Here is a 72089-nt window from a genome sequence, read left to right on the forward strand (position 1 = left end):
CTAAATGACATCTCTTAAAAAAATTCACAGCAGTCCATGCTTGCCATACAAGCCTAATTAATATATCAGGTAGTGATCGAGTATGCTCATTGATCGCATGTTATCATACCACAATGATGTGGGATATTGTCCATAACAGTTATCATCGGTTTGTCTGGACCGAGTTCATAACATTAATCACTGGTTTGTCTGGTTGAGATTTGAGTTGTGATTATCTTAAAATTTTGGCATATTACAAGACTCACATATGATAACTTAAGTGATTTTGCTGCCTTCTATCTGTAAGTACATGTGGCAACAATTCTTTGTGATTGCTAAAATCTTTGTACTTAATGCTGCAGAAACTGACGTCCTGCTTGAGATCCCTGGATGAGTACTGCAGGTTGACAGTTTGGAAGGACCAGACAAGGGAGTCCTTAACAGAGTGCACCCCTTCAGATATCAGAGGTGATTTGCAGACAGCGATGACGAGGGTCCTGTTATTTCAATGGAGGCCGACCGAGAAGTTGTATGCAAAATGGTACTGGGACACAAAAATGCTGGTCTGACTAACGTGAGAAGACAAACCAATGGCAAGCTGGAGTGGAATCCTTCCAGGAAATTCAAGAAATTCTTGTCTTGAGCCATGTGGTAAACGCTTGAAAGGAATGATAAATGGGACTTATTGTCTTTAAATGTGGACCCAAACACCAAATGGAAAGTTCACAATTCTACTAAAACAAAGCATCAGGGATAGAGTCCAACTGACATCCCCTCATCCTGGTTCCTGTACATCCATGGCAATATATACTAGCCACATTAAGAAACTGTGCCAGGAGAAAATATAGATATAAGGGCACACCGTCCATATATGAAATATAGGTTTTAACACGGCAACTATTGCAGACATTCAAACGCTCATGCACGTGCCATGCGATATGACGTCATTGATGGGGGCCTATGGACGTGCATCCTGTGCAGCTGTACACAGCATGTGCAACTCAAAATTCGCTGTCACTTTGGAAAGCATGATCTGTGGTCATTCAAAAATTCACAACTTCACAGGCGCAGACACAAGCATATCACAAGCAAATCATGCCAAGATTGACAACTGCACAGCGTCATGAAGCCATTGGAATGATCCGAGCGGGAATGAGGCAACAACAGGTGGCAACACATTTCCAATGCTATCGTAACACGATATCGGCATTGGTGAGGCGTTATCAGAACACAAATGACGTTGCCGACCACCCACGTTCAGGACGTCCCCGAGTAACGACGCCAAGACATAACAGATGGATTCGAGTTACACATCTCAGACACAGGTTCCAAACGGCAGTAACAACGTCCCAGACAATTCCTGGACTGCGCCGTATCCATCCCAACACTGTCAGGAATCGTCTGCGTCAGTACGGGATTCGACCACGACGCCCTGCCATACGTCCCATCCTGACACACCGTCATCGAGTCAACCGTCTAAGATGGTGTCGAAATCATGTTTGCCAACCTCGAATATGGTGGAGAAATGTTGTCTTTACAGATGAATCGAGGTTCAACATTTCCCACAGTGACGGGCGCCAACGTGTCTACCGGCGTTTGGGAGAACGTTATGGACGCAACTGTATTGTGGAGAGGAATCGTTTTGGAGGTGGCTCTGTGATGATTTGGGGTGGGATAACAGCGCGGCACCGAACCCCTTTGGTGGTTGTTCAGGGCAATCTCACCGGTGTTGGCTACAGAGATCAGATTCTGAGGCCTGTGGTCATTCCTTTCCTGCAACGTCATGGCCCGGGATTGACAGTTCAACAGGACAACGCTCGTCCTCACACGGCTAGGGTCGCAATGGATTTCCTTCACCATAACAATGTCATGTTACTGCCATGGCCTGCAGTTTCTCCAGATCTCTCCCCAATAGAGCATGTGTGGGATGAAATGGAGCGCCGTCTGCGTCGTCTTCCACATCCTCGAGATAACGTCTGTGACTTGGCACAGGATTTGAGGAGGATATGGCAGGCCATTCCCCAGGCCTTCCATGCCCATGCCTATGCTCCATGCGTCGCCGATGCACTGATGTGATTCACGCACAGGGTGGTCATACCCGTTATTGACTTTGTGACTTTGTCGTATGACCCCCTACTCCATTTTGATCTTCTGACGTCATCGTAACAGATGTTGTTCAGGTCCCGTTGACATTTTCTTATGGTCCGATCATTCAGCTGCTACAGCGTCTGCATCATTTTGTTCTTGCTGTGTTGTATTTCAATCCACAATATATTTTCTCCGTGCACAGTTTCTTTATGTGGCTAGTATAGAAAGGAAAGGAGGATTGAGGGGAAGTAAGTTCTCTGAATTGGTGAACATAATCCGTATGTACTGTCAAGCGAACAGTTAGGAGTATTGAAGAATAGGATGAAATTGCATACTGCATCAGGAACCATCATGTGAACACTGTTCAATGTGCGATATACTACAGGCATATGAATAAAGGAAATTGATAATTTGATTGTTGCTTATGTTTCATTTGCCAGCTGTGTAAATGGGGATGTTTCATGATTTTGCCTCAGTTTAATAGCCGCACTTATCTTATGAAACCATGCATTGCTTGGGCATCTCAGGAATAAATAACACATGTTTCCTTAGCTCTGAGAACGTCTGATGTCACATTGATCTGTTATGTCAAAGGTCAAAGTCACAACCAGACAAAAAGTTTGTTTGTGGTCTAACTCTTCCTTTGGCCAGGGGTCGAAGTTGGAAAAAGGTCGTGCGTGACCAATATATACTACATTTTCCCCTAAATTGCCTTTTCTGCAGAAGTCTTAGTAACTCTTATACATATACTGGTTTTATTTTTTTCATATTTTTGTCAATGATATGTTGAATTCTACCAAAGGACTGCATATTTGGTTTATGTGCTGGATAGCTCTTTGAAATGTTTTTGAAATATTTATCACTATTGAAGGTCAAATTCACACTCAAAAGTGATAACTCATGAAGGGTTGAAGTGTAAGATCAAGGTAATAGTGAAGGGGTCATTCATAAAGTATTTCTGCAATTATGACTAAAATACCTATTTCTGGAGATATTTGTGAAGTATTAAGCACATAGTTGTTATATTATTTGAATACACATATGTGAGCAGTGGTTACAACTCCAGTGTCAAATAAAATTCTCAATCTCTTTAAATAAAAGAATTCACAGTAACTGAGGAAGAGCTCACTGTAGTACCATAAAACTAGGGTGAGGCAAATTTCAATGAAGTTAGCATTTTGGATATAACAAGTACATGTACCGTTACAAATAGTCTTATTATCATCTCACTAGGACCAAAGGCCCAAGTGAGCACACGGTCAATGACTTTTTCATTTTCTCTGTACAAACTGGAAGTTTGGACATGAAATTTAAGGATATCATTATACGAGAACTGATGTTTGTTCATTAAATACCATTAACATCTGAAAAGAACAATATATGAAATTGAACAATTGTCTTCTCCAAAAATGTTTTAGGGGGATATTTACCATTAAAGTAACATAGAATATTACAACAGCTATCTGTAATGCACAGGCTAACATTATTTACCAGAAACAAGATATGAAGAAAATTTGCATCCGGAAACCTTCCAGATGCCTTCAGCAACCTTCAAATTTCTTGGTATTTTCAAGATAATTATGTGTTTCACACTAAAGTGAACAAAATGCACCCCCCAAATTTTGACATTTTTTTTGGAAGGTTTCCGGAAGGTATCCGGGCCTAATCCAAAATGGGAAGGGATCCGACAGGTTTCCAGAAGACGGAAACCTAAACTTTTTTGCTGTGAATAGTCTTTACACATAGTTCTCAGGTCGGGAATCAAACACGGGTCTTTGCCATGATTAGCCAAAGCTTTCACAACTACAACACTCTCCCCTTTCAGAAAGAGGAATGAAAGTAACTTGTATACACAAGGGCGTGTGCTTCTAAGTGTTTCAATTCAATACCAATGAAGTAGAGTGAGTGTAACGAAATTACTGTAAATGAATCAGCATTAGGTGAAGTAGATGCCGTTCTTGCCTTGAGAGAATTTTTGACATTGCATGGTAGACATTCAGACGAATTTAGTAAGTAGGAGAAGTCGTATGTCAATATGATGCACTGTGCCACCCCGTATTGTATTCCGGAGTATTCACATCTCCTTATTACTAACACTTACTTGCTTTATGCAACTTATGTGAGTGACGGGTGCTACCGGTAGATCAGGTCATGTTTAGCCTTAAAGCGATCACCTGGTATCATCACTGATTTTTAGTGATCAATTCATATAATCTTCATCACAATTGTTCGTTTTACGTCATGTATGGGATCGGCAAATAACTCGAAATAATATTTTCATTTTGACCCATAACTCCACACACACATATATATACGTCAACATCCTTAACTTGAAGAACTTCGCACACATGGAAGTGAAGAAACGTTTCATGTAATCATGCTGAAAGATGCATTGTACTTTTTATTCAGAAGCAAATTACGTATTCTTCTAATCTGCTGACAAAGTAAATAGTAGACATAAAATTAAAATTCTCTACATTTCTAATATTAGTATGATGAGCCTGCCCATTATTAGCATTTCGTCTTCAAATCACAGCAAACGGTAAAAGTTTAGTCAAACGTTGACAATAAATATGTTTGTCCTATCTCGAACAATCCAGTCTACATATGTTGTGAAACAGGGATATCATTGACAGATGTTTCATGGCATTGTCATTGGCAGGAAACATGTTCTCTTCAGTATTAAATGTGTCTATAGGTATCGCCAATTATTCTTTATCTACTGTGGCGTCTCACAATAAGGTAAATCCAGCCAATACTAGTATTTATGTAACAAGGAATTTTCTAACACTATGGACCTAAAAAAATTATGTTGTACTCACAAGTCACTGTCACAAGATAAGTCATGATCAAGAGACTAACGAAAGACGATCCTCTTTGGGCATCCATTGTATGAAAGTGTTCTGTACGAAATGTCTTGTCACAATATTAGCAGGGCGTCGACGGAAACTGGAAATGCTTTACCTAACTTGCTAAACCTGTTTCTAAATTCTTTGAAATACCTCATCATGATCAATATCTATTGACAGAGCAGCTGATATTGGCGTTGTGCCAGGACTGCAGTTCCAAGTGTTCAACTGTGCATTGTGTACACTTACAGAATTAGATGTCAGGGTGTCGTAACGCGTGCATCATGTTCATGATCATCATAACTGTCTTGTGCATTTGCGTTTTCTGAGACAAACGTTGCCACCATGTATATAAAACATATAACTCTTTTTTAAAGACGTGTAAACAAACTGTCATAATTATTAACAACCAGTTTCACTTCAATCACACTTGTCCTATGATTCAGTCACTCCTTAGCTATTGTAAAGTAAGTGAGAGAGTGAGATGGGTTTAACGCCGCTTTTAACAGTATTCTTGTTATATCGCGGCATGTCAGCTTAATGTGGGAGGAAAGCCCAAAGCGATGCACGTCTCAGACGTTTACCACTTCGGTGAAACCCACGAGCACGGGTATGGTGCTGACAAACCAAGAAACAAAATCGGGGCGAACCGGGATTCGAACCCAAAATCAGAGGTTTCTGGCGTGCCCAAGGGACGCAACTCTGCACAGCGAATCGCGGCGCCTTAGACTTGCAAATGGCTTCCACGTGAGATATCTATGGTGCATGGGTTAATATTCAATAGCATTGGACTCGGTCGTAGTCTTCATGCATTGAATCATTACCATTTGTTATAGTTTGAAACTACACATTACACTCACCCTATAAGGTTTATGCCGACCTGTTGCCTCTTAGTTCATATATATCTTCAATAATTTACTTCAATACATCTTTGCCTTTATGGAGGGATAAAAACCAAATCATTCTGAATATATTCTTATAAATACATACGCAACAATAATAACTTCACACACAAAAAACACAACAAAACGAAAACCGTGACATCGTTCAGCGCAATAATGACACACATGCTCCAATATATTATCAGCCAATCAGTCCGTTTGTGGGTGTGTCCTTATTGTTTTCTGTTTATGAAAACAGACACGCAAAATGTAACTTTGGAAAGATAAAGCGAGCAGAAAACAAGGAAGGCATGCTGCATTGCAATAATATTGTCTGAGTTTGAATCCCCACCCACGTTTCTTTACATGGACATAAGCATGTCCTGGTACATTCACCAATGATGTGTGCCCATGACGTCGATACGTTGACCTTGGCATTAGGAACGGAGGAACATGTCAGTAGCCTGTATCACCATGTGCTCTTCCATACCAAGTCCACACATGTGTTGGCCAAACACTTTCTGTTCGTCTGAGGGTAGTCGTGACCAACCATTGTTTCGTTACTGAGGATGTCTCGTCCCTGTTATCTACGTAATTTGTCATATTGTTCCAAATGATGAGTGTGGGAAATCTGAAGCTCAGCTGTTATCAAGAACGGTTGTTACGTATCGGTGTTTGTATATCCTGTCATTGTAGGTAGGGTAAATATCAGGAGCTCTCTGTGTATATGGTCCATTCCAGAAGAGAGGTAAAACATGGACAGATGAATTGGCATATGGATGCAGCAACAACAAGACAAATGTCATCAAATGAACAAAATGACAAAATGACCATAAGGTCATGTAGAAAGGAGGCATCATAGTACTTTTCAGATTGTATAAGATAGATTTTTTATACGTCTTGTTTGTAACATACTTCAGCAATGCTTTGGGGCTTATGGCGTAGTTACTTTGTTGAGTATTTTTCAATAGTCTATTTCGCTTAACGTGTTCGGGTACTCTCTCAACATAATGCTTTCAACGCACCAAAAAGGTCTAAATTCGTTTTAATCTTACCTGCTTCAAGTATGTGAACTGACAAAGTGGTGCAAGCTGTGCAACATTGCCATGGGACTATTCCTAAGCCCGAGAAAGGAATAGAATAATTTCTGTTCTGCATCGTACTTCACCGTTCCACCAACAGAAACATATTTCGAATTACACTTTTCCGAGTGTACGGTCCAAAGGTTTAATAATATACCTCAATGTGAATGAAGCATATATGAACAGTGAACATAACACATGAAAATCCTCTGCCTTTTACAGGAATAGTTTCTTACAGGAGTTACCTACCTACACGTTATCACCCCTTAATAGTAAGTGGTTTCTGTTTGAAAACAGAGGATATTTCACTTTCTATTTACGTTAGTTCCACATATACAATGCAAAACAATGACAGATTGTCATTTATGGAGTTAATATCGGCTCTTACCGATTGTTTTTTTTAATGAAAATGTTTATTTATTAACTCGTTTTCAGTTATGATTTGAACACAAGCATGTGTTATACATTTCGAGTCCTGCTTGACAACAGTAAAAGATCTGTACAACCGAAAAGCGGGGAGGTTTTTTTTCTAATTCAGATCCTGATTTATGTCAGATAAACCTTGTGGGAAGCCCGCGCCCTCTCTCGGCAGTTTTAGGAGGAGGCTAATAACTCATTTACTGACGACTCAAGCTCACTAATGTCACAAACTCAATACTCTTGTAATTGTGCATGTAGTCAAAGGTTATGCATAATGCAATAACATTTAGATAACAGTTGAAAAACGCTATGATGGATGATGTAACCACTTGTCACATCAAGCAACATGAGTGTTTGAGATGTTCTTGGTAATATATTACCACGGATACCCTATTGACTTATGTCATTGTGACCTACACATATTGATTTGTTGGAAGGTGTACCCTGGAGATTGCGCAAAACACACACATACTACTGGATCTCACAAGCGTGCAGATCAATGTTCATGTATATTTCAAAGTTAAATCGATATTTCATTGTACTGTAGTAGTTTCACAGTGTTCGTTGTTTCAGAAATAAAATATAGGACACCTTCTCTTAAGGGATGGTTAGTGTACGAGAGCAATCGGGATTGTATTCTGATCCTTTAAACAAACTTTGATAATATTAGTTTTATATTTCCGGAATTACACCTAATTGGAATGTCTCTTGTCTATCCACTGTTGTTCAGTCACATCCTACTATTTTAGAAGGTTAAAAGAATCACTCCATTTATAAATACTATGAATCCGATAATTCATTTCCACGAGTGACTCATGTGAGTTCTTTTATAGTTCAGACTGTTTCATATTGTCAAGTTTTATTTTACTCTGTGCAGAGTTGCCTTCCTTGGACACGTCAGAAACCTATGATCGTGGGTTTGAATCCCGGTTTGCCCCGATTACCCAATTATGTTTTTTAAACGTCTGCGGCCTGCATCCCTTCGGGCTTTCCTCCCACATTAAGCTGACACACTGTGATATAAGTGGAAAACTGTTAAAAGCGGCCTTAAACCCAACTCACTCGCTCACTCCAGGTCATACATTGAAGGAGACATATGTTTCAAGAATTTTGTCCATGAACAATGAACACTAATCATCACTGAAGCTTTTGGAACATTAACATTTATGAAAACAAAGAAACAATATGTTTATTTTATGTTTTTATGTCCAAGTATATATACACGATAATAGTCATATTAAGTGAATTGATACCGTCAGACATTTGCAGTGCACGAATTGTATTAATTCCGCAGATTCTCCAATGACACTACAGTCAAAACGTTAAATGAGATAAGGCAGCTTTACGTCATGTCAACTTGTGACCTACTTTGATGATATACATGAGTGAGTGTACACTATTCCCACACCGGACACTCGGGTCTTATCAGAGTGATGAATCAGATAGTGAGTAGAACAGTTACTTGACGCACTTCCAACCACGAGGCTACCCATACCCCGTTGGCAACAGGAACACATCCCGAAATTGCAGCAACAACATGTTGTTGGTTTATGATGTTCTGGATAAACGTAATTCCAGCCAAAAGAAATGTCGACAATCCTGCTAGTTTCAGTAACAAAGATTATCAACATTTTCCCTACATACATTTTGTAAGTAAGATAAAAGATAAAATATCTAATGCTTGTGTTTTTGCTCAAATCATAGGCAAATTATAGTCTGCCCAATTTGTAATTTTTCACAAAGTATATATCAAAACTAAAATTGCTGAATATTTAGATAAATCTTCATCATAATGTCAAGTTGTGTTTGGGAGCGGGTTAGTTGCGACGACAGCGACAGCAATAGCAACACAAAACTATAGTCACAAGAAAAACCAAGTCCGAGATAGCTTCCATCAGATGTGTCTGTTGCTGCAACAGTTGATGATTCTGAAACAATTGAACAGGTTGAAACACAATGCAAAAGTGATTATCTTAACACAGACGCTTCATCAGTAAGTGTAGCGTTTGGTCTTTTTGACAATGCTTCAGAAATGCATATCGATAAATGTAGTCAATGAGTGAGTGAGAAATATACCAGCACTATCCCGGCGTGTGGCACCAGAAATTAGCTTCACACATTGTACCCATTACACATGTAGATATGTCTTATATTTACCTCTGCTTACCAAATATTGTTTTATCTGATAAGTAAAACCAAAATGATTATTTCAATAATTACCACTTCATGATTTCACTTGGTACCGATCTGATCTTCAGGATATCTTACCATTACATGGTCTGTTTTTTTATCCTTCCAGTGCCTGTTTCCAGTAGAATTGGTCTTCGTCAAGGAAGAGTGCCAATGTCAGTATTTTGTCGATTTCGTCATTAACACTTGTGCGCTCTGTGTGAATGTTCAAATATTTTCCAGTTTCTACTTCTTTGAAGCTGTATGTTGTATCGATGTCTGCTTCGTCAGCTGCTATCAGAAATGTGACCGCATCATTTTTGGTGGGTTTACAAATAAGAAACTCTTTCCTGTCAATTTTATCATTGACGTTGGTACCACTTTTTTGTACAACACAAAAGGCCTACCGAAACTCAAATAGCATCCCCTCTTCTGTCTCAGGTAAAAGCCAGCTTTTCCATCGGGCGATGCCTCCTCCCAAGAAAATACCTCACTAGAATCTCTCCGTGGACATCTCAGTCCTGCATCTTGTGGTTTATCGATTCTGTCCCATTTAAAAGTACCATCAATCACAATCGATGCAGTTTTCTTAACAAGTTGGGTATCCTCATTAAATCCATCTTCAAGACCTCTTTTTCATTCTCCAGTGTTTTGTTACAGTTGTTGGTTGTATTTGCCAGCAAGCACGTTTTATAAGACGTGATGAATGTGTCCAAATGTTCATGAATAACAGTTAGATCTTGTTCAACCTGTTGTGCATCGTGTACAGTTTGCAAATCCTTTAGCTCTTTAAGCTTTGTGAGGAAATCTGTTTGCTCTTCCTGAAAAGTCAAACATTTAATTGAAAAAAAAATTGTGACAATGTTTGGTAAAATAAGAACGCTATGTACATGTCCATTCTATTTCACAGTAAGGAACTGTCGTAACTGCTTTCGGGCGTCCAGTGCGACCCTGCTACAGTTACTAAATGTATTGCCGTTCCTGGTCCTTGTGGTCAATTAAGCCAGGACATTGCCCTCGCCTTGTACCGTGGCTGGGCTCCGTCAAGGAGTGATTGGCCTAATGACCCTTACTCCAAGTTGTCTCTATCAGCATTCACACCCGCATAATAAAGAAACGCAACACCAGTTTATACTCACATAGTTTTACTTACTCTCAGCCCATCTATCACTACAGAACAGGATCAGACTGGCCAGGCTCGTCACTAGCTGGTGGAAACATAGAACGATCGGGATTCGACTCGATCGACTGCAAACCGCGCCCTCCTCTCCTAATGTTGAGGGTATCATTTTATAGTGTTCGAGCCTGACCTGTCCTTGTCACATGTCTCAATACCTCCATTTGATTCGTTACAAGTTTATATCTGACCATGAACTCATGTGTGTCGCCATCGGAAAAATACCAAAAACCTACGTGCCAGATTGCTCATCTCTCTATTGATTTCGTGACTCGCTCAGAAGATCCAAATGGATTATACCTTGTAATTCCCCATTTGTTTCATTAACTCATGGATAATAGCCAGAGACCAATCCAATGATAAATGTGAAATGTCTTTTCTCTATTGATTCCTTTCCAATTACAAGTTCTGTCACGAACTATATCTAATGGGTTCTATTTATTATCATTAGTTTCTGAGATGCATTTTTAACCTTATAACAGAACTTTGTTATATTAATGATGTGAAGAGATAATATTAGTTAGTTATAATTGCCGTGATCGAATTGAGAATCTGCAAAATGGAGTCAAGTTTTTCAGCATTCCCGGTTTCTGTGAAGTGATCCACCAGAGAGTCGATACCAAAGGACATCAACTCATGGATGGCAAATTTGGCGATGAACGGTACGATTGGAACAGCGCTAGCGCTCTAAGCATAACTTTACATCGTGAACTAACCCGCGAAGATCCGGGGTAGAATAGGTCTTCAGCAACCCATGCTTGCCGTAAAAGGCGACTGTGCTTATCGTAAGAGGCGACTAACGGGATCGGGTGGTCAGGCTCGCTGACTTGGTTGATGCATGTCATCAATCCCAATTGCGTGGGTCGATGCTGATGATATCAATCACTGTATTGTGTGGTCCAGACTTGATTATTTACAGACCGACGTCTTATAGCTGGAATATTACTGAGTGCGGTGTAAAACAACAAAACAACCAAACAACATCGTGAACTGATGCCGAAGACAAACATATAGCGATGCACATGTTGTTTGTTTGTTTGAAAGCCGTATGACGGGGGTCTGTAAATATTTGAGTCTGGATTAAACAATCAAATGATTGATATTATGAACATCGATCAAAGCAATTAGGATACGATGACATGCCCAAATGACCAAAGGCCCAAGTGAGCACATTGTCAATGACTTTTTCTTTTTCTCTGTACAAACTGGAAGTCTGGACATGAAATTTAAGGATATCATTATACGAGAACTGATGTTTGTTCATTAAATACCATTAACATCTGAAAAGAACAATACATGAAATTGAACAATTGTCTTCTCCAAAAATGTTTTAGGGGGATATTTTCCATAAAAGTAACACAGAATATTGCAACAGCTATCTGTTATGCACAGGCTAACATTATTTACCAGAAACAAGCGGTCTGTGTTTAGCGGCAGAGGTGATAGGACAGCGTGCATCCTCGACAGCAAGCGTGTAGCCAGGAGCCAGAATAAGGATTTGGCGTGGACCAGACGACAGCGGGGGAAGTGCTTGACTCTCCGCCCTTTAGAATGGGGTACGGCCATCATCTACAACACTTAAAAATACTGGTAATTCACGAACAACAAGTGACTAATACCATACCAATGATAGAATTATCAATACATAGAACGATGTGCCACCTGCAGCTCAGACAGCTGCCTGTAAAAATAAGACTATAGACACAATAATAGTCTTCTGGCAAATGCATATTTGCATATGAGGATCATAACGGCAGGAATCGAATTTTTGGATTAATTGTTACAGGTCCAATTGCGTAGCCACATATTATCATAAAAAGACATTAATAAGCACGATCAAATCGCAAAACTTATGGACTGCTTGAACAGTACAGTCGGACTAACTATCATAAAATTCTAATCAACAACATTCAGCAAATGCTTTGTAGCTAATAACACCAAAACGAACAACATATATAATTATTATGGGATGAGCTGAGAGCACACATTGAAACACCGATAGTAATTGAACCTAGACAGTAATATAGAAGATACACAATAGTAGAATAATGTAACGTAATGTCACCAAGTGACTATCAAATGACCATCATATGAGAGAGCCAAATTCCAAATACAGGTCTTGTCTCTACAGAAAAGTAATTCATTCAATATTGTCACAATAAAGAGATGCAATAAGTAGAAATAAACTTTTCTCCTTGTAAATCAGTATCTGTAAAGGGGGATAACTAATATGATCAAATATTTCAAATTCTTAACCATTTTAAATTCTGACATTCTCGCTGTACCCTACTGACAAGCGTGTATAACACTCACAAATAACTGGTCCGTAGAATGGGTAAAACAAAGCCATTACAATATGAAATATCACGGGCAAGAATAAAATATCTAGATAAGGAAATCATCATCATTATCGTCCCGTGGCAGATGGCAATTAATATAAGAATCATGTCAGAGGTAACGGAAAAGCGACTCCACAATGTTGAAGTACCATAAAAACACCTGTCGTGGAAGGAAGGAATCGTTTTAAACGAAACGCCATTAGCCAACTTACATAAATTTTTCCCGAAATATATATAGATTGTGTCGGGGTTTGAATTTGCAAATTGTGACAATCAAACAGTGAATAATAAGTAAGGAATACCCGCTGAATACGAAAATTAGTTAAAGGATTTCCAGCTGTTAACGTGAGGTCTCGGGGACAAAGATAAAATTGTGAGACCATAATTTCATGACAAGCAAAGGAATTTGTCAAATGTAAAACCAGTGACGTAACTGGTCGATTGACTTTTGTTTATTCTTCGAAAAAGCAAAATGAATACCAGAAATACTGTCGATATGATCAGAAAAACATCCATGGAAATAGTGGATTTAATCAACGACATAAATGAAGGAGGGGAATAATTTGGATAGGGTGTAGTTGGATGTGTTTTCCAAATTGGCAAACCGTCAGTTGGGGAGCCTGCTGTAAGTAAGGTCAATGCAAAAAATAAGCGTCGAACTTTAATCCATAAGAAAAGAACGATTATTAAGAGAAACAGGGATAAACCCGCGGCTATGCTTGCCGTCAAGTGATATGGGTAGGTTAAATCCCCATCTAAAGCGTAAGGTGGGAGGGAATCCATCCAATTACCATCAATTAAATTATCCGAAATGACCTATGCCTTTTTCATACGTTGAGAAATAAGGCGTAAATCAACTTGAAATTCTGTGTCCTTTCTACGAATTTCATCGAAAACTTTATCATCAATTAATAAATGTGGGATCTTAAAAGCGGAATCTTTCAGAAGGGGCTGTAAACTATCAATGTTTTTTAAGATGGATGCATTAAAAAATTCCAATAAAAGTAAAAGATTAGGTGGGTATAATTTTGAAGCAGTTGACTTTTTCACACATTTATGAATTCTCATGTCTATGTCGAATTCATCCAGTTTCAACGCACAGTAACAAGGAATTTTAAATATACAAATCTGACAAGCAGGACGCTTCTCAATGCGACCCTTGCACGTTAGTATTATGGTTTTTATGCCAGTTAAAAGAATTGTGCCTGGTTCAATTTCGAGAGCCATTGAACGTAGCCCATTTAATCGGAATTTTGTATCACACAAGGATTTAATTTCTTGTGTGTCTTTAGTAAACAAAGCAAGTGCGCATGTGAGCGATGTTGTTGGTTTCGGACTGTGAAAAATTGGACAGTGTTTTTCGTGTTCACCATAACATGTTTGAAAATCCCTAGCCGAAAATTCAATATACTGATCTTTAGCTTCCGAAACAGCAAGATAATCTGGTAAATTCATAACCTGAGTGACATGCGTACTTGATTGATTAAATGGTAAGCCAAAAGAATTGATTCGATATACATCAAGGAGAGTAGAATGAGTCTGGATAGGAACAATAAGCGAAATTAAAATTGAAACTGAATTCCGAGAACAGTGAACAGTGCGTTCCCGATAATAATAACCTGGATCCTTATGTGCAACGTGAGACGGTTTTGAATCATTTTTAACGCTCTCTTTACTTCCGAAACTGGGAGTAAAGATGGACTCAATCGTTGATTTACTAACTGTTGAATGCCTAAATACATTTCATCAATTTCTTGTAGTTAGGAACGTGAGGCGATCTAACAAGATTTTCACTGTGATAAAAATAAATCTCTCCACATCTTGTATTTGTTTAGTGACAAGTATAATATCTTTATGGTTCGTTTCAATACCCGCGAGAGCGGATAAAATGCGTTGATTTTTTTTAGTTATAAATGACGACATCTGACGAACTTGGACTTGAAAAGCACGAGAAGTATTAGCAGCATGCAACGACAATTGTTTAACATACCGCGCCAGTCGTTCAACATCCTCGACTGTAGCAGTACAAAACAGCGAACGACTTATTGATCCAATAAAAGGAAGTATCGCCCGTTTAGTGCGGGAATCCTTGTGAAAAATGTTAATATGGGGAATTAACAGGTAAATGTCTTTATGGACATTTGTCCAATACGCGAACAACTCTCGTTCGGCCTTTTCTATATATCCATCCATCGCCGAAACGGTATAACAAGCCAAAGTATATGTGGAACAAAAGTCTCGATATCTTGATCTATTGCCCATTCCATCTAAATCAGGCAATTTATATTGAAAGATATGAATCCATTTATTCTGGGAAATGTCGATTCGTGACATATGTACGAAGACAACTCCCCATGGAAGTCGGAGTTCCGTATGCACGGAATTAACCCGATTCTGGATGCTTACCAAAGCGATGACAATGAATAAGACCCATACTGGTCGGAGGAGGCCTCTGGATTCTAAAATTCAAAGAAATCAGTGTAAAAACATAATTATTTACTTCAAACTAAATATCATAGATCACTCATGTTTTATAAGAAAAGGTTTTCATGTCTTGTGAAACCTAGTAACTGGCTGACTGTATTCATCTCGAATCTTCACCTCGCTGACTGTATCTAAGAAGCATGATAACAATTGTCACAAGTATGTAATATATAATCTCACACTGGGAACCGTGCGAGTAAGCACCATCCAACAATAGTGAACTTCTTTTACAGTATCAACATATATCATCACAACATTATTTATTGTCTCGTTTTTGTATTCCACGTCACATGACGGTATTCAGTTCACATGACTGTATCTCAATTCTCATCATCGTATATTACTTCACTGTATTTGTAATCGTATTGTATAACCATGCGACCCGTAGTCGTCATTTCACGTATATTGTAACTCATTTGTTTTCTCGTATATACACACAAAGCGAACTTGCTTTATAGTGGCCTGCGAAATACATGTGCAGCCAGAATCATCTCGTAGAAGGAGTATATAACCATGCGACCCGTAGTCGTCATTTCTCGTATATTGTAACTCATTTGTATTCACGTGGCCCGCGAAATACATGTGCGGCCATAACCCATGAACATGATTTTTATTCTTCAATATCAACCAACACATCTCTGTAAATAATCCGAGTATTCGGAGTATTCAAAACACAATATTTGACAATTACAATACACATTTTCAACATATATGCACGTTTGTATTTTCCTATAACCTTGTGACAATTGAATCATCTTAACACCGTAGTAAATGATCTATAGCATGTATCGATATGAGCCGTGCTCCATGCATATAGCAATCATGTAATTCTAAACCTGTAAATAAAACACATGCAAAAATCAATATTAGACGTCTCCAATATGTAATGTGCAGTGCGGTAACTGAAAAGGAAACGAAATATAACAATTAATCTGAAACACTATTCGACAAATATATTCAGATATATTCTACCGTTTTCGCTTCTTTTTTAAGGACTTCTGGATCATGTAATCACGAATCAATCCTTGAGGGATATTAGATTCGGGTTCCCATGTAGTTTCCTGTAAAGTGAAATTTTACCAGTGAATCTTGTTGTACTTTTCTCCATTCACTATTTTATGCGCTAAGATTCGTTTTACTATGAAAACGTCAACCTCCTGTAAATCAAAATAGGGGTTTAGTGCCTGCTTGGTGGTTAATGTCTGAGGCGTCGGGGCGGTCATCTCCGTATGATTGTTGTCAGATTGAGACAGAATCGTTTGGTTGTCCGTAGCAACAACTGGAATTGGGTTAGTTGGTCTATCTTTCGGGTTGACAAACCGTTTAAGCCGGTTCGCGTGGACAAAACTTAAATACTCTGTGATCATTATACCTAGATAGGTTGTAAGTAAAACATTACATTTCACTTGAACCGTCATATTGCCTTTATGCTATCGACTAATCTCTATGGGGTCTGAGATTACACTAAGAGGGAAAGGAACTGTACTGTCTATCATACAAATCTGATACTATGTCTGGTACAGTCAAAATAGATATCTTGTCCTCGTCAGCTGACTTGGCGAAATCATTGCCTGCACCGTTCTTATCAGTAACATGTTTTTGCCCGATCGATACTGAACTGTGAAAGTGAAGTAACTTATTGTTTTTTTATTGGGGGGGGGGTTATAATATTTGAGAGCTAGAGAACAGTAATTTGTTCTTGTTCTGTGGTCATTGTTTGTTGACCAGCAACAGGTGGTAACAAAATACAATTTACCCAGATAGGAACATTTGTTGAACCATTTTGAACGGTCAAGGTATGATATTGAAAATTAATGACAGCGTTGTATCAGAAAATCTAAGCCTAAAATCATAGACGGTAAATTGGCTACAACTTAAAAAAATGTTCTATTTAAAAACCACGAACAATTTGAGGTAACATATCTGACTTTTGCAAAATGATGTCTTTCCACAGACATGAGTCATTGAAAACTTCAAGACTTAAAAATCTAGTAGAATCTCCTGAATCCACAATTGTAGAAACTAACTTTCTCCTTAAATAACATGAATCCTATGCCTGTTGTCATTTTGTTTAAAGTGACTTGCCAGTGAGGAGATTAAGGCTGCTTACAACATGGAGAATTAGAAACCGGTGGGTCAAGTGACGGCAAATGAGTTTGGTCAAAAGTCAATAAGTATGGTTTGCTCAGCACGGTGGGAAAGTTGCCTGAAGAGTTGTGACTATAAATGTCTATGGCTGGGTGGGGGACCTGAGTGACACCGACCTCTACATATTCCTGTGACATGTAAAATTGTCAGACAAAAATGAGATTTTGCATTAAACGCGGGACACCTATCAGAGTAAAAGAAAATCATACTTACCACCACTGGTGAGGTTAGCCCGTTGCGAAGTTGGTTGCCGTCGTCAAATATGCTGTTGGTCCTGCTGGTGATGAAACTCTTGTCCTGTCTGTTCACACTGCCGAGTTGGCAAGGGAGGATATGGTCCGAGGGATTGGGGATACTGATTCTGACTCCAGTGAAAAGTATTGATCTCGGACGGTGAAAAAATAAGTGTCGCCAAAAGGGTAGCTAACTGTTCGCTCAGAGTATCGATTGCCATAAGGACTTCCGTAATCTCTGTAAGAGCGGAGCGGATGCGGGCGGGCGGGGAGGGGATGAGAGGCGGAGGAAGTTGTCCTCGGTAGAAGGGAAGTCCGACACATGGAAATTACTCACGGAACGACAATAGGAAAAACAAAGACTGGGATCGTCTTAAACATTTTGTTCAAGAGAAAACCCGCATACTCCACCATGTCGTAACTGCTTTCGGGCGTCCAGTGCGACCCTGCTACAGTTACTAAATGTATTGCCGTTCCTGGTCCTTGTGGTCAATTAAGCCAGGACATTGCCCTCGCCTTGTACCGTGGCTCGGCTCCGTCAAGGAGTGATTGGCCTAATGACCCTTACTCCAAGTTGTCTCTAGCAGCATTCACACACGCATAATAAAGAAACGCAACACCAGTTTATACTCACATAGTTTTACTTACTCTCAGCCCATCTATCACTACAGAACAGGATCAGACTGGCCAGGCTCGTCACTAGCTGGTGGAAACATAGAACGATTTGATTCGTTACAAGTTTATATCTGACCATGAACTCATGTGTGTCGCCATCGGAAAAATACCAAAAACCTACGTGCCAGATTGCTCATCTCTCTATTGATTTCGTGACTCACTCCGAAGCTCCAAATGGATTATACCTTGTAATTCCCCATTTGTTTCATTAACTCATGGATAATAGCCAGAGACCAATCCAATGATAAATGTGAAATGTCTTTTCTCTATTGATTCCTTTCCAATTACAAGTTCTGTCACGAACTATATCTAATGGGTTCTATTTATTATCATTAGTTTCTGAGATGCATTTTTAACCTTATAACAGAACCTTGCTATATTAATGATGTGAAGAGATAATATTAGTTAGTTATAATTACCGTGATCGAATTGAGAATCTGCAAAATGGAGTCAGGTTTTTCAGCATTCCCGGTTTCTGTGAAGTGATCCACCAGAGAGTCGATACCAAAGGACATCAACTCATGGATGGCAAATTTGGCGATGAACGGTACGATTGGAACAGCGCTAGCGCTCTAAGCATAACTTTACATCGTGAACTAACCCGCGAAGATCCGGGGTAGAATAGGTCTTCAGCAACCCATGCTTGCCGTAAAAGGCGACTGTGCTTATCGTAAGAGGCGACTAACGGGATCGGGTGGTCAGGATATCAATCACTGTATTGTGTGGTCCAGACTTGATTATTTACAGACCGACGTCTTATAGCTGGAATATTACTGAGTGCGGTGTAAAACAACAAAACAACCAAACAACATCGCGAACTGATGCCGAAGACAAACATATAGCGATGCACATGTTGTTTGTTTGTTTGAAAGCCGTATGACGGGGGTCTGTAAATATTTGAGTCTGGATTAAACAATCAAATGATTGATATTATGAACATCGATCAAAGCAATTAGGATACGATGACATGCCCAAATGACCAAAGGCCCAAGTGAGCACATTGTCAATGACTTTTTCTTTTTCTCTGTACAAACTGGAAGTCTGGACATGAAATTTAAGGATATCATTATACGAGAACTGATGTTTGTTCATTAAATACCATTAACATCTGAAAAGAACAATATATGAAATTGAACAATTGTCTTCTCCAAAAATGTTTTAGGGGGATATTTTCCATAAAAGTAACACAGAATATTGCAACAGCTATCTGTTATGCACAGGCTAACATTATTTACCAGAAACAAGACATGAAGAAAATTTGCATCCGGATACCTTCCGGAAACCTTCCGGAAACCTTCCAGATGCTTTCAGCAACCTTCAAATTTCTTGGTATCTTCAAGATAAATTTTTTTATGTCTCACACTTAAGTGAACAAAATGCACCCCCCAAATTTGACATTTTTGGGGAAGGTTTCCGGACAACTCTGTTATTGTATATTGCAGTTGATATACTGTATACTGCATGTGATACTTATTTGCGGAGAAGTTACAACTTTCAAGAATCAAGTTGCATTTCTTTTACAACAGACCGCTGTCATACATATCTGGATTACTGCTGAGATCGTTGTTAAACAGCTAACAATTTATTTTCATAATGGAGCGGTGCAGTCACTTAAAATAGAACCATATACATATGTAGTACCAACTTAGTCACTCTGTTTCGAATATTCTGCAGAAAAAATATATGAACCAGCTGTGAGGAGAGATATCAAATTTTTATAAGCAGTCAAATAAGGATGATAAAGGATCCCTCACTGATTATGTTCTTGTTTACATAAACGCAGAGTTGGCCATGTTAGACGATATAACCAAAATCAAGGAGCTCCGGCAGGGGGGCGAACTGGTCTTGTTATTGTGTGGTATGAGCTGTGATGTAGACTCAAGAGAATAAAGGACAAAATGAGACCAACGCAAGGCTACAATGATTGGGAAAGTCTAGATTTCCACAGCTCTAGCCTGAAATTAAGAATTGTTCTGTGCTCCTTTCTAATTCTATTATTTTTATTTTGTAGACATGGCTAGATCAAGCAGGAAAGAAATTGATGGAACATTAATATCACGTGTTACCACTGATCCAGTTAAATTCATCACACAATTTAATATTAGTCTTTGATATTACGAAGTGCATGATCATGTACATGTTCACTGTAGTCATGTACATACTTGTCAACTTGATTATAATTTTTATTATAGTGTAGCTCGGCATCAATGATAACAACGGTATTCTCACTTGTCATTGATGTATTGACATCGAACAATGGACGACAATTCTACATTCTTATGCGAGCTAAAAATAGCTTCAGCAGGGACAGTACTGGTGTCAGTAACATATTCTCGACATATCATTGGTTGAAACTATTGCACAATCTCTGCTCTCGTGGAGTATTAACGTATCTACCAGTCTCAATGTGGAGAGTGTGGGAGCTACAGCGAAACTGTGCTAGTGTAACACGAAATTTGTTGATAGTGATAGCAGACAAATACAACTCTAGACTAAATGAATTTTTGAAAAGTGTATAATGGAACATTTTAGAACCATTTGCTAAAGACCAATGCCAATCCTGTTCGTAAGCAAATTTTAACCGATCTTCACATTCGGAAATAAATGATTCGGGGCAAATAACGTATTGGTTCTCCCATATATATCCAAATCCAAGGCTATATAAAAGAGTTTTGACTTTTGTAGCCCAATTAGTTTTACCATGTGTGGCTAGCTGAAATAACATATCATAACTTTTCTTAGGATATCGTGAATTTGGGAGGGACATAAGTTTACACCAATATTTTATACAGCGTTTATACGCAGAAATGTACAGTTGGTATCTTCCACACTCTCCTCGCACAACATGATTTGGAGTAGACGTTTTAACACCTAGCAGACGTTTACAAGCAAGTACATGGATACTACAGTTTTCAAAACTCCACATTTCAGCCCCATATAACATAATTGGAGCAATTTTAGTATCGAATATTTTAAAAAATAGTTTCAGTAGAATAGGTTTAAGTGATGAAAGGGATTTTAGAACCGAGAACAATACCCGTTTAGCCCGTAATGAAGCATTGTAAGTATGTTTCGACCATGATAAATTCTTTGAAAATACAACTCCCAAATATTTGTACGATGATACACATTCCAACTGACAACCACTGAAATACCATTTTTCAGATCTAGAAAGTACTCCACCATTCTTAAAAACTACTATTTTCGATTTATCAAGATTCACCTTTAGGAAATAATTCTGGCAGTAGTGTTCGAGTACATCGATGCGTTTTTGGAGGCCATATACAGTATCTGATATAAGAATTATATCATCAGCAAAGAGTAGCAGGAATAGTTGACTTATGTCTGGATGGAGCTGAATTCCGGGTTCACAGTTAGCCTCAATTTCAACAGCTAAATCATTAATAAACAATGAAAACAAAAACGGGCTCAATACACAGCCTTGACGGACACCCAAGTCACAATCGAATACATCTGAGAAGCTATTGTTTAACTTTACACAGGAACGGACAGTCGTTATATATGGATTGTATACATTTAAACATTTTAGGTGACACACCACTGTTATTCAAAACTATCCATAGTTTTGATCTGATTATAGAGTCGAACGCTTTGGAGAAATCTACAAATAAAGCATATAGTTTACCTCGCTTCTTCCCCAGATAACGCTGTATAACTGACTGTAAAATAAACATATTATCAATTGTGGAATAGCCATAACGAAATCCTGCTTGCGACTCCACAACTTTATCATAGGCATCACATCAAGACTGCAACCTTCTTTTTAGAACAGAAATATATAACTTGCTAAAAATACTTAATACTGTAATCCCTCGGTAGTTATCGGGTGTATTAGTATCCCCTTTCTGGTGTAATTGTACAATTTGGCCAGTCGACCAGGAAATCGGAAAATATTCGGAATCAAACATGACGTTAAACAGACAGGTAATATAGGGAACTAACACATCGTATGCGTATTTGAATATTTCAGCAATAAGCTTATCACTGCCGGTGTCCCGGTATAAACCCTCCCCCGTACAAATTCTCCCCCCGGAGAGTTTATACCGGTACGGATTCTCCCCCAGAGAATCTGTTCTGAAATAAAATCTCCCCCGGGCGGATATGTTTCGCGCCCCCCTCAGTATTAAGTCTCCCCACTGATTATTCGGTTTGTTGCAATGTCTTTAAGTACTATATTCTTTAAATAGTTTTCTTTAATGTAAGGAGGGTTACTTTGAAAAAATAGATTATGAAATATGGTCATAATGAATTGATATTTCAGCATATTTTATTTGGTAACTGTACCTTCCATCCTAAAATAATTATAAGACATAATCATACCAAAACATTAATCCTCGCAAACATTCGGTTTTAACACTAACTACGTAAAAACTGTCAATATATCCACGCGCGCCTCCAGCTCAGGCTGTCCCTTATACTCTGATTTTAGATCTGAAACATATTCCTTAATACAGGCTCCTCCCCCACCTGAAAAGAAAAAAACCCCGCAAAATCAATAAAAATAAAAATCAACAAATAAAAACAAACAACCACATACACACAAGTAACTAAATGTATATTTAGATAAATATATAACCCAGAAAAAATAAAGGAAAGAAAAAAATAAATAAAAAATACATAAACAAATAAACATTAAAACCTAGAGGAATATGAAAATGTCTAATGCTAAAGCACGAAGACGCTATAAACTGTACCAACATTACAATGTTCCCCGTTATGCATGCTTTACATGGGTTACATACGGGTGATCTAAGTTAGAAATATATGACTGATATAAATTCTTTAAACACGGTAATATCGAATATGCTTGGATTATCTTTTTTTTCAAATGTGCTCCATTCAAGAAAAGTTATATAGAATTATATATTTACTCTCCCCCATGTATTTTGCTCTTTTATGTAAAAGCTTTTTCACCTTACACATTTTAATTACAGATTCCTTTGTTTTGATTTTAATGCAAACAAACCAGGCTTTTGAAATGCTATACAAAAACTATGCTTAAAAGTTTACAGAGTTTGTTGTTTCTAATACAGTTTTTGTTGTCTGTATACATTTTTTTAATATACCAGTTTGAGTCTACATGTGAACACAATCGATGGTTGAAATGTAAGTCTAAGAACAAAACATGAACTAATTCTCAAGAACTCTGATGTATAAAGTTACCTTCATCTTTGATTGACTGATGTATTTTCAATCTTTATTCAGCACTGAAGAGGCCACAGGCCTATAGTACGAAGCATTAAGTTTATGAATAATCAGCATTGATTTTGACTCCATAAACTGTCATAAAGTATTCACAAAGTATCAGGAGTCATTTAAACTTGCAAAATGATTGACATACCCCTTTATAGAGCGAGGATTGGGCTGTTTTCCCACCCGATTGACTGATATTAATGGATATTAACCCAATAATGGAAGGACTAAATATTTTTCAGTGGAACGCCAACGGACTCACCTCCCACGACCATGAACTAAAAACTAAATTTAAACTAAATAAAGGCCCTCACATTGCTTGTATACAGGAAACCAAATTCTCAAAAAAATCCAAATTCACACTACCTAACTACAACTCAGTTAGAACTGACAGAGCTAAACCAAAAGCAAGAAGAGCCACAGGAGGACTAATCATATTTATCAGGGAAGATATAAATTACGAAGAAATAAAAATAGACACGCCAAACCTAGAAGCCAACGGCATTAAAAACACATTATATAACCAGAAAATAAACATCATAAATATATACCACTGGGCGGAACAAAAAGTCCAACCTGAGGATCTAAACAAACTACTCAAAATAAGCGATAAATCTACTATATTCCTAGGAGACTTTAACGCTCACCATCCTACATGGAGCATAGATGATAACATAGATAATCATGGCAAATTAATATCCGAATGGATAGAAACAAACGACCTAGTACTCCTAAATAACTACCAACCCAGGAGGTACGATAAGATAACCAAAAAATGTCGGCTATCGATCTAACCATAAGCACCGCTCAAAGTACTCAATGGGAAGTGCACGACGTCCCGCTAGGTAGTGACCACTTCCCCATAAACATAACCATAGGAAATACAAACGTTCCAATCCAAACTGAAAACCAAGAACCAAAATTCCATTACAATAAAGCTAACTGGGACCAATTCCAAGATATCTGCAGCGAAGCTAACTGAAACGAAATAGAAAAAAATGATCCAGAAACCTATTGTAGAAACCTAACAGACTATATAATAAACGCAGCCAAAACCTCCATCCCCTTCAAAACACCTAAGACAGGCTAGGCAAACCCACGGTACCATGGTGGAATGAGGAAATAGAACAGACTAGACGAAAACGTAAATCAGCCTTCAATAAAGCAAAACGCGACTACAAACATCTAAACATAGCCCACGATCTAAACCACCAGGTTAAAAAACTAGTCCAATTAGCCAAAAGTAGAGACTGGAAAAAATTCTGCGAAGGTATAAATAACCGTACAGATGCCAGAACGGTCTGGCGCAAAATCCACGCCATTAGAGGCTTAAAACGACATAAAAAAAACCCTTACATTAACAACTCAACCAACCCCGCCCAAAAAGCAAATAATCTCACAACCACTTTTCGGCCGTTAGCAGTAACACCAACTTCAGCCAAAAATTTCAAGATAAACTTTAAACAAAAAACAAACCCACAAAAGAACCAAACAATAACAATCTAGAAATAAACCAACCCTTCACAATGGAGGATCTCCTCTACGTAATCCAAAACAGGAAAAGGGGCACAGCCCCAGCATTAGACCTAACTTCTTACCAAATAATTAAAAATCTCCCGCTAAAACTACTCCAGGCACTACTCAAACTATACAATCTCATCTTTTCAATTTGTTAATTGTCTCAATTACCTCCTGCTGTTCAATTGGCGAGTCTAAAATAGATTGAGTTAAGTCATCAAAATTGTTATCTGGTACAGTGTTATCTTCATCCCCCATTTCTGAATCGAACAACCCCTTCAAATGTGAAAACCATTGCTCAATATTTATATTTGGCTTAGGACGGACAGTGGTAGCAGACAAATGTTTCAAATTTGCCCAAAATATTTTACTGTTATCCAAGTTAGTCAAAATGGTACTCTGTTCATTGTCTTGATATAACTTTTCTTGTTCACGGATAACATGTGTACAAGTATTTCTTGCCTTAATATCATTACAAAGTGATGACGAATCTTTTAGTGATCGGAAAACCTTAAGAAGCCGATGAAGCCGATATCCTTCACAGCGGTGGTATTCACACTCCTTATCAACCATGGCTGTTTACTTCTAGAAATATAAGAAGGGCGTTTCATACATTTCGCAGCGGTACATAAAACATCTGAAAATACCTCAACTGCTTTATCAATTTTACCTGAAGCGATAAAATCTGAACACTTGTCAAGTATGAAATAGAATTTGTAGACAGTAAACTGTCTCTTAAAGTTTGAGTTTTGTCTTCGTTATATCACAGTTCTTCACAGGCAGGCAATTTCAAGTCCGAGTGGGTTCAACCCTGTCTGATCATTATAATCAGGAGCAGGGTGTCCCACAAGGAAGTATTTTGTCTGTTACTTTATTTAGTATTAAAATCAACAGTCTATCAAAGGTTTTAAATGATGCAGTTGATGGATCACTTTTTGTAGATGATTTTAATATATCTTGTCGTGGTAAAAATATGCACACTATTGAGAGACAGCTACAATTATGCCTCAATAAAATTCAGAAATGGTCACTGGAGAATGGGTTAAATTCTCTAAAGCCAAGACAAACTGTATCTATTTCTGTCGCGAATTTAAACTGCATAAGGACCCTGAACTATTTTTGGCTGGCTTTCTTATTAAAGTTGTTAAGGAAGCAAAGTTCTTGGGTATTATTTTTTATAATCATTTAACATTTTTACCACATTAGAAATATCTGAAGACCAAAAGTCTGAAGGCAATTGACTTGTTCAAAATGGGGAGGGGATCAGACAACCCTCCTTCATTTATATCGTTCTTATCCGTTCCAAATTAGATTATGGCTCTATCATTTATGGCGGAGCCTGTAAAAGCAACTTAAGATTATTAGATTCAGAACATCATCTAAGCCTGAGGCTTTGTCTTGGTGCCTTTAGAACATCACCAGTTGACAGCTTATATGTAGAGGCCGATGAGCCATCTCTCAAACAACGTCAAATTAAACTGTCATTGCGATATGTGACAAAATTATACTCAAATCCGTCGAATCCAGCATACGATTGTGTGTTTAATCCCATGTATGAAAATTTATTTCAATCAAAAGCAAAACTTGTTCCTTCTCTTGGATTCATAATTAAGCCACATATTATCGCAGCTAAAATTGATCTCTCTACCATCTCACCATACTGGTTACTGTCTACATCTCCTTGGCAACTAGTCAAACCGGAGATAGACCTAACATTAACTGCCTTTAAAAAATGCTGACACAAACCAATTGGTCTGTCAACAAGAATATGCCCAATTAAGGTCATAATATGATTCTTATCGCTCTATTTTTACCGATGGCTCCAAGGATGGTGGCAAAGTCTCAAGTGTCACTGTCATTGGATCTAAAAGGGTGTCTTCAAGAATCCCAGGTAATAGTTCTATTTTTACAACTGAAGCCAATGCTATTCTTATAGCATTGGACTACATTCAAAACCATTAATCTCAACAGTTCATCATCTTTTCTGATTCCTTGTCACGCCTTTAGGAAATACATAATTGTTGTTCCGACCATCCGCTGATTCTTGATATTTTAGAATTGAATAATGTTCTCGCCACTGCCCAATAAGACATCGTCTTTTGCTGGTTGCCAAGTCATGTTGGAATTGCTGGTAACACTATGGCTGATACTGCTGCAAAGGCAGCACGTAACAAATCAGCAACACCACTTCTTTACCATACAGTGATTACAAGCCAATAATTAGATCCTACATCAAAGATCTAATCAAAAGAAGTGGAACAACCAAGTAGGTATAAACAAACTTCATGCTACAAAACCAGTCTCAGGGTATACCTACTTGGGTTGCCATTCGAGACATGACGAAGTTGTTTTGCGACGATTTCGTATTGGACACAGTCGATATACCCATGAGTATATTTTAAAAGGTGAGGATCCTTCGTTCTGTGTCCCTTGTGAATCACAGTCAAGGATGTTTGCTTGACTGTGTTGATTTTTCTCTCATAAGGGATAACCATTATCATTCAACATCTTTAAAGGATCTTTTTTATAATATCAGTGCTCCTTTTATTCTCGTTTTTTTAAAGGAAATATTATTTTTTGATACAGTTTGAATTGTTTTAGAATAGTTGGATATTATTATCCACTGAGATGTATGACGGCAGTGCCACTGGGGGGGGGGGGGGGGGGGGGGGGTGGGGTGTTAAAGTGGTGTAAAATTATTGTCCCCCTGACAGAGTCCTTCTATATTGAAGTATTAAATATCAACTAGTGGTTTAATTCCTTGATTATGCTTTGATTTTTAATATTTGTTAGCTTTAGATACAACCACTGGTGACCAAAGTGACGGCTTAAATCCTGCTGGGAATCATGCAGGAAGCAAAAGCACTGTAAGTCCCCAGTTGGGTGGCCTTGCTTTGCTTCCCAGTGGCCTATATCCTGGTTTTAATTTAGATTAATTAATTGGCTGCACAATTCTTTGTTTTAATATAGATCAGGTTTGTTTTATATCTAAACTGTGATATTTACCTTACTGTTTTACTGTCCTTTGTCGACAAGAATTTTATTGTAATCAACTTGTTCTCATCGTGGTATGACTGCAATATTGGCGATGCGATGTAATATTATAACGCACTCACTCACTCACTACACGGACATAAAGCAGGTTCAAAACAAGTGTATCAGAACACGAGTGTCTACCTCATGTGTCATCCTGTAACTCAACATGCGATCAAAATCTTCTCTACCCACATTCATTCGGCATACTTTTGTGAACGGATTTTGAAATTCTAATTCTTTATTTCTCCATAGACCACCAACGGTGGTACAAGAGCATACATAAAGTTCAGAGATAACTATAATATTTACATCAAGAAGGCTGTGTGCATTTAGATTTAGTTTTCAAAGTAGTAAATACAAATAATACATAATTTGATAGACGTTTTAGCTCGTTTAGTTTGGTCGTTGTAAATAGGCTTTTTAATGAAAACCCTTTTGCCCAAGTTAAATATCCTCTGGGAATAAGTGAAAGTCTTTTGTTATCAAAAGCTGGACATCGAAATATATAATGGAATTGATCTGCAATTGCTGGGGAGTTACAGAGTGAACATAGACGTTGTTCTCTGGGTACATTATTCCAGCGGCCAGTCTCGACTGGTAAATTAAGGTTATTAGTGCGAAATTTTAATAGCAGGTTATAAACAGATTTAGGTAGATAGAGATAGTTTTCAAATAATTACATTTCTTTAAGATGTTTATAATAGAAACCTTTTGAACTTGACAATATTGAACTTCTCCAGGATTGTAGAAAACGGTCGGTCAATATTCTTTCCACAGACGAGACTAGCCACTTGGTGTTGAAATTGCATGGCATATTATATACTTTGGTGAGGCCACAGGAAATTAATAAACATTCTAAAGTATTTAAACAATGGTGAATATTGGAGTTTACGTTAGCATCCATCCTAATGAATTGATATATCAGAGTCGAAAACATATTTTGTTGAGATCGTATAATATGTCTATGCCAAAAACCTATAATTATCTTAGCTACTCTAATATTAAGGGGGGACCATAAAAGAAGGAGTTGGTTATTTTAAAACAGCCGCTTATTTAATAAATGACAAATGAACTATTTCAACCACATTCAAACATTTATATCCCCACACTTCCGGACCGTACAGCAACATTGGTATCACCATAACATCAAATGCTTTAATAATACAATCGAGTGGGAACTTGATATTTCGGGATTTCTTCAGGAGACAGTACTACATTTTGTCACATTCTCGATTAAAGTTTTGACGGCAAGTCCAAATTTCCTATTTGTTTTGAATTTTATGCCTAAATAATCATAACAGTCTACTGTTTCTAATTCTTTATTGTCGAAAATGAAGGGGGCGAGTTTTTTCTTTGTAGTACCACAACAACTCTACTTTCAGATATGTTAACCGTTAGTTTCCATTTTCGACTGTATATTAAGAGTGAGTTCTAAGAAGTTTGAAGAGATCCAGGGTCGGTACCAAATAGAACTATTTCATCAGCGTACAGCAGTAACAGGAGCTGCACACAGAGAGTAAATGTTTCCTCTGACATCGTTAACTTGACACCTTGACAACAGTTTTCTATCCACAACGGTTCGAGGTTTTTAAGGAATATTGAAAATAGTAGGGAGATAAATTTTCTCCACCCCCCAGACATTATCAAAAGCTTTTGAAAAGTCAATGAATACACAATGTAATTTTTCTATATTATATTTTAGAATATTTATTAGCACATTCAAAATATAAATATTGTCAATTGTAGTTTACGATTGAAAAGCGTGTACATGCTTTCCTTGTTGACGGATCGACATAAATACCTTCCACTTTCAATTCCAATTCTATGGCAGGCTCAATGTATTGTGACGTGGTCTTTGTGTATTGGCCCTAGTTTATACCTATTATTATATATTACCAACGAGGGAAGAATAATCGTGTGTTATAAACTTTCCGATATTAACACATGCTGATTGGTCAAGTGAAGCCACATGACGTCACAGAGCTTAATTGTTGAGGAAAATACCATATGAATGCATCCATTGTTTATGACGTCACATACTTATTACATTACGTCATTGGAACAAAAGGTTGCCTCCGTCGAGTTTTATCTGAAGGGTTGATATTCATACGTTTTTTTATACATTTTCTCTTTAAAAATATCCCTGAGCATCAGAACTGTCCTGTCGGGTAATCTATTCCTATAAAGTGTGATCATGAGTGAGTTAAAAATTAACGTCACATCGGCAATGTTGCAGCTTTTCGTCACCAGGAATATCCGCAGAGCGGATAAAATGAGGATCCACAATGTTCGACCTGGTAGAAGTGTGTTATCAAACCTCACAGCATTGGTCTTTGACTGTGGCGTCAAAACAAACTCATTCATTTACTTAAACTGAATGTTCATTTTAATTGTTATGGACAGTGACGGAGCTGTGATCCAGAGAACAGGATGTCGTTAGATAGGAATATAGTGATAATAGGATTACAAGATAAACGGGGTATAACAGCCAAGACCAGAGGCCATACCCATTGACACCAGAGTAAGATTGAAAACTGCCCCATAATTATGTATGACAGACTAGTCGGGTAGTGCTATATGTATGGATGAGACCGCCTCCGTGGTCTAGTGGTAGAGCGTCCGCCCGGAGAGCGGAAGGTCCGGGGTTCGATCCCCGAACGCATCATACCAAAAGACATTAAAAGATGATACTTGTTGTTACCCTGTCTGGCACTCGGCATTAAGGGGCTAAAACAAGGACTGGTCGGCTCGGAGTCAGTATACTGTGTCTGAGTGGGGTATTCATGTTCAAACTGCGGCATGGTATCTCAGTGAGCTAGCACTATAAATCGGGGCACTCGTGAAGAGCAACCTCCACATGGTGAGTGCTGGGTCACGCTATTCGCTCTTCCCCGGTGTGGAACCGGGGCAGAATATTTCCACAGCACCCCATTGCTGGTCGTAAAAGGCGACCGAATTGGGCAACCTGTTTGCCGTGGGTTTGCGCCCCTGTGTCGGCGGAGGACGGGAGTCTGGTAGTTGAGGGCACTTGTTCCCGGAACCGTGTTCCTTTGCTCAACACACTACTTTGACCTTAACATCACCTAGACGGGTGGTAGAATGGGCCCGGTTCTAGACTCCAAATAAAACAAAAGAACCAGCATCAGATATTAAATTATCAAATACAGAGACAAAGAAAATGAAGAAAACAGCAAAGGTCCTCCAACACTTGGAGGTGCCTTCTTCTCAGTGCACGACTGTTAAGGTTCATAACCAATTTGAACCTTTGGCGATGGAGGTCACTCCATCACAAACAAACCATGAGGGTAGTCCTCCCTCCCTCTCGCTCCAGGTCCCCAGTAGAACCACCATGACCTGTTTGAACCCTATAATACAATGGAATTGCAGAGGACTCAAAAATAATATTAATGATTTGTAGCTATTAACTCATAATTTCAAGCCATCAGCCTTTTGTTTGCAGGAAACGTACTTTAAAACAAAAGATCAACTTAACATTAGACAATATGATTCATATCATTTCTTTTCACCTCCAGGGACTAAAGCAACTGGGGGTTCTTCAATCTTGGTGAGGCAGGGTGTTATTCATAGCCCTGTTCCTCTCAATACCCCTCTACAAGCTATCGCAGTTCGTATCACCATGCACATTGTTTTTACTCTGTGCTCTCTTTACATTCCTCCATCTGCATCTCTTCAACAATCAGATCTTCAAGCTCTCTATGACCAGCATCCTAAACCCTGTATTATAATGGGCGATATGAACGGTCATAATCCACTTTGGGGTAGTGATTATACCAACGGTAAAGGCAAGCTCCTAGAAGATTTTATTTCTAACAATACTCTATGCCTTTTTAATGATAATTCTAAAACATATTTACATACTGGTACAGGCACATACTCTTCTCTTGATTTGTCTGTTGCCGATTCCAACCTGCTGAATTATTTTGAGTGCTCAGTCCACGATGACCTCTGTGGGAGTGACCACTTTCCAACCATTCTTAACCCTACTACCCCATCAGATGTTCCTCCATCATCTCGATGGAGCTTTACTAAAGCAAACTGGACTCTATATGACATTCTCTGTATAGATAAACTAACCCCTGATCAAATTTAACTGACGTTCCTTACCAAATACAATGCTTTTCTGATGAACTCAACAAAATAGCTGAAAAATGTGTTCCAAAGTCCTCTGCAACTCCACACATACGTAAACGATGGTTTACCGAAGACTGCAAACGAGCTTGGAAGGCGAGGAAAAAGGCAGAGCGATATTTCCGGCGCCATCCTATGGTCCATAATTTGAATAAATTTAAAATTTTGAACGCAAAAGCACGGCGTACATTTTAACGATCTTATGTCTCAAAAATAAATTCAAGACAACCCATGTCCAAGTGTCCAACTATTTACCTCAATTCCAAAAGTATCAAAAACAGCAAGAAAAGAAACCAATTAATTTTCATTCAGAAAACGGAGAGTATTACAATGAACTGTTCTCTATTCATGAACTCCACACTGTCCTTGGACAAGCTCACGATACTGCTACAGGAGCTGATAACGTACATTATCAACTCCTGAAGCACTTACCAGAATCATCTTTAGAAACACTATTGAATATTTTTTATGTAATATGGACCTCAGGGAAGTTTCCTCCTTCGTGGCTAAAGCTATAGTTGTCCCGAAACCCAAACCCGGTCGAGATCATACTGATCCATCAAATTACCGACCAATATCATTGACAAGCTGCGTTTGCAAAACCATGGAACGCATGATACATTATCGACTAGTTTGGTACTTAGAAACCAATAATCTAATTACTAACATACAATGTGGTTTCAGGAAAAACAGAAGTACGATCGATCATTTGGTTCGCTTATGCAGGCGTCACACTGTCCCGAAATTAACACGAGATGGCCATACGAATATGAGATTTTGAATTTCGCGCGAAGATGGCCCCGAACTTGGTCCACCAATCAACAGGCGAGGCAAGTACGATGCCTACAGAAGGTCACACGATGGCACCCGAACCACAAATAAAGGCAACACGAAGCCGTCACGTGACCTCCCGATGGTATAAAACCTTCGGCCGACCATGGGAAATTCAATTGCTGATTCAACTTTAACATGCCACGCAAGTCAGGGAGAGGCACAGGGAAGAAGCGGGCTGTTAAATAAAGAATTCAGAAGAGGAAAGCAGAGGAAACTGATGATTTAGATGTCCCAGAAGACACCACTGAGTCTCCAACCAGAGAGAGAAGGGGGAGGAAATCCAAGAAAGATGTCAGTCCTTGTCCAAGTAAGGCCAGCCAGCACTTCTACTCAGGGCTACGTACCTACTCCTCGCCAGGCTGCATTCGTTCAACTTCCTTCTCAGCCTCCTCAGCGGCAAATATCACACAGAAACCTGAGATTGTATATAATAAAAATTGTCATTTGTAAGTTATCCTTACTTTACAAATCCTTTACTTATTTTAATTTCCATGTTAAAGTAGTATGGGACTTTACATTTTGGAAACTTGAGATTTTTAAACTATCTAAATGTTGGGCCTCTATTTTATTAATAAGTCGAAAAAAGAACAAGTATTTTCAATCAAAATTTCAAAAACAAAATTTATTACTCCATACACATTTTGCTTTAAACTAAAATGCAATATGTGAAAATAATTTGTTGCATCATCACAATGTTAGTGTCTCTGTATTCATTTTACTGTCACTGCTTTGTGGGAATAATTACATGATCATCTTGTCCTGCCATGGCACTGAGGTAAAGTAGTGGCCCAAGTATCTTCTAATTTGCTTCCCCTCCTGGGTTCCAGTGTTCCTTGTCCTCTCGTAAACATCCAGAAGTACTCTGTCATTTCTCCATGCCCCTGGGATGACATTCTGGTTCTTGTCCTCCAAGTCCATCAGGTTGTTGTGGGTGGCTGGATATCTCAGTCTGATGGGATTGTGAAGGATCACACAAGTTGTAATGATTTTTCTGCATGTCTCTGGCCTCTGGTTCATGGTCCTCAGCAAAACTTGGAACTTGTGTGCCAGAATGCCAAAGGCATTCTATATTACACGCGTGGCTCTGGAGAGTCTGTAGTTAAATATTCTCTCATGGTGCTCCATGTTCCTGATTGAAAACGGGTGCTACTATGTAGCATGGGACAGGAACGTCATCACCAGGTAGAGACTTCTCTTCAGGGAGATTGAATATGTTGTTCGGACTCTCCAGGCCTTCTTTCAGTTCTGACCCATTGTAGATACTGTCATCGTTGCTGGAACCATCAGAGCCGACATCAATCCATAGAAACTTGTAGTCTGCGTCGACCAGGACCATGAGGACAATGGAGAAGAAGCCCTTGTAATTTCTGTACACAGAGCCAGTATTCCAAGGACAGGTGGCCGCCACATGCTTGCCATCCAGAGCACCACAGCAGTGTGGAAATTGCCATCTCTTATCAAACTGCTCAGCATTGGCGATCCACTCTTCAGTTGTAGTAGGACACTGGATCACCTCAGCAGCAAACTCGGCTTTGATGGCATCGCAGACTTCATTAATGATAAGGGAGATGGTGTTTGGAGCAACTCTGAAGTTGTAGGACAGGCTTGGATAATTGTCCCCACAGGCCAAGTGTCGTAGAGTGATGGACAGCTTGAGACCAGGAGGGAGAGACTTTCTGTACCATGCGTACTTCTTCTCTATTCTGCCTTCTACCCTTCGCAGCACCTCATCGCAGAGGCCTCTGGGAAGTCTCATCTTCTGTCTTCAGCTCATTTAGTAGAGTGCTATAGTGGCCATAGCGTTCTCTTCTTTTGTCAGACAGCCATTTCCTGACCCACATAGACCTCGGTTTTCACCTTCGCCTCGGTTTGCCCCTGCCCTGGAAAATAAAAAGCAAAACAAGATAAGTACATTGTCGAATGCTAGAAAGGCAAATAGCATGAGGTGAGGTGAAATGGAGTTTAACGTCGCGTACAAGATTATTGCACTTATATAGCGACGTGCATGTACGTGTGTTTGTGTGGTTGCTTGTACTAGTCTGGACTGATGCCGATTTATAGTGCTAGCTCACTGAGATACCATGCCGCAGTTTAACATGAATACCCCACTCAGACACAGTATACTGACTCAGAGCCGACCAGTCCTTGTTTTAGCCCCTTAATGCCGAGCGCCAGACAGGGAAACAACAAGTACCATATTTTAACGTCTTTTGGTATGATGCAGTCGGGGGGTCGAACCCCGGACCTTCCGCTCTCCAGGGGGACGCTCTACCACTAGACCACGGAGTCTGTGCAAATAGCAAGAAATGACAAAGTGAAATAAGATAATTTTTACCTGTAAGAGGAGGTGCTTGGCCTATAAGAGTTGCTTATCACGTCCTCTGAGGTGCATCAAAAGAAGAAATGCTGCTGCCTTCTTTTTCCTGGTTGTCACATCATCAAAGTATGCCATTCTGCAGAAACTGAATTGTGATTAATTGTGATTGACGCTTTGAGAGTTACACACGACTCTGCTCTGTAGGACTGACTGAGGAAGATGCTCTGAGGCTGGCCTTTTACATGTCCACGTTACCATGACACATGGGAAACGCTTGAGCTACTCAAATTCGGCTGTCTTCGCCGACACCCTGGTCCCATCCCACCCTGATGTCATCGTACTATAATACGATGGCTACACGACGGCATTGCGAGGGCTTCACGTAGTCGTGTTGCCTTCCTAAGACAATCGGGCAGCTTCTTGTTTCCTTCGTATTGTCTTCTTGGGCGAACAATGCCCGATGGCACCGATGATCACACGAAGTAAAAACGAAGATGACACGATTTGACAAGATGCCCTCACGATGGCCTTACGAAGGGCAAAATGGACACACGAATTCAAAACGAAAATGAACCTTCGCAAGGTCTTTCGGCAATTTTTTGGCATGCCAAAGATTTTGCCACCGCTCACGAAGTTGCTGCCGGAGCCTGAGACACTCCACCGGCGGTCATACGATGGCTTAAGATGCCCTCACGAATGGCCCGATGTTTTTACGATCAGAGCCGAATTTGAACATTTCCTTTATCGTGTGTCCATCTGGTGTCAATTTCGGGACAGTGTGACGCCTGCATTAGAATCATTTGTTAAAAATGCCATTATAAATAAACAACATGCAGTGTCTATATTTTTTTATCTCGAAATAGCATATGACACAACATGGAAACATGGTATTTTAAAAGATTTACATGACTTTGGATTGTGAGGCCGTTTGCCTCAATTCATATCCGAATTTTTAACCGACAGGCAATTTCAAGTCCGTGTGGGCTCAACCCTGTCTGATCATTATAATCAGGAACGGGGTGTCCCACAAGGCAGTATTTTGTCTGTCACATTATTTAGCATTAAAATCAATAGCTTATCGCAAGTTTTTAGTGATTCAATTGATGGATCACTTTTTGTGGATGATTTCAATATTTCCTGTCGTGGCAAAAACATAAGTACAAATGAAAGGCAACTGCAACTATGTTTAAATAAAATCCAAAAATTGTCTTTAGAAAATGGATTTAAGTTCTCAAAATCTAAAACAAATTGTATTCATTTCTGTAGAAAATATAAATCGCACAAAGATCCGGAACTAATTTTAGATAACACTCCTATTTAGGTTGTAAAAGAAGCAAAGTTCCTGGGTATAATTTTTGATCACCATTTGACGTTTCTGCCTCACATTAAATATTTGAAGAATAAATGTCTGAAAGCCCTGGACTTACTAAAAGTTGTCTCAAACTCTAAGTGGGGAGGAGATCAGAAAACCCTCCTTCAACTCTACGGAGCACTTATCCGCTCCAAACTAGATTATGGCTCCATCATTAATGGTGGAGCTTGTAAAAGCAATTTTAAAATTCTAGATCCTATTCTCCATCAAGGTCTGAGGCTTTGCCTTGGAACCTTCCGAACTTCACCGAAACAAAGTCTGTATGTGGAGGCTGATGAGCCGTCCCTTCATCAACGTCGCATTAAATTATCGTTGCAATATATATCTAAATTACGTTCTTTGAAATCTAATCCAGCTTATGATTGTGTTTTTAATCCACTTTATGGAAATCTCTACAAAACGAAATCATCTCTTTTTCCACCTCTTGGAATAAGAATACAATCTCACCTTTCTGCTGCGAAATTAAATCTTGAAAACATTGCCCCCATTCAGGTTTTCTCTTCTCCGCCCTGGCAGTTTGTGAAGCCAGAGGTGGACCTAACATTAACTAAACTAAAGAAATCTGACACAAACCAACTAATCTATCAACAACAATATAATGAATTAAGATGCACATATGATAATTACAAATCCATATTTACAGATGGATCTAAGGATGGTGACGCTGTTGCCAGCGCCACCGTCATTGGTTCCAGTATAATCTCATCCCGATTACCAGAAAACTGTTCAATATTTACAGCAGAAGCAAATGCTATTTTAACAGAACTTAAATACATCAATAGACAATCTAAACATAAACAGTTCATAATTTTTTCAGTCACACACGTACATGCACGTCGCTATATAAGTGCAATAATCTTGTACGCAACGTTAAACGCCATTTCACCACCACATGTATGTATGAAAACAAATTATTAAAATGAAGAGCAAAACTGTTGAAATTTACCAATAAACGTGTGTAAGTGTTATATCGTCAGTGTTTGTTTTTAGTATTAACATTCAAATACGTTATATCTGTACCAGCGATGTTGCCTACATTCCACCGGTGAGTAAGCGAAGGTCTTACTTTCTCGTAGTATATATATTTACATTTGTATTTCTGAAGACATCACGATACAGTTTTCACGATTCAACCCACAAAGGTACGAGAATTTGTACTTTACTAAGAAAGTTTTATCCCAAACATAATATCTGTTGTCAAGAGAGCACAATGAAGGGGTATATTCGACTTTGGATGGGTAATAATATCACAGACATTTACGGATATTGATGACGATTTGGAGGAGCTTCGTAACACACGTCTTCTCAATTCAGGGATTGGTAACTCAAAATGTATGTGTATGTATGTATGTGTGTGTGTGTGTGTCTGTGTTATTGTGGGACTGTTGGATACAACATAAAACATTCATATTGAGCAGGAAGGCAGTGCGAGTGTGATAAGCATGTTAACTATGATCTTCTTTAGGTAGAGAATGCCGCCTATGGTGTGTTAATGAGATTCCCAGGTACATGGGGCCTTTTCGTCACCAGGAATATCCACAGATGAGATTTAAATTGGGATCGGGTGAACACAGTGTGCTACCTGGTAGATTGTGTGTCATCAACCCGGACAACGTTGGTCTTTGACTGATCATAGCGTAAAAACACACTCATTCATGTACTTGTATTGGAAATTGAATGTTCATCGTAATTGTTATAGTTTAACACGTAAAAATATAATATAGTCGAAATCGTACAAGGGACTCTGCTTTCAGAGACTTCTTATGATATTGGAAATGTTTTTGTCGCTTTTATTGCTATCTATGAGACATAAATCTTACGACTAACAGGTTGTTAGTTTTACTCACGTGTGTCTTTGTTTTCAATTTCAGTACAATCACGAAACAAAAGTGTGGATGTGAAGCGTAACAAGGCCAATAAATCTAAAGTCAGAAATTCTATCATTTCTACTATCTTTGAAGAGTCAGATGTGGCACGTGGACACCAGGGCACGGACAATCGAGACATGTCGCCATATAACACCAACGCTGACAACAACTACCGTGAAAATCTCCGCCAGTTGCAGAATAGGAAAAAAGTCAGTTCTGCAATCTATGAAGAGTCGGATGTTATCCGTGGACATCTTGGAGTGGAAATGCGATAAGTGACTCCATACAAGACCCATGCTGCTAGCAACTTACACTCTGATCACCAGTTGCAGAATAGGACAGCCGTCATTTCCACAATCTATGAAGCGTCTGACGTAGTCTGTGGACACCTAAGAATGGAAATGTCAGAATTGCCTCCATAAAAAACCCGATGCTGGTAGCAATACATTATTTTATATCAGGCAGTCGGGAAATAAAATAGATGTAACTTCGACAATTTATAAAGCGCCTGATGTAGTCCCTGGGCCAACGGGACTTGGAACACACACACACACACACACACACACACACACACACACACACACACACACACACACACACACACACACACACACACACACTCAAATAAGAGTTGTATGAATATTTAGTAGCAAACTAGAACTTAACAGTAACACGTTCAACCGTCTACCACTTGAGGTTTGTAAAAGTAGATGAAAAAAATTAAATGTTCTACTCCAATATGTTTATATATACCTTTCATTAATTAAACGTAGTAGTTAAGAAGTTTTACAAGTCAAACATCGATGCTACGATCCCATTACTGCTACATGCGTAGTGATCAGTGTCACGTCTTACATTCATAGTAACAGTTTACAAGGAAAACAGGATGAATCATGCATGATGTATTATGATCACCATAACAACCGTGGAGCTTATCAAATGTAAATGCTTTCAAATGTAGTCCATTGTTAAGATTTATAAACAGATACTTGTCGATGCATTTCATTGTAATATAAAAACAGGCAACAATGACAGACACTTCCCTGTCAACTACACATCTTTTGTGATAAACCAACAATGGTATTTTCCTCGTTTTCTGGGAAGTCTTTATCACAAAAATGAAAAACAGTTTTCCTCGTGACAAATACACTTGCACAAAGTGACGTTATCTAACCAGCTGGTGATGATATACATTTTGAATTGTCCAAAAAACAAAGAAAGCGTCTAAATCCTAGACAACAATCTAAAATCCCCTCTACTGTATAGGTTCATAACTCCTTTGACCCTCTGGGGATGGAAGTGACGCCATCTTCAGAACTTAGAAATATGAGTCCACCCTCCTCACGTACTCGTGAAAGAACCCCTGTAGAACCTCCATGAACCAATCTCCAAATTGTATTCAGTGGAATAATAGAGGACTTAGGAACAATTTTATTGAAGTACAATTATTAGCACAGGATTGTCAATCAGCAGCACTTTTCACCACCCGGTGATAAAGCCACTGGCGATGTTTCCATTTTGGTGAGGCAGTTCATTGTCCACAGCCCTGTTCCTCTAAACTTCAACATTCAGGCTGATTGATTGCTGTCAATCTAACTTTACTAATAACCTTCACACTTTGTTCCTTGTATATTTCTCCATTTTCAAATCTTCAGCAGTCCGATCTTCAGGATTTATTTGACCAGCTCCCTAAGCCCTGTATATTCATGGGTGGTTTTAATTGACATAACCCCTATAGGGAGGTTCTGTTACAAAACATAAAGGGAAACCTCTTTTGAAAACATATTTCAAATAATAATTTATGCATATTCAACGATGGCTCGAACACATATTTACATCATGCAACTGGAACATACTCTGCTTTAGATCTGTCAATCACAGATTCAAAAATATATAATGAATTTGAATGATCAGTCAGGGATGACCTTTGTGGCAGTGGCCATTTTCCGACAGTAATTACAGATATGAATCCCACCTATGATCCACCAACAATACGATGGGATTTTTCCAAGGCCAATTGGCCATTATTTCAGACCATCTGTACTGACAAATTGCAACAGGGCCCTTTTATGGATGTTCCTGACCAAATTCAATAGTTCTCAAATTGAAGGATTTTGCTGATGAAACTATTCCTAAGTCTTTATTTCAGATGACAATTTTAGATGGGAAAAGACACCCTGAAAGATATAATAACATACTAAATAGCAGGTATAATATAATCACCAATGCCATGACTGCTACACGCATATATATATAACGCCGCCTTATCATAGCTAATTATTACATTAACTGACAAATATACCACAGCATATACGGCAATGAACATGCTACACAATTCAATGTTGACATAAATAAATCCAAAGGGGACAACCGCTATATTGACTAAATACAAAAAATAAATACATTACGCTTCCACATTCTGTATAAACACATGCAATACTTTTTGTCGTAAGAGGCAACTGACGGGATCGGGTGGTCAGACTCTCTGACTCGGTTTTATGCGTTCCATCGTATCCCAGTTGCTTAGATCGATGCTCATGGTGACACACGTTCTATTAACAACGATTCGCATGTATTACACCTGAATCTGCACATTACCAACACCATTTAGACATTCTATTATATTATTATACTATACATTACTACAAGTATCTGCTCAAATGCAGTTTATTTGTTCCCCGACCAGTGGGTCCGTTTACATTCCAGTTATCATTCTCAACTCCCTGTGGAGTATACAACTAAACTTCCTACGGGCGCTTGCAGGTTTTCACATCCACCTCACATATCAGATACCCATTCCCTGCTAGGTGAACAACGTGTCAGTTCTACATTGAAACGACTTCAAACGTCACACAGTTGGTTTATCTTCGACATATTCCGAGTTTCGAGTAAGTGAGTCTCTTTCGTACGTTTCTAGGTATTATTCCTAACCACGCCCACACAGTTATAGCCACTGTACACCATATGATCATGAAATCCCCAGTAAATTAGCGCCTGTCTGTACTGCGGCGCATACAAACAGTGGAACCTTTTAACATCGCATTCACGATTATTGCACTTATACACTACATTTCATAAGTAACTTCCCCTATTTCCGCGAAAATTTCACGAAATTCTATTGCGGCACTAACGCGGAATTATCGCGCCACTTTTGAGCCATTAACGCGAAACTATTGCGCCCCTTTCGAGACACTTTCGCGCCATTTTCGCGATAACATTTTACAAGATCGCGGCACTTTCGCGACACTTTCACGGCACTATCGCGCCACTTTCACGCCACTATCGCAACACTTTCACGGCACTATCGCGCCACTTTCACGCCATTATCGCGACACTTTCACGCCACTTTCTCGCCACTATCGCGACACTTTCGAGACAGAATAGTCACGCTATCTTGTGACAGTTGTGCTAAATATACGGTACAATATATTGTATTACTCTTTTCCTTGACTGATTTTGAGTTAAACACGTCCCATTTTAATTCTGGATACCCAAAAGTCCAGAAACTCTACGGTCTTTGCCCAGTCTCGGTTAAAGGTATTTACAAAATTAAACATGCTGTTTTCATGGGAACATACCAAGGAAGCAAAAATGAAAAAAAAATTGTTCAAAAACCCAATATTTACACTATGTCGCCCATGGGCCTGCCCATGGGCCTGCCCATGGGCGAAGACTGTTCCATGGGCAGGCCCATGGGCGAGAATATGTTCCTTTACTTAAAACTCATGTTTTTGTTTCGCAAATACATTAAATGTATTTATTCAAGTATCATGACACAAAATTTAACTCATTTTAACTTAATTCAACGATTTTATAGCGATATTGAAATATTTCGCCCATGGGCAAGAAAAAGGTTTGGCCAATGGGCAGGCCCATGGGCGAGAATATGTTCCTTTACTCAAAACTCATGTTTTTGTTTCGCAAATACATTAAATTTATTTATTCAAGTATCATGACACAAAATGTAACTCATTTTAACTTAATTCAACTATTTTATAGCGATATTGAAATATTTCGCCCATGGGCGAGAAAAAGGTTAGGCCCATGGGCGAGAATATTTTCCTTTACTCAAAACTTATGTTTTTGTTTCCCAAATACATGCGGGTGTTCTTACCATTTTCATGGCACATAATGTAACTCTATTTTACTTAATTCAGCTATTTTATAGCGTTATTGAAATATTTAGCCCATGGGCGAGAAAAGGTTTAGCCCATGGGCGAGAATATTTCCCTTTGCTCAAAACTCATGTTTTAGTGTCGCATATACATGAAGGTGTTCTTAGAAGTTTCATGTCACATAATTTAACAAATTTTAACTTAATTCAACTATTTTATGGCGTTATTGAAATATTTCGCTCTTGATGAGAAAGATTGGCCCTTTGGGGAGAATATTTACCTTTGCTCAAAAGTTTTAGTTTCGCAAATACATAAAGGTGTGTCTACAAGCATGGCACATGATTCAACTTTTTTTAAATATTTCGCCCATGTTTTCGTCAGTCCATTTAAAGCATCAACTAACCGTGTGCAAAGTATATTGTATCGTGTTAAATATACTTTATATTATATCATTACATTACTATTTAAAGATATACCTGCTGTCGGTCAATTACGATCTACCACACCACCCGTGAATAAACAGTTATGCAGGTGTTGCTGTGGGCAAACACCTAGCCTGAAAATGTTCTGTTTTTTGTGGATACATGTTTTACAAATGTTCGTTGATATGTGGATATATTGAGCACAAAGACAAACAAATGTTTATGAAAGATGAATTAGTGCCTTGAGATATTTATCAAGATGTGTATCATCGTTTAATGGGGTAGGTATGAAATATACAGGTAAGCGTGCGCGTATTTTAATGAAAAAACCTATTCGTCTTTTATTGCATAACGTTTGGCTGAATATCTTACATTCTAACGAAATCTCGAAATAATTATTTAATTACATGCGGTGGCGAACTGACCAGTGGGAATTTTGTTTGAGGAAAACGTGAGTGAATATTGTGACACAATCGACTTTAAACCGCACCGATGTATCTTCAAATGTGTTATATCTATAGATTAGTATTATATCTACCTATATACCACTTTATAATGTCACGGTACATCGTATTTAAAGAAAACAAGGGGCTCAAAGTGAAGCACTTTTACCGTATTTTCTTAAGAAAATCCAAGTCAGAAGTGTTCGGTCCGACTTGGCCCGTGCTGTCAAAATCAAATTAAACCTCACAGATGTGTCATCAAATGAATTCACATCTATAGATTAGCATTATATCTACCTAAATACCACTTTATAGTGTCTCAGATCGCTGTACTTAAAGAAAACAAGGGGCTCAAAGTGAAGCCCTTTTCCCTCTATATTCTCAACATAGTCTCTATCAGAAGTGTTTGGCTTGTGTTGGGTCCGACTTGGCCCGGGCGGTCCAAATCGACTTTAAACACACAGATGTATCATCAAACGTGTTTACATCTATAGATTAGTATTATACCTACCTATACACTACTTTATAATGTCCCAGAGTATCGCATTTAAAGGAATCTGAGCCGTTAAAGTCAAGCACTTTTACTGTATTTTCTTAATACAAAATGTCAAAATCAACTTTAACCTCACAGATATATCATCAAATGGATTCACATCTATAGCTAAGTATCATATCTACCTATATACCATTTTATAATGTCACGGTACATCGTATTTAAAGAAAACAAGGGGTTCAAAGTGAAGCCCTTTCCCCTCTCCATTCTCAACATAGTCTCGATCAGAAGTGTTTGGCTTGTGTTGGGTCCGACTTGGCCCGGGCTGTCAAAATCGACTTTAAACACACAGATGTATCTTCAAATGGGTTTACATCTATAGATTAGTATTAAATCTACCTATGTACCACTTTATAATGGCACGGTACATCGTATTTAAAGAAAACAAGGTGTTCAAGGTGAAGCCCTTTCCCCTCTACATTCTCAACATAGTCTCTGTCAGAAGTGTTTGGCTTGTATCTTCAACTCTGCACAGCGAATCGCGGCGCCTTAGACGACTGGGCCACCCGTGCCCCCGACACACAAGAGACTCAGTAACATTCACGCACCATTGGGAATATCAAAGTAAGTTTATACAGCAAACTACGGTTATAACGAATTCAAAGGGAACATTAATTGTAGATCGTAATAATTTAGTTCGCGAGACAATGGGCAATGGGCAAGCATCGTGTGTAGCGACCAGAATTGGGATACGACCAGAACTGGGATAAACAGTCCACAATTTCGCAAAACCCCATTAACTGCGGTAATGCTTTCGGTTAGCTCTAAAACACATGGCGATATATATGCGGAAAATGATTTAGTTTATATTTTTCGGGGAACCGTACTGAATATGATCTTTTGTATATTTCCATGTCCCATTCCAAATAAATAACGCACATTAAATTATTCACTATAAATTGGAAACATCTTTAGTTATTATTATTATTATTTTGTTATTTTGTACTTGACAAATATTCACACGCCTTTCTGTGCGGCAATTCACATTTATGCACAAATGTCACAGTGTCTGTGCGATATTTCTTTTAACAAATTATGTTATAATTAGATCAATAATTGAAATCAAGGATGTGTTTCTACATCACATTGTGGTCACAATAGTGTATAGAATGTAAAGGAATCGGCCATATTACAAAAGTGAAAGCGGTAACTCGAGGGGTTTCTGAAATATTTCGGATTGTGGCCGTTAAATAAAAGAGCCCTGACACATTATGCATTCCATTTAGATTTTGTTTTGTTTGTAACTGTAAACAATTTTCCGTATTCTGTTGTTTGTTGGCCAATTTAACGTGCGGTCTCCTCCAATCACACGATCTGAATAGAAATGCAATACATGTATCCTCATTAATTTATTTCATGTAACTGTGCTGAAGGGAATCCTTGTAATTCACACATGAGTAGATGTGAGAAATCATATTTATATAATTTCAAAACAATTATTTCACTTGCCTCTGTATTTAGACAAGCTCTTTCCACTTCTTTTAATTAGTTCGATGGGTTAATTGTATATGGTTTGCCGGAAGATTGAGGCGAAAATTACACAAGATGAAAGTGTTTTATAATTCTTCTTTACAAAGTTACGGGGAAGTACACAGGTACATCGGACATAAAATATACATTACTCAGAATGAAACGCGGGGTGTTGTATATCAGACATGTTATATACATCATTATAAATGAAAGACGCGGGGGAGTATGTATATCGGATATAAACTATACATCACTCAGAGCGATAGAAAACGATAGAGGGTTTGTATCGGATGTATTATATTTTACATACTTCAGAATGCTGTAGATGCAGACCAATGTAAGCTTTGAAACAGGCTAAGAAGTATCAAAGCTGGATACTGACGATTGTTTCAGAATGGCATTCTACCCACATATACAAGTTAGTGGTAACCTCAAATACCTCTTTAACTTAACCCTATCACATATACATGATGCAGGTAATGCAAGCTCAGAAGTTTGGTGTGCAAATTTATAATAAATGTATAAATATAAATGTATAACTAACAGATATAAGCGGTAAGACGGATATGACTCCTCATGCATGCATGCATGCACCGGTAAACCAGACCTAACAGAAAGGAGTATATAGTTACTCCATAGAGTTTTAGGAACCAGGCAGCTTCAATTTGAAATAAAGGAAAGATATATTGAAGCAAGTCGAAATAATATATTTATATATCTAGCCTAAAATCACGATGATCCATGGACAGTGCATTGTGTATGTCTATGTTGGGCATTGCTTAAAATATACCCACCGCTACGCTAGTCATGTTAGGCGACAATCGATGGTTGGTTGGTTGGTTGTTTAACGCCGCACTGAGCAATATTCCAGCTATATGACGGCGGTCTGTAAATAATCGAGTCTGGACCAGACAACAAGGACAATCCAGTGATAGACATCATGAGGCTCGATCCATGCATTTGGGATACGATGACATGCATCAACCAAGTCAGTGAGCCAGACCACCCGATCCCGTTAGTTGCCTTTTACGAGAAGCATAGTCGCCTTTTAGGGCAAGCATGGATTGCTGAAAAGACCTATTCTACCCCGGGTCTTCACGGGCACCACAATCGATGGACCGGGTGGGCATGCTTGTATAGTGACTTCGTTAATTGTGTGTCATGTACCCCGATATAAATACATGTAAATAAACGATTGGTTTAAGTATGAACAACGTCCCACGCCGACATGTACGATGTCTCGCAATCAACCAAATAACGAACCTGACTACCCGAGGCTCGTTAGTCGCCTCTCATTATACGATTCTAAGCCGGACTCCTCATCCGATCATGGGAATATTACCTGCATGGCCAGCTTTGCTGTTACTGGTTCTTGCAGTAAAATGTTGGTCCACATGGGCAGAGAGCAAAATAGTGATTGATATTATAAGCAAACATCCAGCACGTCGGAGGACGTTGAACCTCCGATCCATGAAGTCACCAAGTACGACAATTAAAATTAAGCATGTGTTGCTGGGGACCCCTTCTACACGAAATCAACTGCCTGAGTGGTCTAGTGGATAGACGTCTGCAGAAGGAGTGAGTAAGTGGGTGAATATGTATTTACACTGCTTTTAGCAGCATTCCTGAAGTATCATGGCACGGGACACCAGAAATAGGGTTTACTCATTGAACACATGATGGGAATCGAACCCGGGCCTTCGACGTGACGAGCGAACGCTTTGACCAATAATCTCCCCAATCGCACCCCTGACAGCGGAAGGTAAAATACACGGAATAAGATAGTATCCGTGCTTGGCGATTGGCATTACGTGGATAAACGTGGATAAACACAGTACATATTCTGTTTTACAAAACTCATGTAAGAATCCATGTATTGCCTTCACCCTCACTGGGTAAATACAAGAATTTCTGAATTCTGACACTCCTTGTGTAACACACTTACTGGTATAATATTCCCTATAAAAGTACCAATCATGACCTCCCTCAATATTTGCTAAGTTTGTGGTCCTAATCACTTTCAAAAGCTAAAATTATTATAAATATTCAACAGTTAATATTTTTTAAAGGTGTTATGCCGCTTCTGCACGGCTTAATTACAGTAATACAAGGGTAAACATCTAATCGATAATCAATAAAAATCAGCTACAAGTATTCCATTATTTGTACATGTGAAAGGGCTATCCCATTTCTGGTTAAAGGGACATGAGTGATAATAATTATAGTAAAAGGTCTCTTATAAATAGCAGTATTGACCCATTACATTAAGATTCTGCTCATAAGTGCGAAATATTATTTACTATCATCAACCGACAAGAAATCTTTAGATTCCATTAATTGTAGATTTTAAAGGCATTATCCCACTTCTGGTCAAGGTGATATGAGTCATAATATAGTCAAAAATCTCTCAAAATTAGTATTATTGACCCATTACATTAAGATTCTGCTCACAAGTGTGAAATATTATTTACTATCATCAACCGACAAGAAATCTTAAGATTCCATTAATTGTAGATTTTAAAGGCATTATCCCACTTCTGGTCAAGGTGATATGAGTCATAATATAGTCAAAAATCTCTTAAAATTAGAAATACTGACCCATTACACAAAGATTCTGCTCACAAGTGTGAAATGTTATTTACTATCATCAACCGAGAAGAAATCTTAAGATTCCATTAATTGTAGATTTTAAAGGCATTATCCCACTTCTGGTCAAGGTGATATGAGTCATAAAATAGTCAAAATCTCTTAGAGTTAGAAATATTGGCCTATTACATTAAGATTCTGTCCACAAGTGTGAAATATTATTTACTATCATCAACCGACAAGAAATCTTTAGATTCCATTAATTGTAGATTTTAAAGGCATTATCCCACTTCTGGTCAAGGTGATATGAGTCATAATATAGTCAAAAATCTCTTAAAATTAGAAATACTGATCCATTACATTTACACCTTTGTTCATAGGTTTGAAATGTTATTTACTATCATCAACCGACAAGAAATCTTAAGATTCCATTAATTGTAGATTTTAAAGGCATTATCCAACTTCTGGTCAAGGTGATACGAGTCATAATATAGTAAAACGTCTCTTAAAATAAGAAATATTGACCTATTACATAAAGATTCAGTCCACAAGTGTAAAATATTATTTACTATCATCAACCGACAAGAAATCTTTAGATTCCATTAATTGTAGATTTTAAAGGCATTATCCCACTTCTGGTCAAGGTGACATCAGTCATAATATAGTCATAAATCTCTCAAAATTAGTATTATTGACCCATTACATTAAGATTCTGCTCACAAGTGTGAAATATTATTTACTATCATAAACTGACAAGAAATCTTTAGTTTCCATTGTAGATTTTAAAGGCATTATCCCACTTCTGGTCAAGGTGATACAAGTCATAATATAGTAAAAAATCTCTTAAAATTAGAAATACTGACCTATTACATTTAGACCTTTGTTCATAGGTTTGAAATGTTATTTACTATCATCAACCGAGAAGAAATCTTAAGATTCCATTAATTGTAGATTTTAAAGGTATTGTCCCATTTCTGGTCAAGGTGATACGAGTCATAATATAGTAAAACATCTCTTAAAATTAGAAATATTGACCTATTACATTAAGATTCAGTCCACAAGTGTGAAATATTATTTACTATCATCAACCAAGAAGAAATCTTTAGATTCCATTAATTGTAGATTTTAAAGGCATTATCCCACTTCTGGTCAAGGTGATATGAGTCATAATATAGTCAAAAATCTCTTAAAATTAGAAATATTGACCCATTGCATTCAGATTCTGCTCACAAGAATTTACTATCAGTAGTCGTGAAGAAATCTTAAGATTCCATTAATTGTAGATTTTAATGGCATTATTCCATTTATGGTCGAGGCAATATGAGTCTTAATATAGTCAAAAATCTTGTAAAATTAACAGTATTAACCCATTGCATTCACATTCTACTCACAAGTGCGAAATGTTACGGTATTTATTATCATCAGCCGAGAACAAATCTTAAGATTCCATTAACTGTAGATTTTAAAGGTGTTATTCTATTTATGGTTGAGCGAGTAAGTGACTATGGTTTTATGCTGCTTTTAGCAATATTCCAGCAATATCACTGGGGGACACCAGAAATGGGCTTCACTCATTGTACCCATATTGGGAATCAACCAATGGTCTTCAGGGTCACGAGCCAATGTTTTAACCACTAGACTACCCGACCGCCCCCACTTATGGTTGAGGTGATATGAGTGATAAATAGAGGTTATCACGAGAGTGTGTTTTGGGATGGTAAATATCCTGTATTAGGAATAAACATTGTATTTAGCAAGCCTTGGCTTGTTAAATACATAGTAATTGATATTTCTCCAGATTCCCGATGGTTAATTCTGACTTGATCGCCGAATGACAAGGGCAATGCCATGTTTGTTTATAAACAGTGAAAGTAGTCCCAACTTGACCATTGATATTTGCATCTCTATCCGCATATGACCCCAACGGATATCGTTTTTATCCATTGGCTTTATTCTGCTGAGAAACCTACCCATTATATGATAATACAGTATAAAATCTCATAAAATTAGAAATATTGACCCATTACATTCAGATTCTGTCCACAAGTTTGAAATGTTACTTACTATCATCAGCTGAAAGAAAATCTAAAGATTCCATTAACTGTAGATTTTACAGGTGTTCTCCCTTTTTCTTGTCGAGGCCATATAAGTAATAATATATACTGAACAACAAAAGTTCCTGTGACATTAAATAAGATTTAATGCAAAGTTATGTTTTTTACCAAATCTGAAACAATTTCTGTTTGCAACAGATAAAAGACTCCTGTAAATGTTCAAATGGTTTAATTTGTCATACTAAATGTTTCTGAATCAGCTCCAAGTCATATGGTCTACGGTGAATGTGGTAGATACCCGTTATATATTTGTTCATATTTACGTTTACTCAGATACTGGCTCAAAATAACAGAGATGTCGCGGGAACGAATCCCAAGAAAATGCTACGAAATGCTTGTCTATCGTGATAGTGTTGGTTACGTAACCTGGGCATCAAACATTAAGCATTTACTCTTCTCTCACGGATTTGGATATGTTTGGCTAAATCAAAGCGTTGGAGACAAAATGTATTTTCTTAGCTCTTTTAAGCAGGTAGTAATTGATATGTTTACTCAAAACTGGAGGTCGTCACTAGATAACAGTACACGCTACGACGTCTATAAAACCTTTAAATATTGCCTAAGACCAGAGGTTTACCTGCATACTATAACAGAGAGAAAAATTAGAGACACATTTATTAAACTCAGGCTAGGGTTAAATGATTTGATGTGCAACAGGGGTCGCTTCTCCTCTATTCCTAAGGATATGCGTTTTTGTCCATTCTGCGAAAACCATATTGAAAACGAATTACACTTTTTGTTGATATGTCCAATTTACGACAACCTAAGATTGAAATATATGCCTGATATCACTAAGAACCACTATTCCATGAACAAAATATTATCTTTTAATGGTATCCCTAGTCAAAAATTAACTAAGATATTACAATACATCTATCAAAGTCTACGAGTGCGTAGTAAATTACTTAGTAAATCCGATATGTCCAGAAATAATTAGTTGTTTTTAAACTTTCACATCTAGATCAGGAGTATTTACATTTCATTTTTGTCTGTTTGTTTCTACTAGAAATGCATATACTGTAAACTACGTTTATAACGAACACGCGTATAACGAACTGACGGATATAACGAACTGTTTTTGGTCCCGTCTATTTGCTATATATATATGCTGTAAATGCGCTTATAACGAACTACGGTTATAACGAACTAAATTTAGTGGTCCCTTTGAATTCGTTATAACCATAGTCTGCTGTATATCTATCCGAATACTAGTATTCGATTACTCTTTTCGTTACCCGGAGAGCGGAAGGTCCAGGGTTCGATCCCGGGCCGCGTCATACAAAAAGACGTTAAAAGATTGTACTTGTTGTTACCCTGTCTGGCGCTCGGCATTAAGGGGCTAAAACAAGGACTGGTCGGCTCGGAGTCAGTATACTGTGTCTGAGTGAGGTATTCATGTTAAACTGCGGCATGGTATCTCAGTGAGCTAGCACTATAAATCGGCATCAGTCCGGACTAGTACAAGCAGCCACACACACACATACACGTGCATGCACGTCGCTATATAAGTGCAATAATCTTGGACGCGACGTTAAACCCAATTTCACCTCACCTCACCTTTTCGTTAATATATAAGGCCTCAGCTATAGCTAGGTAGCTAATGAATGTAAGGTACTCTTCAACTAGAATATTAATCTTCTCATGTTCACTCACATTGGTATATGTTTACATTTACAGTAAACTACGGTTATAACGAACACTCTTATAACGAACTGACGGATATAACGAACTTACTTTTTTGCCCCGACTATTTGCTGTAGTTATGCTGTATATATGCATATAACGAACCACGGCTACAACGAACTAAAATTTGTGGTCCCTTTGAGTTCGTTATAACCGTAGTTTACTGTACATTTAAATTGTCAAATTGTCATGACATGATGAGTATATTACTGATAGATCCTTTTGTATTGAACGTCGTGCTATGGCTGAAAGCCTTTGCGACGTAAAACTTCATATTTCCATTCCATTCCTTTTGTATTCCTTTTGTATTTTATACTACTACTACTGCCACTGTGGTTATTACCACTGTTATTACAATACCTCTATTACATGTCAAGCATCATATTAGTTATCCAATAATTATATAATGCGCTGTACAGCTGTAAATGATATTGTTTATCTGTATGTGTATATGGGCCAATGGCCTTTCATACAATAAAGATTGATTGATTGACTTCAGAAAATGCGTGATTTCATAAAAAACATGAACATGCCAAAATGTCAATTTACAAATCAATAGTGTGTGTGTCCACCTCTGGCTGCAATGCAAGCAACACGTCTTCGTCTCATGGAATAGACCAGGCGTCGCACAAAGTCCTGTGGGATATCTGTCCATATCTGCTGGAGCATGTTTGAAGTTCCTGCTGTGTCTGTGGAACACGTGGTTGACGTCGAAGGCGCCGATCCATCTCATCCCATATGTGCTCGATTGGTGAGAGATCAGGGGAGTGAGCCGGCCAGGGGATGACAATTACGTTGGTTTGTTGAAGAGAATCCTGAACAAGTCGAACAATATGAGACCGGGCATTGTCATGTTGAAAGGTAATGCCTGGGCCATGACAACAAAATGGTAGAACAACAGGGCCAGTGATCTCGTCGCGGTAGCGCTGTCCATTGAGATTTCCCTCTCCCACTATCAAACAGGTCCTCTGTCTTGCTGTAATCCCACCCAATACCATAATGCTGCCGCCCCCGAACCAATCTTCTTCCATAACACAACGATTGAAGTAACATTCCCCTTGACGTAGGTACACACGAATCCGTCCATCGCTTTGGCTGAGGTGAAAACGAAACTCGTCAGTGAATAGAACTTGTCCCCACTGCATGGCCGTCCAGCGTAGACGCTGTCTACACCAGTGTAGACATGCTTGACGGTGGTTTCCTGTCAAAATGGGACGTCTGGCGGGTCTTCTGGCGACAATCCCTGCACATCTGAGGTGGTGAGGTACGGTTTGTGAAGATATTGGTCAAAGGCCAGGGATGCTTCTTGCAGTCACTGTTGCTGGCTGGAATCGATTTCGTAGGTGTATTGTTCAAATCAAGTTGTCTTGTCGATTATTGGTTACGCATGGCCTGCCACTCCGAGGATGGTCTCTGCATTCGTCTGTTGCCAATGTTGCCATAAACACCAAATTGCTCACAGGCGCTCATTTTCGGACAAGCGTGGCATTTCGTAATGTGGAATAATTGCGTAATTTTGTTGTTTTTCTGAGTAGTTGTTGTCAGCACGATGCTAAACAATGCACATGGAATCCAGTTAACGCACATGTTTTTATACCCATTCTTGGGTAGTGAAATACATGGGGCTTGCATAAAAGTCAACTTTTGCATCAAATGCATGCTTTGCTGTAGCAGTTGCATTTTTGTGACTAGATTCCATACATGTACTACAATATTGAAAACCAAACTTTACTTGTTTGAAAAATACACTAAATATTGGTGTCACAGGAACTTTTGTTGTTGAGTATAGTACCTGGCAAATGAAACGAGAACAAAGAAGTACTGCTTATTACCATAGTTAATGTAGAGATCTACTTGAATGTTGAGGTAAAATGTACATATTGATAATCTATGTCAGGCAGAATAGTTTCTTTTTGTCTTTGCTTCAGGAGTTCAGACACAAAGTATTAGTAAGAATTAGTCTTCAGGCGAATCATATGTCCTGTGATGAAAATATGAGGGCTATATTGAATTTTACTTATCGCGTACATGACGACACTTTCAAAGACATGTTAGGAGGGGTTACTTTGATCAGAAACATTATTCTTCAAGGTCAAATTGTTGGTTCTCAAACTCGCTCCAAGAGAGCATTGCTACCTTTTATTGGTGAATTCTCACACAATTTATTTGGTGCCGCCCTGATAGCGACGTGAACATAATACGACAACATATCAATATCTTATCAAACAGAATGAGAGCTGAAGAAGCAGCTTTTAATGTGTCACAGGATTACATGGGTTCGTACATATCTAAGGATAATGACAGAATGGATGGTCTGAAGCAAGGTATAATTCAAATAATTCCAGTAAAGTAAAATTATTTTTTTCTGCTACAACATTAACAATATGAGCTTATGACCTTGCTTAAATTTACACTGAGGTTCTCACACCCTTCATAGAGATAGTTCCTCCTTGGAATTCAAGTATCAACAATCTCCTGAGCAGTAAGAGATCTGAACAGACAACTAGTCAGTAGTAATTAGGGAATCATCTTGTGACATGTTTATGGCTAGTGTGTCAGGTCAGTGCTAGCAGTAGCTCGCCTGTATTCAGTTGTTTGAGCCCTCAACAGACCAATGAACCCTTCAGTATAAACTATCAATTTCCACTTTCCCCAGTTTGGCTTTAGCAAGTCTAGAAATAGACAAATACACATATCCATGGAAGGTGGTAATACATCAATCTATACAGATGTTCACAGGTCATAATCAACCTATGACATTTTATACACAATATCATCATACAATCTACACTTAATGGAATAATACGATTTCTTCTTGGCTGATGATAGTAAATCACATTTCAAACTTGTGAGCAGAACCTGAGTGTTATGGGTCAATATTTCTAATTTTAAGAGATTTTTTGCTATTTTATTACTCATATCCCCTCGACCAGAAATGGGATAACACCTATAAAATCTATAGTTAACGGAATCTGAAGATTTTCTTTTGGCTGCGGATAGTAAATCACATTTCTAGCTTGTGAGCAGATTCTGAAAGCTATGGGTTAATATTTCTAAGTTTAAGAGATTTTTTACAATATCATTACTCATCTCCCCTCAGCCAGAAATGGGATAAAGTCTATAAACTCGACAAATAATGGAATCTTAAGATTTCTTCTTGGCTGATGATAGTAAATAACATTTCCAGCCCGTGAGCAAAGCCTGAATACTTTGAGTCAAGATTTCTAATTTCTTGTCGGTTGATGATAGTAAATAACATTTCAAACCTATGAACAAAGATCTAAATGTAATGGGTCAGTATTTCTAATTTTAAGAGATTTTTGACTATTTTATGACTCATATCACCTTGACCAGAAGTGGGATAATGCCTTTAAAATCTACAATTAATGGAATCTTAAGATTTCTTGTCGGTTGATGATAGTAAATAACATTTCGAACCTTTGAACAAAGGTCTAAATGTAATAGGTCAGTATTTCTAATTTTAAGAGATTTTTGACTATATTATGACTCATATCACCTTGACCAGAAGTGGGATAATGCCTTTAAATCTACAATTAATGGAATCTAAAGATTTCTTCTCGGTTGATGATAGTAAATAATATTTCACACTTGTGGACTGAATCTTAATGTAATAGGACAATATTTCTAATTTTAAGAGATTTTCTACTATATTAATACTCATATCACCTTGACCAGAAATGGGATAATGCCTTTAAAATCTACAATTAATGGAATCTTAAGATTTCTTCTTGGTTGATGATAGTAAATAATATTTCACACTTGTGAGCAGAATCTTAATGTAATGAGTAAATAATACTAATTTTAAGAGATTTTTGACTATATTATGACTCATATCACCTTGACCAGAAGTGGGATAATGCCTTTAAAATCTACAATTAATGGAATCTTAAGATTTCTTGTCAGTTGATGATAGTAAATAATATTTCGCACTTGTGGACAGAATCTTAATGTAATGGGTCAGTGTTTCTTATTTTAAGAGATTTTTGACTATTTTATGACTCATATCACCTTGACCAGAAGTGGGATAATGCCTTTAAAATCTACAATTAATGGAATCTTAAGATTTCTTGTCGGTTGATGATAGTAAATAATATTTCGCACTTGTGGACAGAATCTTAATGTAATGGGTCAGTGTTTTTAATTTTAAGAGATTTTTGACTATTTTATGACTCATATCACCTTGACCAGAAGTGGGATAATGCCTTTAAAATCTACAATTAATGGAATCTTAAGATTTCTTGTCGGTTGATGATAGTAAATAATATTTCGCACTTGTGGACAGAATCTGAATGTAATAGGCCAATATTTCTAATTTTAAGAGATTTTCTACTATATTAATACTCATATCACCTTGACCAGAAATGGGATAACGCCTTTAAAATCTACAATTAATGGAATCTTAAGATTTTCTCTTGGCTGCTGACAGCAAAGCACATTTCTAGCTCGTGAGCAGAATCTGAATGCAATGGGTCAATATTTCTAATTTTTAAGTGAGTTGGGTTTAACACCACTTTTAACATTATTCCAGTTATATCACGGTGTGGGAGGAAAGCCCGAAGTGATGGTTCTGACAAACCTAGAAGCATTATTGGGGTGAACCCGGATTCGAACCAACCATCATAGGTTGCTGGCGGATCCAAGGGACACAACTCTGCACAGTGAATCGCGGCGCCTTAGACGACACGGCCACCTGTGCCCCCTCTAATTTGAAGAGATTTTTTACTATATCATCATTCATCTGCCCTTGACCAGAAATGGGATAACACCTTTAAAATCTACAATTAATGAAATCTTTAGATTTCTTCTTGGCTGAAGATAGTAAGTAACATTTCAAACCTGTGAGTATAGCCTCAACACTTTGAGTCAAGATTTCTAATTTTAAGAGATTTTTTTTACTATATTATCATTCATATCACCCCGACCAGAAAAGGGATAACACCTTTAAAATCGACAATTAATGAAATCTTAAGATTTCTTCTTGGCTGATGATAGTAAATAACATTTCAAACCTGTGAGCAAAGCCTGAACACTTTGAGTCAAGATTTCTAATTTTAAGAGATTTTTTTACTTTATTATTATTCATATAACCTTGACCAGAAACGGGATAACACCTTTAAAATCTACAATTGATGAAATCTTAAGATTTCTTCTTGGCTGATGATAGTAAATAACATTTCAAACCTGTAAGCAAATCCTGAACAATTTGAGTCAAGAATTCTAATTTTAAGAGATTTTTTTTACTATATTATAATTCATATAACCTTGACCAGAAATGAGATAACACCTATAAAATCTACAGTTAACAGAATCTGAAGATTTCTTCATGACTACTGATAGTAAATAACATTTGAAACTTGTGAGCAGAATCTGAATGCAATGGGTCAATATTTCTAATTCTAAGAGATTTTCTACCATATTATTATTCATATTACCTTGACCAGAAATGGGATAACGCCTTTAAAATCTACAATTAATGGAATCTTAAGATTTTCTCTTGGCTGCTGACAGCAAAGCACATTTCTAGCTTGTGAGCAGAATCTGAATGCAATGGGTCAATATTTCTAATTTTTAAGTGAGTTGGGTTTATCACCACTTTTAACATTATTCCAGTTATATCACGGTGTGTCAGCTTAATGTGGGGGGAAAGCCTGAAGTGATGGTGCTGACAAACCTAGAAGCATTATTGGGGTGAACCCGGATTCGAACCAACCATCATAGGTTGCTGGCGGATCCAAGGGACGCAACTCTGCACAGTGAATCGCGGCGCCTTAGACGACACGGCCACCTGTGCCCCCTCTTATTTTAAGAGATTTTTAACTATATCATCACTCATCTGCCCTTGACCAGAAATGGGATAACACCTTTAAAATCTACAATTAATGAAATCTTAAGATTTCTTCTAGGCTGATGATTGTAAATAACATTTCAAACCTGTGAGCAAAGCCTGAACACTTTGAGTCAAGATTTCTAATTTTAAGAGATTTTTTTACTATTATATTATTCATATGACCTTGACCAGAAAAGGGATAACACCTTTAAAATCTACAATTAATGAAATCTTAAGATTTCTTCTTGGCTGATGATTGTAAATAACATTTCAAACCTGTGAGCAAAGCCTCAACACTTTGAGTCAAGTTTTCTAATTGTAAAAGATTTTGTTTACTATATTATTATTCATATAACCTTGACCAGAAACGGGATAACACCTTTAAAATCTACTATAAATGAAATCTTAAGATTTCTTCTTGGCTGATGATAGTAAATAACATTTCAAACCTGTGAGGAGAATCTGAATGCTATGGGTCAATATTGCTAATGTTAAGAGACTGTTGACTATATTATTACTCACATCCCCTCAACCAGAAGTGGCATAAATGTTATGCTTTCAAGAATGAAAGGAATCTTGAGAGTTTTGTTTTCTGAACATTGTCATTCACATTTACAACCTTTGAGAAACATGTACTTTGACAATAAGCTGTGCATATGAAACTACATAGTTTTAAAAAAAGCTTTGTCCCCTTCACAGCTGTAATAGGCTAACTGATCATCATGGAGGGACTGACTGCACAATGCATGACATTGTGCTAGATCTGTACCTGCCTTGATAGAAACCACAGAAAAAAGGTAAAAAGTAAAGGTATAATGACTTACCTACACATTCTCGTCTTTCAAAGAAATATTATCTTAGAAACTTCAGCCACTTGGCCTTCAACAGCAAGGACCAGACGACCATTTTGATCAAGTTGTAAAGGGAGGATAACTCTTAGTGTTGCTTTGTCTTGCAAATTTTAATGTCAATGATGACAGAGCATGAGATAACAAGTTCAGTTCTCTATTAGTAATGGGTTTATTAAATATATGTTATCTGTCTTAAGTTGGTAATTTTGAAACCTTTCTTAATATTTCAATCATATTAAATAATATCATTTAGATTCCATATGGTCTCCCCAGAAATATGAGGACATTTTGCTGGCAAAACGGTTATGAAAGCTTCAACGTTTTTATGTCAATAAGCTACCAGGAATGGTTCAATGAGTTTCCCAGTTATTTAAATACTGACCAGGAAGGAGATTTTGTCATACCGGGTATTACATATGTATTTTTTCCTTTAAAACAATGAGAAAAAGAATAGGGTGGTGGGTGAATCAAAGGAACATTAAAGAAATCTTTTTTTAACAAGAGAAATCTTGTTCAACAATTTCTACTCTGATATTTCTATATGTAATTAGTTTCTTTTATTTTTTAAGTTAGACTTCTAAGATGAAGCACAAACTTTCTCACAACCTGCATCTGCTATGCCTGGAAGCAGTTACATGTACCTCCACCATTAATATAAGAAAATAGTTGCGTTTATCATCATGTACACAATAATCAAATGGAGTGATTTTGAATAATTGTTACCACTAAAATCTAACATGATAATGATAGTAATATTTACAAAAAATGACTTTGGGACTTGAGAATACAAACAAAAATACACACATCAGTTGCCAGAGGGCTGTGAGGTGTTGTTGCTCAGAAGTCCCTTGAACAGTACAAATTTAACTGTACCCCTTTCAACTCTGACATGTTGAGTATTCATTGTTTGATGTTTAATGACACACTTAGTTATATTCAAAATAATTAATATTATTATATTGATGTACATATCCTCCCACATATATTTTGTGAACATCATGGCCTATTGTACAATGTCATGAGTATTTATTCCTAGACATTTACCTGCTGTTTTACTGTGTATGAGAAGAAATATGTCCAACTCTCATAACTCTTGCAAAATTGCATAACACAAACATCCTAGGAACTTGAATTATTACGCTTGTATCCCCACCAATGAGTGGCATAACAACTTTAAAATACATAAATTAGAGAATAATTTAATTTTCATTTGGCTCTTGCTATTTTGTAGGAAACACTGTGTTCAAAAGTGGCCAAGATAGCTATTTAACAGAAAATTTACTCTGTTAGTAAACATGTCACCACCTCACAAAGGTTATGATATGATAGACAATTAAATAATACATTTGGGAGTGATATCATGGTTAGAAATCAAACACGGCAATGGGCGGTAATTACAGATAATAAGCAACACGACCATTTTTATAGGAATTGCATTTTGTCATGAGCGATATGCATAAAAACAAGAAATTGTATTCCGCTTTAGTTCCGCATTACCACTTTTATACGCTGCTATATTTAGCTGCAAATGTCGGACATCGAGTCAGTAGCATTGCCATTGGCGCACTTTGCAGAACGGAGTAAAAATACAAAACACAAGAAGTGCAGATGATTTTGCTCTTATTAAATGTTTGTCAATTAAACACATAGTTGCATGCCAGCGATATAATTCTCTACGGTGTTTATCCCAGTTCTGGTCGTATCCCAGTTCTGGTCACTACAATCGTGTCCTGGAGATGATGGAATCAAATTTCACACCAACCGTCAACTATGGCAAAACTCAACGATCGTGTCAATTATGCAAAGTGTCATTAATTTGACTTGGGGTGTGTTATTTATGATGCAGTGTAATATGATCTGGACAGTAAAGCAGTAGAATAACGTGCAACAAATTATTCATGATAATTTCCGTCGTTGTGTTCATGGCTATTCACAGTGACAAACATAAACAGACGGCAGACTATCGTTGTCACAACATAATATCCCCTTGTTCAAGTTGGCGATATAATTTATTCATCTGGAAGATATTGGAATTCAAACCACAGTGAATTACGCTACACTTCAGTGCATTTTTACAAAATAAATCATATGAAACCCATACCTATTGCTGATGTGATCTCTGCTGTCACGTTGTCATTTCCGGTTTGGTTGTCTCAAACAACAATCAGTAACGTAATCAGTGGCGTTGCTTTTCAGAGGCCTATTCGGGTGCTATTGTGGCCTTACAGTAATAGTGATCGCTAAGCACGCCGCAGCCTGGAGTTCCATTTCAAATGTGTATCTTACTCATTCCAGAGAAAAAGTGTGTCAAGGTAAACACAACAGGTTCTCAGGATTCAGATTTAAGTCCCAAAAGGAACAGAGGCTGTGCGTGTTTTGACTAAACACGTTATGCCATATAACACAAGGCGGGATCTCAATATCCCAAAATCTAAAAAAATCCACAAAAAAATTGTATTTATGTTAATGTTTTAATTCTTTAGTTACCGCGTCCCTTTCGCGCGTCAATGCGTTTATAGCAATTCCACTGTTGTAACAATCGTTATATCAAACTGGTGCAGAGTCTTGGGGAAATGTAATGACTGCAATACAATCAAGCATGTCAGAAGAGAAATGTCGTTCCTTTTGTGAAACCATAAAAGTCTGTAAGAGATCAATCACATATTCTTATTTGATAATATTTCTTAAGAAAATACAGTAAAAGAGCTTGACTTTAACGGCCCAGTTTTCTTTAAATGCCATACACTGTGACATTATAAAGTGGTATATAGGTAGATATAACACTTATCTATAGATGTAAACACATTTGAAGATACATCTGTGTGTTTAAAGTTGATTTTGACCGCCCGGGCCAAGTCGGACCCAACACAAGCCAAACACTTCTGATAGAGACTATGTTGAGAATGTAGAGGGAAAAGGGCTTCACTTTGAGCCCCTTGTTTTCTTTATATACCGCGATCTGACACACTATAAAGTGGTATTTAGGTAGATATAACAATAGTCTATAGATGTAAACACATCTGAAGATACATCTGTGAGGTTTAATTTAATTTTGACAGCCCGGGCCAAGTCGGAACGAACACTTCTGACATAGATTTTCTTAAGAAAATACAGTAAAATGCTTCACTTTGAGACCCTTGTTTTCTTTAAATACGATGTACTGTGACATTATAAAGTGGTATATACGTAGATATAATACTAGTCTATAGATGTCAAGACATTTGAAGATACATCTGTGTGTTTGAAGTTGATTTTGACAGTCCGGGCCAAGTTGGACCCAACACAAGCCAAACACTTCTGATAGAGACTATGACCAGAGTGAGAGTGTAGAGGGAAAAGGGCTTCACTTTGAGCCACTTGTTTTCTATAAATACTGCGATCTGTGACATTATAAAGTGGTAGATATAATACTAATCTATAGATGTAAACACATTTGAAGATACATCTGTGTGTTTAAAGTTGTTTTTGACCGCCCGGGCCAAGTCGGACCCAACAGAAGCCAAACACTTCTGATAGAGACTATGTTGAGAATGTAGAGGGAAAAGGGCTTCACTTTGAGCCCCTTGTTTTCTTTAAATACCGCGATCTGAGACACTATAATGTGGTATTTAGGTAGATATAATACTAATCTATAGATGTGAATCCATTTGATGATACATCTGTGAGGTTTAAGTTGATTTTGACAGCCCGGGCCAAGTCGGACCGAACACTTCTGACATAGATTTTCTTAACAAAATACAATAAAATGCTTCACTTTGAGCCCCTTGTTTTCTTTCAATACGATGTACCGTGACATTATTAAGTGGTGTATAGGTAAATATAACACTATTCTATAGATGTAAACACATTTGAAGATACATCTGTGTGTTTATAGTTGATTTGACCGTCCGGGCCAAGTCGGACCCAACACAAGCCAAACACTTCTGATAGAGACTATGTTGAGAATGTAAAGGGAAAAGGGCTTGATTTTGAGCCCCTTGTTTTTTGTAAATACCGCGATCTGAGACACAATAAAGTGGTATTTAGGTAGATATAATACTAATCTATAGATGTGAATCCATTTGATGATACATCTGTGAGGTTTAAGTTGATTTTGACAGCCCGGGCCAAGTCGGACCGAACACTTGTGTGACTGTTGAGAGTATAGGGAGAAGAGGTCCACTTTAACCAACGTGTCTGCTTTAAATACGACGAACAGTGACATTATAAAGTGGTATTTATTGAGATATAGTACGTTCCTATAAATATAAACGCTATGCCGACAGATGGAAATTTGTATCACGATAGCTAGAAGTATTTGATACGTTTTAAATCTTATTTCGGTTAACGATTGCTCTTTTACAGGTTAGCTAGATCAGCGACGCTTACACATAGCTCCACTTTCTGGTTTTCAAGCGATTTACTTCGAATTACTTAATTATGGTGCACTTTTTTGTTTGGTGATTGTTCATTCATGTCATGTGTTTATATTGCATCAATTATATGAAGGTATGATCGCCGATAATGAAGTCATTAGCCAATAACACTTTGGCCCGTCTTGGCCCGGCCCGACGTTTAGGCAATGCCCTGTACATGTATATTTTTTGTGGATACATGTATTACATATTTTCGTTGATATGTGGATATATTAAGCACAAAGGCACACAAAATTTATGAAAGATGAATTGGTGCCTTGATATATATATTCAACGAGAACGAATCTTGTATTTTCTCCACGATCCTGATGTGTATCATAGTTTAATGGGTCATTCATTAAAAGTATGTTGTGAGTCGATATTAAAGGAGCCGCTCAATTTAAACAGTGTCGTCCATTTCGCGTGAACTACCACCCTACCCTGTCAGTAAGAGTTATGTAATCGGTACACAAATATATTTGGTGCGATGTCAGTGTGGAAGGAGTTTGAATTACGTCCGCCACTGGCCACAGAAATCCTCAAAGTAGAGTAACAATCAACAAGGCCAATGCCGTACTAATAACCTAGTGACTCACGTAGCAACGGCTGTCAATCTGTCTGCTACAGCTACCATACCATCATCCCTGTCACAACTGGCGTATTAACGGCTAATTCAAAATATTAATTGTAGAAACGTCGTTAACAGACTAAAGTACGTCGTATTCAGTCCTCAACTGGATGTTACCTTCCTTATATCATCTAACAGCCCTGTTTGTGAAAATATGTACTAGACATAAGATTTAAAGACTAATTAAATCAATTGTAAAACCGCATAGACCATAAAACCGAAAAAAATATGTCTTGGTATCATCTCTTGTGTATTAGATGATGGTAATGACCGGAAATGTTATAACGTTAGATTAAGAAGGAGAAACACTGAAGTGTTTTACAATACTTGGAAACATGAGCAATAAGATGTAGCAGCATAAACATGCATGGAATAGGGAAAATGGTGCAAACAAATTGAAAAGGATTTTAATACAAAATTATTAAACTAAATAAGTTGCCTGAACAGAAGGGGTACCCAAACTTGTTTGACAGTTATTCGTGTGTTGTAGACAGTCGAATGGGACTCACGTGTGTACGTAGGGTACGCATATCTATTGCCAGTTTTAGTACTCATACACTCTCTCTTTTTGTGTTGATATGATTTCTATTTTCGTACATGATATGATTTCATTTTTATCTTTGGCTGCTATGTTTATATATGTTCGAGTAGCCGTCTGTCCCTCATAAATTGACATTGTTCTGCCTCGCTATTGCATCTCTTGACTACAGGAGATCTACAGCATATAGGGGATCTAACTGCAATTCTTGTTTTAACCAAGCCCGGGTTTGACATTTCAGTAACTGGATTCAGGTTGATTGCAAGATATGCATACCTCGTCATAGTGATTGTTGTGATTGTTTTGTTTGTTTGTTAGTTGTATAACGCCGCACTTAGCAATATTTCAGCTGTATGACGGCGGTCTGTAAATATTCGAGTCTGGACCAGACAATCCAGTGATTGACATCATGTGCATCGATCCACGAAATTGGGATACGATGACATGCGTGAAACCAAGTCAGCGAGCCTGACCACCCGATCCCGGTAGTCGCCTCTTACGACAAGCGCTGTCGCCCTTTTACGCCAAGAATTGGTTGTTGAAGATCTTCACGGGTCCATTGACGCAGGGATTTGTGTAAAGTCATTCAGACAGCATACAATGCCAACTCAAAAATTATACTCAGTGTCTCCGCAAAGTAATATAGTACGGTACTTAGGGTACATGTGAGATTATACTCAGGTTAAGGAGATGTTTAATCCATATAACGTGTTATCATTCTACCTAACAATGTATTTAATGAAATGAATGCAAAACAAACTCAACGGCTAATAGGTTTAATTGAAAAAACTACCCCTGGTCTTGCCTAATAAAACAACTGCAACCCGACACAGATTAAACGCAACTTACAAACACAATCATAATCTGGTTAATCTGTATCACTCAGCGAGTTGGAGCCGCTTACTCTGCCGACAGTATGACAGTATTGGGCAGCTCGGTAATTAGGAGGTAAAACCAGGCAGGTACACTGGTCACACTTGACTGGTCTGACTGATGATTAGGTCGTGTGTCAATTGGGAGTGAACCATAGCAAGTAGTATCTGCGAAACTATTTGCTCCTTTTATGGGACCGATTAGTTTTATGACCATGGGCCTCGGCATGGTGTTGGAAGTCAAGTTATACATGTACATCCGATATGGTGACTGTTTTTCGCTATTCATATTCTAAATACATTCATAATACCACAACATTTTAGTTCTCCTTGAAACTTTACAATCACTTCAATATGTACAATAGATTGAACGAGAACAAATGATATATTACAGATTATTAAATCATTGTCTCTATTATCAGCCGCTACGTTTGTATCGTTTGCATTGTACAAAGAAATATTTTGTCTGTCCTTTTGCAGATTTAGCCCCAGAATGTGCTCATTCGAAGTAGGAACGAAAATAATTGCTTATCATGAGTATATATGATACAGTTAAAAGTTACTTGTACACTGTAGACGTATTCAGTTTAAAGTCGTATACGACCTTCGCGAGCGAGTTGAATGATCCAGGTTAATTGGAACGAAGTCTAGAAAGGGTTATAAAGTTTGTATTTGGTAATGTGTAGGTTTGTAAAATATGATTTTTTTAAAATTCCTTTTATTTTAGTATGTAAAAACATAATTATGCGCTTAAAAACAGAGCTGACTTGATGGGAGAAATGGCGCTAGCCACCTGAGATTGTCTTTTGGACACGGTTTAACCTTACTGTGTCCTCACCCTGGTTGTTGTTACCGTTGTTATAAGGGATTAAGAGCATTTTTTGGGTTACAGTCTGTATCACTAAAGTGGACATGTGCAGGTGAACTCTGTTCAATTAGTATATGAAATGCCCAAAAATGTGAACTCCAGACAATAATAACCTGAGAGCAAACCCACGTGCGTCTGCCTTTCCCCTCGTTCACCTTCGAAATCCTTGATTATTATATCATGCCAGAGTTCTCAAATTCAGTGACAATGTTGCTGAAGGGTAGAATCTCATGGACGTATTGTGCAGGACCACTAACACTCTGAGCTAAAAAAAAATTTGGTCCTAACCGCCCCAACATCTACAAGTTTGTAAGCTTGTAGACATCATTAAGAAGAAATTAACAGTCCCATGCTGAGACCTTTCTCAAAATTCAGGCCGGTGGCAGGCTGCCAACAAAGAGAAGAAAATATCGCAACACCGACACAAGTGTGCTCAGTCAAACAAAGAACTTACGACCGGCAGAAAACAACTCCAGTTGAGTATGCCGATGCTGTTTCTCAACCGTGTTGGCCTGAAAATTTAAACATGCTAATTAAATCCATATCTATTTTTAATAGAAACCGTATCTTTATTTGTTCTTGCACTGTATCATATCGTGTATTTCATCTGTATATGTGTAATGTGTATATGTATAAATGACTACACGTATACCGCATATTCTGCAACAGACTATAATTAATCACCTTATTATTGTCTCTCCATTTACCATGACCGACTGCACTAATACCCTTTTAACAGTGGACACCGATTTCAGTATACATGTAGGCTTTTTGTTCAAAAAGGAATATGCAGGAAATTATATGTAACAATTAACTGTGTACTAATTACATGTTTGAATGTTATCAGATTTGCGTTCTGAGATACAGTGATGTAAGCATCTTCTACAATTAACAATACATGTATATAATAAAATACAAAACTCTCTGCCGGAATTTTTTGTGGAAATCATTCGATCAAGTAAAAATGACTGCGTGACAAGACGAATCAACTATTTATACCCGATAAAAGAAACTGCCTTATTTTAGGAACAGTGCTATGGCAAAACTACGCTGCAGTTCTCTCCCTTTGGAGGTTGAAGTTGGTCGCTACTCCCGTCCAAAGACACCACTACACCTCCGTTTATGTAGGTTATGTGACCGCCAGTGTGTCGAACACGAAGTACATTTCCTCACAGAATGTGAATTCTACTCTGATCTACGATATGACTATTCTCATTTGTTTTCTCCAATACATACTTCTCTAAGAAGTTTAACCCCAGAAGACCAATTTATATATGTTATGCAGAATGACAGTCTAGCTATTCCCCTAGCCGCAGTTGCTACTGCTATGTATAAAAGAAGAAAATTTCAACTTGCATTGTAAGTAGTGCACTTCTGATCCACAAGTATCTCACAAAACGATACTAGCATAACTTCTTCATATAAAACTGAGCTATTTTTTTATCTCTCGTGTCTCATAGGCCAACCGGCCGGGTGGTATATTATATATTTTGTCTTGTACTTTGAATGTATGTATTTTTATACTGCGTGACATGCAAATAAAATATTATCTTCTTCTTCTATAACAGGACATTTGAAATTTTTAACAAGCAGATACATTAGAGACAGTGACTAGACTACTTGTACGTAATCCGTATCAATCAAAGATGTAACAAATCTGAAAATCATATCTGTCGGAGACCTACCAAATTACCAAGTTTTATCATTACTATATTTATTACAATGCAAATACTTTAGTGATACATTTTTCAGAGGAGAGGGCATACAAACAAGTATATTGCTTCCATGTGTGAATGCAGGTTGTACTTGGCATCTCAGTTCTCAGTTTCATTCCGGTTGTATATCTGAATTTGTATATGGAACCATGCGTACAGCATGACAATTACATGCTATTCGTCAGTCTACAACACACATAACACGGTCAAACAATTTTGGGCACCGCTTTTGCAAATTATTTAGTACAATAATGTTTTATCAAAATCTATTTCAATTTGTTTTCACCATTTTCCCTATTGGCAGTCGTGGTTACGTGCGTCACTAGGTAATTAGTACGGCATTGGCCTTGTTGATTGTTACTCTACTTTGAGGATTTCTGTGGCCAGTGACGGACGGAATTCAAACTCCTTCCACACTGACATCGCATCAAATATATTTGTGTACCGATTACATAACTCTTATGGACAGGGTGGGGTGGTAGTTCACCGGACGACACTGTGTATATTGGGCGGTTCCTTTGATATCTCCTCCAAACATACGTTTATTGAATGACCCCATTAAACGATGATACACATCTTGATGAATATATCAAGGCACTAATTCATCTTTCATAAACATTTGTTTGTCTTTGTGCTTAATATATCCACATATCAACGAACATTTGTAAAACATGTATCCACAAAAAACAAAACATTTTCAGGCTAGGTGTTTGCCCACAGCAACACCTGCATAACTGTTTATTCACGCGTGGTGTGGTAGATCGTAATTGACCGACAGCAGGTATTGTAGAATCACTTGTAAATAACGCCGACACTGTAATTAGATACAACGTCCTAATGAGAATATGAGAATTATCATTAGAAGGCTGTTGTTTTTTTCTGGACTGTTACCATTTTCATACCCCAAGTGGTAATGCAGTTAAAAGGTGCTTTAGTGTCACAATATTCACTCACTTTTTCCTCAATCGCATTGAAACATAATTCCCCACTGGTCAGTTCGACACCGCATGTTATTAAATAATTATTTCGAGATTTCGTTAGAATGTAAGATATTCAGCCAAACGTTATGCAATAAAAGACGAATAGTTTTTTTCATTAACATATGCGCATGCGTACCTGTATATTTCATACCTAGTGTCACGTAATTGCCCAGTGTGATGTATCAACGGGGCATAAAATGATAAATGAAATAGAAACTAACTAAACTCGAATGTTGTGGAAAATAACTCCAATGAATTGGAGTACACGCACATGGATTCGTATGATAAACTGTCAAAACGTTTTGAGAGGTAAGGCCGGGTTCATTAAAGATCGCTACAAAATGTAAAACAGGTGAAATTTATAGAACTTCTATAAAGGAAACATCCAATCAAATGCCCTTTTTAAATAGTAATGTAATGATATAATATACAGTATATTTAACACGATACAATATACTTTGCACACGGTTAGTTGATGCTTTAAAGGGACTGACGAAAACATGGGCGAAATATTTTAATAACGCCGTAAAGTAGTTGAATCATGTGTCATGCTTGTAGACACACCTTTATGTATTTGCGAAACTAAAACTGTTGAGCAAAGGTAAATATTCTCGCCCATGGGCCAATCTTTTTCGTCCAGAGCGAAATATTTCAATAACGCCGTAAAATAGTTGAATTAAGTTAAAATTTGTTAACTTATATGACATGAAACTTCTAAGAACACCTTTATGTATATGCGACACTAAAACATGAGTTTTGAGCAAAGGGAAATATTCTCGCCCATGGGCCAAACCTTTTCTCGCCCATGGGCTAAATATTTCAATAACGCTATAAAATAGCTGAATTAAGTAAAATTGAGTTACATTATGTGCCATGAAAATGGTAAGAACACCCGCATGTATTTGCGAAACAAAAACATAAGTTTTGAGTAAAGGAAAATATTCTCGCCCATGGGCCAAACCTTTTTCTCGCCCATGGGCGAAATATTTCAACATCGCTATAAAATCGTTGAATTAAGTTAAAATGAGTTTAATTTTGTTACATTTTGTGTCATGATACTTGAATAAATACATTTAATGTATGATTTGCGAAACAAAAACATGAGTTTTGAGTAAAGGAACATATTCTCGCCCATGGGCCTGCCCATGGGCCTAACCTTTTTCTAGCCCATGGGCGAAATATTTCAATATCGCTATAAAATAGTTGAATTAAGTTAAAATGAGTTATATTTTGTGTCATGATACTTGAATGAATACATTTAATGTATTTGCGAAACAAAAACATGAGTTTTAAGTAAAGGAATATATTCTCGCCCATGGGCCAAACTTCGCCCATGAGCAGGCCCATGGGCGACATAGTGTAAATATTACGTTTTTAAACATTTTTTTTTTCATTTTTTCTTCCTTGGTATGTTCCCATGAAAACAGCATGTTTAATTTTGTAAATAACTTTGACCGATACTGGCAAAGACCGTAGAGTTTCTGGACTTTTGGGTTTCCAGAATTAAAATGGGACGTGTTGTTACATTTTCCATGGCATGCTAGTCTGCATTATTTAAGATCATAGTGTAAAACTTCTTTTCCTTTTACAAATATCGCTATTTATGCTTTATTTTGACTGCAAATGTAAGGTGATCTTGTGGTCATGACTCCAATCACAAATACTCGTACACAAATTAGCTGAGGTGATTTTCACGGCAACAAATAAGATAGAACAGAATCAAATACAATCATGTGTCGGCCAAAATGACCGTCAGGAAACCTCATAACCAACTAATGTTTTGTGCATGTCTAGTATCCCATAATGTTTCGTGATAAGTTTCATTCTGAATATAATGTGAAATAGTCTGGACAAAATCGTTTGGTTATTAAAGATTTCCTATGATAAACGAAGTCCTTCACAAATATTACGTCGTTAGGTATTTGTATTACACAGTGACTTGTTCTTGATGTGTGGACGATTATTAACATTGTAAAAGAATACGCTTTTTATTGGAAACAAAATAAACAAAACCATATCCATAATTTACTTCTTTTCCATTTCATTTCATTCCATTCCATTCCATTCCATTCCATTCCATTCCATTCCATTCCGACTATATCATAAGCATGTGTTAATGAATCATACTCATGAATCAGGTTAGAGCGTATCCACCACAAACACATGCAAATGCAAGTCAGGTATTTGCAAGTCAAAGACATACATGTACAGTTACCACATTGAAATAACACAACTTTATACGAAGCTTCTGAAATAAACTTAGGGAAGAGCTGGTTTCGTGTTTTAGAGGAAGACACTAGAATATACATGTATGTATTTACATAGACTTATCAGGCTGATTATAACTAGATTTGATTGAGAAATTTTAATCAATTAGACGTACATTTCTTAGAATTGATGAGTAGATGTAAATCTTCCATGACTGCTATTTGAGCGTCTTCGGGATTTATAACATGGTGCCCCGATTTTGATTTCAGTGGGGGGCACGGGTGGCCCAGTCGTCTTAGGCGCTGCGATTCGCTGTGCATAGTTGCATCCCTTGGGCACGCCAGAAACCTATGATTGTGGGTTCGAAACCCGGTTCGCCCCAATTAAGTTTCTAGGTTTGTCAGCACCATACCCATGCTCGTGGGGTTCACCGAAATGGTAAATGTCTGAGACCTGCATCACTTCGGGCTTTCCTCCGACATTAAGCTGACACGCCGCGATATAACTGGAATACTGTTAAATGGGCAATTCCCCGAGAGTTGTTGCCGTTGTTATTGTTTTTCCCCGTGAGTACCCGGATGATATAGCAGAGATCTAGACTAGTTCGCGACCTGTGCTGCGCCATTCGTAAGCGCAGTTGTCTCTTTTATTGACAGTATAAGGGCGTATTGTCACAATTATCAACAAAATGAAATACAGTTTTGGAAATAATAAGGAAATGTAGGTATCTTTGTGGGTAGCATCATTAATGGTGACGGTGTTTTGATAAGTCACTTGCTTGGTAATTGTGTGATTTTCGTTTACACTATTTTGACTTGCAACACAAAGAAAATATTTCACCTGCCCATTGCTTATTTTATGGTGTTTATATTTTTACAGTCAAAATGTGCAAAAGTTTCACTTAGTAAATTTATTAAACGCCCAAATTTCAGTTATTTCACAAATTTACTGAAAAATATGCCCATCTGT

The 72089-nt window shown here is 37.8% G+C and overlaps 1 protein-coding gene and 1 long non-coding RNA gene across 2 annotated transcripts; both read right to left on the bottom strand.

Moving 5' to 3' along the window:
* Nucleotides 1-8320: 8320 nt before the first annotated feature.
* LOC124123191 lies at nucleotides 8321-17103 on the bottom strand. Its single transcript, XR_006859279.2, has 3 exons — nucleotides 12053-17103; nucleotides 9568-10289; nucleotides 8321-9227 (listed from the first exon to the last, which is right to left on the bottom strand). It is a non-coding gene; the product is annotated as an uncharacterized LOC124123191 (long non-coding RNA).
* Nucleotides 17104-33619: 16516 nt separating this feature from the next.
* LOC124123189 (protein ALP1-like) lies at nucleotides 33620-35031 on the bottom strand. The gene is made up of 2 exons (XM_046486477.2): nucleotides 34455-35031; nucleotides 33620-33690 (listed from the first exon to the last, which is right to left on the bottom strand). Exons 1-2 carry the CDS (start codon nucleotides 35029-35031, stop codon nucleotides 33620-33622), a joined length of 648 nt encoding a protein of 215 aa, XP_046342433.2.
* Nucleotides 35032-72089: the final 37058 nt, after the last annotated feature.

Source organism: Haliotis rufescens, unplaced genomic scaffold (genome assembly GCF_023055435.1).
Source record: "Haliotis rufescens isolate VD_foot unplaced genomic scaffold, xgHalRufe1.0.p SCAF_14, whole genome shotgun sequence".
NCBI classification, from domain to species: domain Eukaryota; kingdom Metazoa; phylum Mollusca; class Gastropoda; order Lepetellida; family Haliotidae; genus Haliotis; species Haliotis rufescens.

What these genes read in the sequence shown, in the direction of transcription:
- LOC124123189 (XM_046486477.2), bottom strand. Translation starts at nt 35,031, where the DNA reads ATGAGACTTCCCAGAGGCCTCTGCGATGAGGTGCTGCGAAGGGTAGAA. An exon ending in TGAAGAGAAGTCTCTACCTG is followed by an intron (nt 33,691 to 34,454) that starts GTGATGACGTTC and finishes ATACAATCTCAG; the next exon opens with GTTTCTGTGTGATATTTGCC.